This window comes from Megascapheus bottae, chromosome 31 (genome assembly GCF_031878675.1).
Source record: "Megascapheus bottae isolate mThoBot1 chromosome 31, mThoBot2.hap1, whole genome shotgun sequence".
Classification (NCBI taxonomy): Eukaryota; Metazoa; Chordata; class Mammalia; order Rodentia; family Geomyidae; genus Megascapheus; species Megascapheus bottae.
Window position 1 is genome coordinate 6464007 of NC_143539.1, and position 69618 is coordinate 6533624.

The 69618-nt window shown below is 47.9% G+C and overlaps 4 protein-coding genes and 1 pseudogene across 4 annotated transcripts in view; all 5 read right to left on the bottom strand.

Annotated features, from left to right (window-relative positions):
- Window positions 1–3267: 3267 nt before the first annotated feature.
- On the bottom strand, window positions 3268–12565 carry LOC150043825 (cytochrome P450 2A3-like). The gene is made up of 9 exons (XM_090322661.1): window positions 12347–12565; window positions 11687–11849; window positions 10966–11115; window positions 10374–10534; window positions 9173–9349; window positions 7154–7295; window positions 5785–5972; window positions 4541–4682; window positions 3268–3757 (listed from the first exon to the last, which is right to left on the bottom strand). The coding sequence occupies exons 1-9, from the start codon at window positions 12524–12526 to the stop codon at window positions 3576–3578; spliced, it is 1485 nt and encodes a 494-aa protein (XP_090178787.1). The 5' UTR covers window positions 12527–12565; the 3' UTR covers window positions 3268–3575.
- A 7020-nt stretch (window positions 12566–19585) lies between these two features.
- On the bottom strand, window positions 19586–27579 carry LOC150043826 (cytochrome P450 2G1-like). The gene is made up of 10 exons (XM_090322561.1): window positions 27497–27579; window positions 25644–25879; window positions 24321–24483; window positions 23775–23924; window positions 22950–23110; window positions 22374–22550; window positions 21712–21853; window positions 20832–21019; window positions 20580–20721; window positions 19586–19945 (listed from the first exon to the last, which is right to left on the bottom strand). Exons 1-10 carry the CDS (start codon window positions 27522–27524, stop codon window positions 19764–19766), a joined length of 1569 nt encoding a protein of 522 aa, XP_090178687.1. The 5' UTR covers window positions 27525–27579; the 3' UTR covers window positions 19586–19763.
- Window positions 27580–33195: 5616 nt separating this feature from the next.
- LOC150043827 (ras-related protein Rap-1b pseudogene) lies at window positions 33196–33995 on the bottom strand (annotated as a pseudogene).
- A 5488-nt stretch (window positions 33996–39483) lies between these two features.
- LOC150043828 (cytochrome P450 2B4-like) lies at window positions 39484–49804 on the bottom strand. The gene is made up of 9 exons (XM_090323011.1): window positions 49585–49804; window positions 47061–47223; window positions 46807–46956; window positions 45984–46144; window positions 44845–45021; window positions 43374–43515; window positions 42221–42408; window positions 41447–41588; window positions 39484–39945 (listed from the first exon to the last, which is right to left on the bottom strand). The coding sequence occupies exons 1-9, from the start codon at window positions 49753–49755 to the stop codon at window positions 39764–39766; spliced, it is 1476 nt and encodes a 491-aa protein (XP_090179137.1). The 5' UTR covers window positions 49756–49804; the 3' UTR covers window positions 39484–39763.
- Window positions 49805–61229: 11425 nt separating this feature from the next.
- Window positions 61230–69618, bottom strand: part of LOC150043829 (cytochrome P450 2B4-like) — a 10927-nt gene continuing 2538 nt past the window's right edge. The window contains exons 2-9 of the mRNA XM_090323012.1: window positions 68725–68887; window positions 68465–68614; window positions 67665–67825; window positions 66747–66923; window positions 65883–66024; window positions 64728–64915; window positions 63904–64045; window positions 61230–62391 (exon numbers count right to left, since the gene is read on the bottom strand). Coding sequence (XP_090179138.1) covers window positions 62210–62391; window positions 63904–64045; window positions 64728–64915; window positions 65883–66024; window positions 66747–66923; window positions 67665–67825; window positions 68465–68614; window positions 68725–68887 — 1305 coding nt within the window. The 3' untranslated portion in view covers window positions 61230–62209. The remainder of the gene's footprint in view (window positions 62392–63903; window positions 64046–64727; window positions 64916–65882; window positions 66025–66746; window positions 66924–67664; window positions 67826–68464; window positions 68615–68724; window positions 68888–69618) is intronic.

A 69618-nucleotide genomic window follows, 5' to 3' on the forward strand; every position in this document is an offset into this window, starting at 1 on the left:
CCACTTGAGCCTCAGCACCACTTCTGGCTTTTTTCTATGTATGTGGTACCAAGGAAATCGAACCCAGGTCTTCGTGCATGCTAGGCAAGCACTCTACCACTAGGCCAAACTCCTGGCCCCAGCCTACAGCTGCTTTGTCTGGCCTTGGCTCACCTCAACTGCAGCCGAGTGGGAGGGGCCATACCAGGCCCTAGACCTACTCGAAGTGGGGCCAAAACTTTTACTTCCCAGAAATATTCAAATAGATAACCAAGGAAAAACAAGAACAAGACAGAAAAGCAAAGACTTTTAAGAAACTCGTAAACTTCTGATGGCATGCCTGGCCTTTAACTACCAGAGTGACAGAAAGACCATGGGACCCTGAACTCAGGGGCACCTCCCCTGCAGAGATTTTCATTCACTGGTAGCTGGCCAGCTGAGGCCATCCTAACCTACTCTCAAACAGAACCATATATTGACTAACAACAGAAAATGGGACTCAATCGGTTACATTTAACACAACAACATGAACTCAGATGAACGGTCTCACCAAACAACTTATTTAGATTTAGACATGTCTTGCCGATGAGACTCTCAGGCATGCCCTGTTACTGACAAGAAATACAGAAGGGGGTCAAGGCATCCCTTGACCACCCAGGCCTAGAGAGCTTGCTGTGTCCAGCTTTTTGGCCCATAGTGCACTTTTTTAGACAGTCAGGGTGGTCAGCCGACTTCCACTTATCTCCGGAGGCCTTTGCTTTAAACCTGGGTGTCTTTTCCAAAAACGGGTTGTTATAGAAGGGACAGTAAAGGAAAAACACTGTTTATAGAAAAAAGCAATCCTTTATCTCAATAGCATAAATATACAAATTATTAAGAATTGATGAAAGACTTGGGAGCCCTGGTTGGGTGGCTCCATGGGCACACTGAAGGGAGATCGTGAAGAAATCTGTTTTTGAAACTTGTATTTGCCCAATCCTTATGATAACAAATATGGGGAGTTCTGAAGCTGTTCCTGTAGTAGCTCCAATTGTTTTTCCTGCCAATAAGCCACTGTTCCACCCATGCGATTAGACTGTGGCCCCTAGAATTGGGAGAGGAGTTCTATGCCAATTTTTTCATAACTAATGCAGTCATCATAGAATGCCACAACATCCGTATCTTGTCTCTCCCTAGAGATTATAGGGCAGGTCCTCTTTAAGAACAGAGGCTGAATGGCTCTGCTCTGGCCAGGAAACGGGGAGTGCCATTTGCTAAGATGCTGCTAGGCCAGCTATGCCCAGAAGCTGGGGCATGCGGCAGTTTCTAGGAGCTGGGAACTTAAGGCCTGAGAGGAAATAGTAGCTCCTTGGGGACAGGGTATTTTAGGTGGAGTTAGGCCTTTTGTCTGACCTGAAAGATGCCCCTGTGCGGGATCAGGTCTTAGCCATCTCCTAGGGCAATCTTGAAGTGGCCTTGCAGGCCACACTCATAACAAACTCCTCTTCTAGCCCCATTGAAAAATGTAAGGGCGGTAGAAAGTGCCTAGGCAAGTAAAGCCATTTGGGCTTGTAGGACCAAAACCAGCGTCTGTGACTGGTGGGCCTGAGTGTCCACATCCTTAGTGGCAACTATCCACCTCCCCATAGATCTTTCCTTCATTCCTGCACAGGCCAGTTTGTGGTCTGTGGTCATCCCTTCCCAGAACAGCATAAACTGCTCTTGGAGGGGCCCCGAGGGGAACTTTCTTTAGAGGTTCCATTCTACTCTTTCTATAAAGGTGGCAAGGTCCTTGGTAGCCTTCTGAGTAATTATTGGAGGCTCTGAGGGGCCTTCTTCCAATTTCTTCCATGCAGCCAGTCCCAAAGCCCCACCTGCTCTTGGTAGGGGGCAGGGATAGCAGCCTGCTGGAGGCCTGTGGAAAAGTCATCACTGGATCCTCATAGATCCCATAAGTCACAGGGACTGGGGGATTAACAGCCTGGTTCCTCTCAGCCTGGGCATGGCACTCCTCGTTAAAAAAGGCACACCATTTGAGGTAGAGGGGGCCAGGGAGCACAGCCTTGGTTAAACTTTTCCAGTCTTGGGTGGTGCACCGCTGGTGAGCCAGGCCTTGGAGGATGGTTTCAGCACAGGGCGAATAATGCCCATCCTCAGAGACTGCTTTCTTAGGAGCTTTTAGGGTGGATCTATTGCCCCCAAGGTTAGCATTTACCCAGAAAGCCAACCATGGTGGGGAGGAGCAAAATGGTGACTTAACCCTCCCTTTTGGTTTTGGGGGAGAAGCTGCCCCTGTAAAATGGCGGCTTAATCTCCTTTTCCAGTTTGGGGGAGGAGCCGCCGCTGTAAAATGGCGGCTTAGCCTCCTCTTCCGGTTTAACATGAGGTGGTGAAGAGTTTTCGCGGGAAGAGGGATAGTAAAATGGCGGAGGCCGCTCCACACCCCAATTGTCTGCACTTGGTATAGGGCTTAGGGGCCCGAACCCAGGATCAAAGGGACCAGAAATCCCTCCTCAGGGTGAGGCTCTAAACCCTTTTTTTCCTGAGCAGCAGGAGGGCCAACTCTCCACAACCCTGAGCTCTCCTTGTCAGGAGGGCTAACTCTCCACAACTCTGAGCGCTCCTCCATTGAAGTTTCCTTGGCCCTAGATGTAACTGAGCCAGGATAGAAGCAGGCCTTAAGGGCAGACAAAGTTGGAGAGACCCCGAGGGGAGGGTCCTCTCCCAAGTTAATCTCCCTCCTTCTCACCAGGCGCTCTATGTGGTCCCATGCAGCCCAGTTGAAAAGCTTGGCCACCATTAACCAAGAAGTGGCGCGTGTTAAGACCTCCCAGACCTTCTCAGCCTGGGGAGCTGAAATCTCCAAACCTCTGCTTTTAAATCTAGACGCTGTGAGCGCAGGGCCCTTCTTGGTGTGAGTTTGCCCCATCTTTTCAGGGACACCCTTGCCTCCTAACCTGCTTGGCTTGACTCGCTGACGGTTCCGCCTCTAATGAGCGTTCGTTTCGTGCCCCACGTTGGGCGCCAGAATCTTGGGGTTTTTACTCTTTCTTGCCTCCTGACCCACAAGAGGGACAGAGAGAACACGCCCCAACTAAGACAAGACCAAGAAAACAAAGGGCCAACTGGTGGCCACACCCAACCATCCCTCATGGGAGGGAAGTCACTCAGGACACTCCAGGGACATTTGTCATGGAAAAACTCATTTATTCTGGAAGTACATTGGGTTAAAATAGGATGCAGGAGCCAATCAGCACAAAGGTGGGCAGGGCAGGTAGGATGCATGTGCTGCCAGAGAGGGCAGAAGTGTACGGGGCCAATCCCAGAGGTAGACATCACAAACCACAGCCAAGCCTTCCAACCAGGTGACAGGCAGGTTGGGCCCCAAAACCAGGAAGTGAGTACTGGACTACGAGGAAGGCCTTTTACAGCATTTCATTTCCTTAATGTGACATGCACCACAGGTTAGCCATCTGGATTGTTTCTTCTTCCCATCTGATCTATCCATCCTCGCATGTCCCGCTCATTTTTTGCCCTGCTCCTCACCCCTCCCAGTGTCTCCACCTCTTGCCCCTCCCATGCCCTCCTCTCCCCTCCACCAATCACAGCCCCAAAGCTCAGTGAGGCTGGAAGCTTATAGTAAAAGTCGGTGGGATTGTGGCAAAGCCCACGTGTTTAGGGGTCACGTCGATGTCTTCAGGTGCCTGTGTGGACTTGAAACAGAAGTTCTGCATGATGGTGGTGAGGAAGAGAAAGAGCTCCATTCTAGCCAGGCCTTCCCCAAAACAGTACCGCTTGCCTGCAGAGGAGTGGAGAGGAGAGGAGGGAGGGCAGGGATGAAACTGCTCTCCCTGACATGTCACTCACAAATCCCAAGTCCAGAGTTGAGTGCTCTAAAGGACAGGGGTACCCAGGGTGGGGGGGGTATGGGCTGTAAAATTCTTTCCTGAGAGACTTTTCATAATGGCTCTCATCCCCCATAAGCCTCACTTTACTGAGTCTGTGAGTGGTCTAGGCATTGTCCTTAAGCTTTTTCCCTCAAGGCTGGAGCTCTAGCACTTGAGCCACACCTACACTTACATTATCTTTTGTGGTCAGTCATGGAGCATGAACTCAGGGCCTGGGTGCTGTCCCGAGCTTCTTCACTTCAGGCAAGTGCTCTACCACTTTGCACCACAGAGCCACTTCTAGTTTTCTAGTGGTTTATTGGAGATAAGAGTCTAACAGACTTTCCTTCCTGAGCTGGATTTGAACCATGAACCTCACATCTCAGACTCCTCTGAGCACTTAGGAAAGACAGATGTGAGCCACGAACAACCTGACTAATGCAGTCTGTTCTTGATTTTCCTAATCTCTGAATGAAATCTGATTATCCTTTTTCTCTTTCCTACACTCCCATACAGGATGCATGGGAATTATGTGGGGAGGGGCAGGTACATGTGGTTGATCACAGAGTAGATCTGAGGGGAACCACCAAGCTGGAGAAAGGTATTAATGAGGCTGTGGCCCGAGAGGGGGCTGGCACCCACAGCTGTGCCCTTTGCTATGAGCTTTGGCCTAGTGGCCGACACGGGTCACTTACCAATGGAAAAGGGGACAAAAGCATCACTTTTCTTAAACTGTCCCTTGTCATCCAGGAAGTGGTGAGGGTTGAAATCTTGGGGGTTGGAGAAGAACCTGGGGTCTCTCAGCACAGAACCCAGCATGGGGAACACCTCAGTACCCTGAAAAGAAGACAAAAAATGGGATCATGAGAAAGCAGAGGGAAAGATGAAGGGGCTGAAACTCCCAAGGAAGGGGTGGGAGGGGGAAGGATGTGGAATGGTGGGGTGAGGGTGGAGGAAGGGGCTTCAGGGACGATGAAGTTCAGGTTCCTGGGGGTGAGTAGAAGTTTGTGTTCTCTGACACCAGATGGTTGATGTTAACAAGGTAGAGGCTTCCTGAGGCTGGAGGTTGAAGATCTATAGCTCCTGGCTCCCCAGGCAGTGGATGGGGATGCGGGGTGGGGCCAGGAGGAGAGACGTGGAAGGAAGATGTGCACAACTGTGAGTTCAGGAGCCTCTAGAAGGATCTATTGCAGTCTGGAAATTTTTGTTGTTAAACAGCAGGTCTGGGTAAATAAGAGATTGCTCTCTCTCTCTCTCTCTCTCTCTCTCTCTCTCTCTCTCTCTCTCTCTCTCTCTCTCTGATGTGTGTGTGTGTGTGTGTGTGTGTGTGTGTGTATCTGTGTGTGGTATCTGTATGTCTGTATGTGTCCCAGAACTGGGGCTTTAACTCAGGCCAATGGTATACTCTCTGAGCTCAAGGCTGTTTTGCTCCAGGCTGGTGTCCTACCATTTTGAGCCCACAGCTCTGCTTACAGCCTTTTTTGTGTGTGGTTAACTGCAGATAAAATTCTCAAGCGAGTGTTGCTGTGCTGCCAAGGGTAGAGTGCTAGCCTTAAACAAAAGAAACTCCAAGGCAATGATGAGTTCAGGCCTGGAACTTTCAAAACAAATATATAAGTAAATAAATAGTGTGTCAAGAACTTTTCTGCCTAAGCTGGCTTTGAACCTCGATCCTAAGATCTCAGCCTCTTGAGTAGCCATGACGACAGGCCTGAGTCACCACTGCTGGATTTGCATCTCTTGGTTTAAGAAGACTCAAGTGAAGGTTGGATCTCCTGAGCAGGGACTTCTGCAGGGAGCTGGGGTAGGGGAGTCAGGAGGGAAAAGTCCCTGAGTAGGAAAGAAGGCATGGCAGGGGAGGAAGTCTTTGATTAAGAAGGAAGACAGGGAGTAGAGAGAGTGTAACAAAGTTGGGGTCCCGGGGTCTGGCAAGTGGCACCTTGGGCAGAAAGAACTCCCGGAACTTGGTGTCCTTGGTGACTCTGCGGGCCACCCCCATGGGAATCATGTCTCCAAATCTCTGGATCTCGTGGATCACGGCCTCTGTGTAGGGCATCTTCATTCGGTCCTCAAACTTGGGCTGGCGGTTTCTGCCAATGACTCGATCGATCTCTTCCTGGACTTTGGCTGGGGATGAGGAGAGAAGAGGAAATGTGGGCTGGGAGCGTGGCCTAGTGGTATAGCGCTCACTTAGCATGCAGGAAGCTCCTGGTTTGATTCCTCAGTAACACATACACAGATGTGGCACTGTGGCTCAAGTGGCAGAGTGCTAGCCTTGAGCAAAAGTGTCCAAGGATAGTGCCTACACCTTAAGTTAAATCCCCAGGATTGGCCAAAAAAAAAAAAAAAAGAAAAGAAAACCCGAAAATTTGTTTAGATATCTGAAATCTTCGAAGCAGGGATGAGAACTTTTAAAAAAATAAAAAAGAGTACTGGTAGCTCATCCCTATCATCCTAGCTATTCAGGAGACTGAGATCTGAGGTTCCCAGTTCAAAGCCAGCCCAGGCCTGAAAGACCATGAGATTCTTCTGTCCAATTAACCACCAGAAAACGGAGAGTGGAGCTATGGCTCAACATGGTAGGTAGCTGAAGAGCTCAGGGACAGCGCCCAAACCCAGATGGACCAAAAAAAAATAAAAAAGAAGGGATAAAGAGTCTTAGGGGCATGGCTGTGAAAAACGGGCAGTGAGGTCTTTTATGGTTTAGATCAGTGATTTACCAATCCTTTCAGGGAGCAGGTATATATAGAACTATTATATATGTATGTATATGTGTATGTATGTATATATGCATATTTACACATATCATTTATTTGTATGTGTTATATATTATATATGTGTGTGTTATGTTATGTATATATATGTATATATATATGTCAGTCATGAGGCTTGAACTCAGCACCTAGGTTCTGTCCCTGAGCCTTTACAATCAAGGCTAGTGCTCCACCACTTTGAGTCACAGGTCCACTTCCAGCTTTTCCATGGTTCATTACAAATGAGAGTCTCCTGTACTTTAATGCCTACACTGGCTTTGAACCATGATCTTCAGATCTCAGCCCTCTGACTAAATAGGAGGACAAGCCTGAGCCACAGCACCCGGATTCCAGTGATTTTATAGCTACAACTTGAATAGCCAAATCCACAGGCTACTGTCCCCGCTCTGTTGATTAAGGCAAAGCCTGTGTGAGGGTCCAGGTTCTTGGGACAAATGAGGACATCGCAGCTGACTTAGCAGAGCTCTTAAGACCTGCCCCCCACCCCCACCTCCTCACCCCCCCAGTCTCTGTCCCTGTCCCTCCTGGCCTTACCCTCCACATCCGGGTGCTTCATGAGCAGCAGGAAGCCATAGCGCAAGGTGGTGCTGACAGTCTCCGTGCCCGCAAAGAACAGGTTCAGTGTGGTGAGAACCAGGTTCTTCATGTGGAATTCTGTGTTGGGGTTCTTCTTCTCCTGCAGAGAAAGACGTGAGTTCAAGTCCACCCCACTTCTCATGCCTTTGAAGCATCTTCTGGGACATCCTCTTGGGGATGTACTTCTGTGAGGTCCAGGTAGAAAAATCAATCTGCCACCTCTCTGTCCAGTTTTCAGAATTTTTACCCGGATTCTGACTCTGGCCAAAAATATACCTCTTACCATTGCCTGGGAGATTGATTGATTGATTGATTGATTTTGTGGGTCATCGGGCATGAATTCGAGGCCTGGCAACTTTCCCTGAATGCTCTTTCTCTGAAGGCTAGCACTCTATCACTTTGAGCCACAGCACCACTACCAGTTTTCTGGTGATCCATTGGAGATAAGAGTTTCATGACCTTTCCTGCCCAGCCTGGCTTTGAATTGTGATCCTCAGATCTCAACCTGTTGAGTTAGAGGTGTGAATCACCTACATCCAGCTGTTTTTTATATTAAAAAATTCATTAACATTGATATTTACATCATATTTCAAATGATGTGTTTAACAAACAAATATTGAAGAAGGGAATCTCTATATGCAATCACTGGTACTTAGATTTTAGAACATAATTAAAATTAGGCTGAGGGGTTGTATGTCATAGATACATATTAAAGTATGTAAAAACATGATGTCTATATAGTCATAAAGTTTTATGTCTATATAGTTGTGTTTATATTTCTAATACCATATGCATAGCATCACCAGCTTTTTTTCCGTATATGATTGGAGACTGGGATTAAATCTTGGTACCTGATGCTTTCACTCACTGGCTGTCACTCTACCAAATGATCCAGGCCTCCATGCCCCTGCTAATTATCTGAGGTGTGTGTGTGTGTGTGTGTGTGTGTGTGTGTGTGTGTGCCAGTACTAGGACTTGACCTCTAGACCACTCACTTCCATTTGATATGATAACTTAAGGAATGAGCATCCAAGACAGAACAGGAGTAAGCTAAATGGCACAGCTTTCCATGCTGTATGAGCTCAGGCAGATCACCGACGCTCTCTGGCCTCTGACTCTTTGTTATGATCATAAAATAACTTTATTCAACAGCTAAGATGGGCCAGGTACCTATGGCTCTCCTATGTAATCCGAGCCAGAGGATTGGTTGCTTGAAGCTAGCTTGGGCAGAAAAGTCTGTGAGTCTCTTAACTCCAGGTAACAAGCAACTCCCCTCTCCCCTGGAAAAAACAAACAAGCTGGACTGGGAGTGTGGCCTAATGATATAGTGCTTGCCTACCATGCACAAGGCCCTGGGTTTGATTCCTTGGTACCACATACAGAGGAAATTCCAACAGTAGTGCTGCAGTTCAAGTGGTAGAGTGCTAGCCTTGAACAAAAGAAGTTCAAGGACAGTTCAACCTCCAGGACACCAACAGACACAAAAGGCACTGATGGGCACTAAATACTGTGTAGCATAGCCAGGTGCCAGAGGCTCACACCTGTCATCCTAGCTACTCTGAAGCCTTGAGATCTGAGGCTCAGGGTTCACAGCTAGCTGGTGCAGACAAGGGCCTGTGAAATTCTTCTCTCCAGTTGATCACTCAAAAGCTGGACGTGGCACTGTGGCTCACGTGGTAGATCACTAGCCTTGAGAGAGAGAGCTTGGGGTCAGCGCCCAGGGCCTGAGTTCAAGCGCCACAAAAAGCAGGGGTATGAAAAAGCAGGGGTAGCACAGGCAATGCAGTGCAGTTGCTGTAGCATCGTCTCCACGGATGAGGTTGTGTAGAGGAGCACCCATGCTCAGTAGGATCTGCTCCGTAGATGACTGAGGATGAGGTGTATAATTCACCCAGCTCCGTGTTCTCCCCTCAGCCCCATCTGAGGCCCCTCTGCCTGGCTGTGGATCTCCGCCCACCGCCAGGCGGCTGGACCTACCTGCTGCATGCGGATGAGAAACGAGTCGATGAAGTCCCGTGGGGAGTTGGGATCCAGGGTGCGCTGGTTCTGCTCCACCTTCCTGGTGATGAAATCCTCCAGCCCCTGCAGCTCCTTAAGAGCCTGCTGCTGTGGACCTGGCAGGTGCTTCATGATGGAATAGAACATCTCAAAGAGCTGAGGACAGGGTGGTCATGGGGAGAAAGCACAGCAAAGACCTCCATTCACAAGCGGCATAACACACACATGGAATCCCAGCTACTCTGCAGATGGAGTCAGGAAAAGCCTCAGGGTTGAGGCAACCCTGCCTCACAGACATAAATGAATGAATAAATACAATACAATAAGGAATGGCGATGTGGATCACATGACAGGTGATTGCCTCATATGCACAAGGCCTTGGGCTCAATCTCCAGAACAGAAAGCAAAATTACACCCCTGCCCCAATTGTCAGTGCACTCCCACAGGCCATGGGGCCATCTGACATCCTCCTGCCTCCAAGGCCCCCTCAAGACCAGCCCCCCTCATTTTCTATACCTGGAAAGTTTCTCTAGCACCTAGAGCAAGTGAGCAATCCCTAGTTCTCCTGGTCACCCTGGCATTTCCACCATGGGCTGAAACCAGAGCTGCTGGAAGAGTGCCAACAACACCACCTGCCCAGCTCCTGGGCTGCGAGGTGGCAGCAAAGCAACTTTACAACCTCTGACAGATGCGCCCTGCCAGTCCTGGTGAGGACTGTGCTGCGTCTCCCAGGTGCTCTACCACTTGATCCACGCCTCACTTAATTGAAGGTAAGAATCTCACAGACTTTCCTACTCAGGATGGCTTCAAACCTCCATCCTCAGATCTCAGCCTCCTGAGTAGCTGGGATTACTGGCTTGAGTCACCTGCCTTTGTGTTTGTTTATTCTTGTCAGCTGTGGGGCTTGAACTCAAGGCCTGGGCACCGTCCCTAAGCTTCTTTGCTCATGGCTAGCACTCTACCAATTGAGACACAATTCCACTTCTGGTGTTCTGGTGGTTTATCAGAGATAAAAGTCTCACAGCCTTTCCTGTCCTAGGCTGGCTTTGAACCACACATCTCAGATCTCAGCCTCCTGAGCAGCTAGGAAAACAGTGTGAGCCACCAGTGCCAGCTATTTTCAAGTAAGGTCCATGACCTGGATTTTGCTGAGACTTGGGGAGGGGTGTGGGGAGGTTACCTGCCCGGTAGAAGTGGCTGTGAACTGGAAGCTTCCCAGCATCATTCTCAGGAGAGACAGGAGCTCCGGGTCCTCGTATTTGAAGCGGTCCCCGAACACAATGGAGCTGATCACATTGCAGACGGTTCTGCTCAGGTAGAAGGTGGGATCTATGAAGGAGCCTGCAGGGTGGAGAGTGAGGGGTTTATGAAGGTGCCTGCAGGGGTGGTGGGTGGAGACTGCAGAGGTAGAGAATGATGAGTCTGCAGGAGTGCAGAATGGGGGTCTGCAGAAATGGAGAGTGAGAATAATATAGGGGTTCATGGTTGGGGAGTCGGCAAGTGTGGCAGGTGGGAGTCTGCAGGGGGATCGAGGGGAAATATACAGAAATGGAGGGTGAGGGTGTACAGGGGTGAAGCATGGACGTCTGCAAGGTGGAGACAGTGGGGGGATCTGGAAAAGATCGCTCTTGGAACAAAAGAACCAAACCATGTGACCAGATGTCAGTGTGATGATTCAGAAAATATTTTCGGGGGGCGGGGGAGGAGGGATGGCTGAGTCCTAGGGCTGCCCTCCTCCCCTACCATCCCCTGCCCCTGCTCTCCCCCCTCACCTCTCGTGTCCCTCAGGGCCTGGATGAGGAAGCCTGCCTCCTCCTGGATGCGCTCCTCAATGCCACGCTTGCCCACGCCGAAGTCACGCAGCGTGGTGATGGAGAAGCGCCTCAGCTGCTTGGCTCGCTCGCCATTGCTGAAAGCCACGCCTGGGGAGCAGGGAGGGTCAAACCAGGTGACCAGTAGAGTATACGGGGTACAGGGAGGGGGACCCTCCACCTGCAGGGAGCACACCTGGGGCTGCTGGGGGAGCCAGGAGAGGCCCAGAGGCCACATTGTGCAGAGAGCAAGAGGAGACAGCAGGGAAGCCCTAGGGGCAGGAGAGGGGGGAGGGCTGCTGAGCTGGGAGGGAAAAGCTCAGACTCAGAGCCAAAGGTGTACAGATCATGGGGAAAGAGACAGACAAGGGAGACAGGGTCCCCTGGGCACAGAGAAGGGGACACAGCAAACCCCTGGGCACAGAGAAGGGGACACAGGCACAGAGGCAGCAGGTCCATAGAGGGGAGGGGGAAAGGGGTAGGAGGGGAGATGGCAGAGGCAGAAAGAGTGGAGCTGACTTTGAAGTGAATTTTCAAAAGCAAAAGAATGAAGGGTTTCTGTGCACAGAGAACCGGGAGGCAGAGCAGGAAGACAATGGGACGATCTGAGGAGAGCCAGAAGCTTGAAACATCCAGAAGAGGAAGGCTGGGGAAACTGAGGCACCATGTGCATCCTACCCACCATAGCCTTTGAAGAGCCAGTCGAAGGTGGCCTGCTCGCCACGTCCACCGAACTCGTCCGCCTGGTCCACCAGCGCCTCCTTCACGGCCTCCTGGCCACACAGCACCACTACACGGCGAGGGCCCAGGTAAATGGTGAACACAGGGCCATAGCGATCTCGCATCTGGGGGAAGAGTGGATGGGAAAGTCTGAGGAACCAGCTTCCGGGTACTGGGTGTATTGGCTTGTCCCCGAACGCTGGCAGTCAACAGACTGACTATTCCCACATGTGGTCGTTTCCTGCTCAAATAATAATAATATTTTGGTGCCTGTCCCCGGGATTGAACTCAAGACCTGGGCACTGACCCTGAAATCTATTGCTCAAACCTAGAACTCTACCACTTTGAGCCACAGTGCCACTGCCAGTTTCCTGGTTGTTCATAGTAGATGAGAGTCTCACAGACTGTCCTGCCTGGGCTGGGTTTGAACCACCATACTCAGTCTCCTCAGTAGCTCGGATGAGAGGTGTGAGTACAGTACCTGGATAGAAACTGAAGGCTAATGATTCCCACCCACCCCCCACTCCAAGAATAAAATCCCCTTTTTAAAATTCTGGCTCACCCCGTCTGTGGTCAGTGCCCTGCCCCTGGGCTCTTCTGTCCCAGCCCCCATCCCACACACCTTCATGAGAGAGTTGTACATCTGCTCCGTGTTCAGTTGCAGAATGTTTCCAATGAAAGGCAATGGCGTGGGGCCTGGAGGCAACTTTCCCGAGAGCTTCCTCTGCCGCCAGACAGACATCACCACCAGGACAGTCAGACAGGTGAGCACAGCCACCAGCAGCATGCCTGAGGCCAGCATGGTGGCAGCCAGGGTGCCAGTCAGATGGCGGTGGCTGAGTCTGGTGTCTTGCTGTGTTTATATCTGTGGAATGGAAGCCTGGCCTTTGGCCTTGATTTCATCACTGTCTCGTTGTCCTTGCAGGTGTCTTCTTTTCCCTGTCTCCCCTCCTGTGAACCCCACCTTAGTTTGAGATGGAGCTAATGGGCAGGGAGAGGAGGACCTCAGAATTAAGGAGAAACAGCTGGGCTGGTGGCCCTGGAGGAGAAAGGGCCCCAAGACTGTGTACCCATTCCCTTCCACATCCAGGGTAACTTTCTTTGAGCTTCAGATAGAGGATCTCTCCGACTAAGGACCCTGCAAGTATGGGTGGATGTTTTTTAGGGTCTCAGGAGAGGTGTGGGTTTTATTCTAATGGCTGATGGAAGATAGGAGATTATGGGTTTACAGTGTTTCAATGAGGTGAGTTTTGGGAAATTCTGGGGCGATGGATTGGAGGGGCCTGGGCTAAGAAAGATCCAGAACTGTGAGTGTGGAGGCAGTCAGCCCGGGAGGAATCTAGAGTGAGCAGGTGTGGCCCTGCTGTGATTCAAGCCCTGGGCTGTACTTGAGATGCTGAGTGGAAGGTCATGCTGGGAGACCATGGAGCCAGGACCCTTTAGTGCCCGTGGGCGATTCTGACAGTTACATTTCAGTGGAACTCTACACAGCCCTGGAGATGGAATTCCACCATCACAGTGGGCAGAAGGACACTTAGGCTATAAGGACCACCAACATGACAAAAACTCCCAGCCACCAACATCCAACTTACAGAGAACCTCCACTGAATCTCCTGCCCACTAGGCTAGCACACTCAATTTATTAGAAGGCTTCTATTATTGTTTATTTATGACTGTCACCTCTTTTACACGTAGGTATCTTCTTTTGGTAGTCATGGGGCTCGAACTCGGGGCCTGGTGACTGTCCCTGAACTCTTTCACTCAATCTAGTGCTCTACCAAGTTGAACCACAGCACCACTACCGCTTTTCTGGAGCCTCATTGGAGATAAGAGTCTCACACTGCCCTGCCCAGGCTAGCTTTGAAACTACCGTCCTCAGATCTCAAGCAGCTAGGATGACAGACACGAGGTACCAGATCCCAGCCTATTGTATATTTGGTTTTGCTTTTTCTTGTTTCAGTCCTGGAGTTTGAACTCAGGGCCTCAGTACTATCCTTTAGCTTTATTTATTTATTTATTTATTTATTTATTTATTTATTTATTTTTCTCAAGGCTGGCCCTCTACCATTAGAGCCATACCTCTACTTCAGGCTTTTTGCTGGTTCACTGGAGATAAGAGTCTCGTGTACTTTTCTGCCCAGTCTGGTTTTGCACCAAAGTCCTCAGATCTCACTTTTTGAGCTGCTGGGATGCCCATGGGTGCCTGGCCACATGATCTTTAGGTTGTTGTGGTGATGAAGATGCTGTCTCGTCATCGCCACTGAAGTGACCCAGGTGGAGTGTGAGGAAGCCAGAATTGGAACTCACTCCCTTCCACCCTCCCTTACCTGGCCCAGCCCTCCCTGTCCTGAGCTGTGTTCTGACATTGGCACAGTTGTCTGGTGCATGCCAGCTGAACTCAGAGATGAAGAGACGTCACTTAAGCCTTCAGCTTGCCACCCCAAGTGGCAAATGACTCAGAAGAGGGTCTCCAAAGTGTCTTAGAGAAGGTGTGAAGATGAGCCCAGGGCCAAGAGTGTGGCCTAGTGGTAGAGTGCCTGCCTCGCATGCATGAAGCCCTGGGATTCCTGGGTACCACATACACAGAAAAAGCCAGAAGTGGTGCTGTGGCTCAAGTGGTAGAGAACTGGCCTTGAGAAGCTCAAGGAAAGACCCTGAGTTCAAGCCCCAAGGACTGGCAAAAAAAAAGATAACCCCATATAACTTGTGAGTTTGAGTGTGAGTGGATTGTGTCATAGACCCTGGCAGAGGCCCCAGGCACGTTCTATACACATTTTGACTGTTGGCACAGCAGATGGGGCAAGTTGAGTGAAGCTGGCATCCCCAGGCCTAGCCTGTTGCCAGCAGTTTGCTTCTTCTCATTTTAGGGTGCTGGACTCTATGTCCTGTGTGCAGTGAATAGAGGGCAGAGAACAAAGTCGGGAGATGAAAAACTTGTTGATTTTGGAGCGGGGAGGGGTAGGGAAAACATTAGGAAAGTCCTGGCAAGTGTTTCCACTCCTGACCAGGGTTATCAGATATACCAGGCCTGGGCCTCTCTTCTCTCTTCTAGGTGCTTCTTTCTTCTTCCTTCTTCCTTCCTTCTTTCTTCCTCTTCCTCTTCTTGATTAAGAGTCACTTGAAGAACTTAGTGCTTCATGAAGGATGCATCAGGAAGTGGCCTGAGAGTTGAGGGCCCTCCCAGAAGGGGCTTGGTCTAGGCAAATAGGAGAAGAGGTCATGTGTGTTTGCTCGGTTTTCTGAAACATGGAAGACACCGATCCGGTGTCTGGGGAGTCACAATGGGAGAGACACATGCCAGTCATAGTGACTCAGGACAAAATGAACCAGTGAGGGTGAGCAGAAGAAAATATCCTCCCTCATCTCGACCCCCTGGCTTGACCCTCAGTTTCCCTGAGGTCAAGAGCATGGATGAAGCATGGATTTTAGAATACTCTTTTTGTTTGCGTGCCGATTGTGGGATTTACTTGGAGCCTCGGTGCTGCCCCTAAACTTCTGTGCTCAAGGCTAGTGCCCTACCACTGGAGCCACAGCTCCACTTCTGGCTTTTCTTGGTGGTTTATTGGTGATGAGAGTCTCATGGACTTTCCTGCCTTGGCAGGCGTTGAACCATGATCCGCAGATCTCAGCTTCTAGCTAAGATAACAGGCATGAGCACCAGTGCCTGGCTGGAATCTTCTTCTTCTTTATTGTCATGTCCCTTGAGGAAATGACCTTTCTCACTGAGCTTTGTGGAGCCAGTAGTGGAGTGATCTCTTCTGCTGTTTTGATGAAGTGTGTATGAGCTGATACATATTTAATAATAATAATAAGCATTTGAGAGCGTGGGGAGCATGGCCTAGTTGTAGAATGCATGTCTAGCATGCAGGAAGCCCTGTGTTCAATTCCACATACACAGAAAAATCTGGAAGTGATGCTGTGGCTCAAGTGGTAGAGCACTAGCATTGAGAAAGCTCAAGGACAGTGGCAAGGTACTGAGTTCAAGCACCACATCTGACCAAAAAAGTGCATTTAATAATAGCTTTTTTTATTTTGTTTATTTATTTATTTACCTACTCACTTACTTATTTGGTCTGGAGGCTTGAACTTAGAGCCTGGGCCCTGTCTCTGAGGTGTTGCTGCTCAACACTGGTGGTCTACCACATTGAGCCACAACTCTACTTCTGGTTTAAACCACTACTGGCTGACTTTGAATCATGATCCTTAGATCTCAGCCTCCTGAGCAGGTAGGATTATAGGAGTGAGATATGAGCCCCCAGCTAAAAGAGAAATTTAATGAAAGACAGGGACAATGGAAACAATCTCCAGATAGAAAGAATTTTCTTTTTCCTTTGGAGTTTTCATTGAGGAAGAAAAATTATATAGGATGTACAATAATAATATTTTGCTATTATAGATTGTAGCTAAATGAAACAAATGAGCATATATGTGTGTAGACTTTTTTAAGGCAAGAATACTCAAAATCAATTAGCAATTTTCAAGAATATCCAGCATTGTTATTAACTATCCTCACCAGGTTATATAAAAGATTTTCTCAAATTTACTGTCTCCTGTTTAACTGATCTTTGTATCTGTGTGTGTGTGTGTGTGTGTGTGTGTGTGTGTGTGAGTGTGCAAGCACATGTGCCTTGAACTCAGAGACTAGAATTCTTACTTGGATTTTTCTTCTTTTTTTTTTTTTTGGTCTTTTTTTGTGGCAGTCCTCAGGCTTGAACGCAGAACTTCAACAATGTCCCTGAGGTTTTCTGTTTTATTTTATTTTTTGCTCAAAACTAGCACTCAACCCCTTGAGCCACATCCCCACCTTCTAACTTTTTTTTTTGGTTGAACACTGAAAATAAGAGTTCCATGGTTACTTTCCTGCTCTCGCTGGCTTTAAACTGGGATCCACAGATCTTAGCCTCCCTTGAGTAGCGAGGATAATAGACTTGAACTCAGGACTCAGCGTTCTTGCCTGGTGTTTTGTCACTCAATGCTGTCACTCTAGCACTTGAGCTGACCCTATTGACTCCTCTCCATGTGTCTTAGGCGGAGTGAAAATGCAACTCAATGATTGGTTGCAGACAGAGAATGGGACTCCACCCCACCTCAGCAGCCAAGAGATGATTTCAGTAAGCCTTGATGCTCCCTGTGGACTCTGCTACAGACGCACAGGCAATAATTCCTGGAAGTCATGAGCCAGCCTCCATGTTCTACCCAACCCCAGCTGCCATCCACAGCTCTGCCAGGCCTGTGGTCTTCTAAAGCTTGTCCCCTGGGCTCAGAAGCAAGCAGATGGGCAGAGTAAAGTTTCTGCCCTGTCACCCCAGAGACTCCCATCCCAGCCTCTCAGCCTAGCACCTGGCCTTGGTCCAACCCGGTCTTGAAATCACAGTTACTAACCAGCCCTAAAGACTTCCTGATCTAAAGACATTATATGAAGACATGGATCTTTCATATAAACTGTCCCCTACCTGGCACTATTAATAAACTAAGTTTAAAAAATATAAAAGAGAGCTGGGAAGATGGCTTAGTGGTAAAGTGCTTGTCTAGCATGCATGAAGCCATGGATTCGATTCCTTATTACCACATAAACAGAAAAAGCAGGAAGTGGCACTGTGGCTTAAGTGGTAGAGTGCTAGACTTGAGCACAGAGAGGTTCAGAGACAGAGCCCAGGCCCTGAGTTCAAACCCAGGACTAACAAAAAAGAAAAGAACAAAAAGAGCCTCTTAGCCAAGCACTGATGGCTTGCACCTTTAATCCTAGCTGCTCAGGAGCCCGAAATCTAAGGGTCCCAGTTGAAAACCAGCCTGGGCAAGAAAGTCCCTGAGATTCTTCCCTCCAATGAACCACCAAAAGCTGAAAGTGGAGCTGTGGTTCAAGTAGTAGAGTACTTAGTATGGGCACAAAAGCTAAAAGGACAATGCCTAGGCCCAGAGTTCAAGCCCCAGGACACACACACACAGAAAGGCTAAAATAAAGGATAAGTCATTATGTACTACTACATTAGCAGATCAAGCTTCATATTGTTATCACAGTTTTCTTGTGTGTGTGCCAGTTCTGGAGCTTGAAACTCAGGGCTGGTATACTGTTCTGAGGTCCTAGGGGCCTGGGGCCTGGGCATTGTCCCCAAAGTTTTATGCTGTACCACTTGAGCCACATCAAGCTTTTTAGTCGTTCACTGGAGACAAGTATCACATGGACCTTGCTGCTTGGCCTGGCTTTGAACAATAATTCTCAGATCTCAGCCCTCCCCCACCCCCAAGTAGCTGGGAGAACAAGCATGAGCCACCAGTACCTGGTTTTTAGTGATTTTTTACACCATATCTCAAATGTCGTGTTTAACAAACAAGAATTCAACAAGGGAATCTCTATATGCGATCACTGGCACATAGATTTTAGAACGTAATTAAAATTAAACTGAGAGTTTGTATGTCATAAATACATATCTATCCGTATAACATTATATCTATAGAGTATATATATCCCATCATAAATTTGTATGTCCATGTAGTGAGGTTTATATCTCTAAGACCATATCAATAACCTTGGGTACCCAAATATTGAGTCATTGCTCTTGTACTGTTTGTGTCTAATATCCACATATCCTTTGGTCTTGACTTATCTCGTTCAACATGATTTATTCTAGTTTCATTCACTTCCCAGCGAATGCCATTATTTTATCCAATATCTACAGGCAACTCAAGAAACTAAATCCAACAAACCACTCAATAGGCAAGGGAACTAAAGAGGCTTATCAAAAGAAGAGGTTAAAATGGAATATATATGTATGTGTGTGTATATATATATATGAGAAAATGCTCATCATCCAGTCATAAAGGAAATACAAATGAAAACAACCTTAAGATACCACTCCAATTAGAATGGCCAATATTCTGAACTCAGACAGCAACAAATGCTGGCCGGGATGTGGAGAAAGAGGAAGCCTACTGCACTGCTGGTGGTAATGTGAACTAGTTCAGCCACTCTGGAAGGCAGTTTGGAGGTTTCTCAAAAAAAGTAAAATGAGACCTTCCCTACGATCCAGCCATACCACTCCCGGGCATCTACCTTGAGCATCATAACCCAGGATATGATAAGGACACTTGCACAGCCATGTTCATTGCTGCACTAGTCAAAATAGCTACGCGATGGAAACAACCCAGATGCCCCACTACAGATGAATGGATACACAACATGTGGTACATGCATACAATGGAATTTTAGTGACATTTTAACCTAGGTTTTCTTGAAGGCCCAGGACCATAATGGGCCACTTACAATTCTCTTTGAGGTTTTCTTATGAGCCCAGAGCTCTCTGTATGAAACAGCATAATACAGAAGGCTTGGCACTACATCTTATTTTTTTTTAATTCCTCCCTTCCTTGTCCTCTTAGTTTTCCTGTCTCGATTTCAAGGTGTTAGTACAGTTAACCTAAGCATTCCCACGGTGCCCAATACACGTGCTTACATTTAACAGTGTTGACTTTGATCTTGACTTTATTGAGGGAGGAGGGAGAAGGAGGAGGGAAAGGCAGGGGAAATGGGTTCACATCAGTGCCAGAAACCAAACAGAAAATAAAGGGTCAGTATAAAAGATGGAAAAACAAAAGTACTAGAGTTTGACCTATGCAGACTTTAGGCATGAAGGATATAGCTTGTGTGTCTTACAAGTTATTGCCAAAATCTTGGACAAAGAATAGATTTCTTTTCTTTTTTTTTTCTCCTCCTGACTAAAGCATCCAACTATGTGTTTGCAGATGACGATTCCTGACCTGAGCCCCAGGACAGAAGAAAGAGTGCTCAACTTAGTATGATAGTGAGAAAAAGGAGAAGGAGAAGAAGAAGAAGGAGGAGGAGAAGAAGAAGAAAAAGGAGAAGGAGAAGAAGGAGAGGAAGGAGAAGAAGGAGATGAAGAGGAGGAGGAGGAGAGAGAGAAGAGCAAGAGGAGGAGGAAGAGGAGGAGGAGGAGGTGGAGGAGGAGGAGGAGGAGGAGATGGTATTGGTTCCATGGGCCCAGTACAATGGGAAGGTTCTTTATTGGCCCAGCGGGGGGTTCTCAGCGGGGCACCAGGCAGAGCTTATAAACTGGGGGGATGTTGCCAAAGCCTGAAATCCTGTGGGTGACATCAATGTCCCCAGGTGGCACGAGTGAGCGCAAGGAGAAGTTCTGAAGGATGGAGGTGAAGTAGAGGAAGAGCTCCATGCGAGCCAGGGCCTCCCCAACGCAGATCCGCTTGCCTGTGGGCACAGAAGAAGTGGGAGGGCTGGCCAAGGTCTAGGAGTTTCCCTTTTCTTCTCTTTTTGTGCCAGTCCTGGGGATTGAACTCAGGACCTGGCATTGTCCCAGAGCTTCCCACACACATACAAGGATAATATTCTACCGCGTCAAGAGACTGATGCAGTACTAGCACTCTAAAACTTCTGGCTTTTTCAGTGGATCATTAGAGATAGGAGTGTCAGGGATTGTTCTGCCTGGGCTGGCTTTGAACTGTGGTCCCCAGATCTCAGCCTCCTGAGTAGCCTGGATAATAGGCGTCCGCCACCAATGCCCAGCTTCAGTTTATTTCATAATGGAAGGCAATCTGCTGACTCCTGGTCCAGTGGTCCAGTGGTTCTAAAGTGGAACTCTCCATCTTCCTGCCCCAGCCGCTCACATGCTGGGATTACAGGCCTGCACCACTATGCCCAGAGCTACCATTTCCTCCTCCCCCTCCCCCTCCCTGCCCCTCATCGTGGGCTCAGTGCCTCCAATTCTTCATGTAATGACTCTGTGACACAACCCTCTGTGTCCCATTCTGACCTGGACTTGAAGAGATGGCTCTAGCCCTGACTGGGGGAAGGGAGATGAGTTTCCAAGACCATGAGAACTTACCAGAAGAGAAGGCCACAAAGGCATCGTTCTTCTTGAAGCGTCCCTGTCCGTCCAGGAAGTGCTGAGGATAAAAGTCATTTGGGTATTGGAAGTATTTGGGGTCTCTCAGGACAGAGCCAAGTAACGGGTAGACATCTGTGCCCTGGGGACAAGATGGGGGCGATTAAGAAAAAGTCCATGTCTGAGAAGGGGCATACACAACCGAGGGGAGTGCAGAGGAGGCGAAGAGGGGACCGTGAGGAACAGTCCCACCTTGGGCAGAAAGTAGCCTCGGAAATGAGTGTCCCTGACGACGGTATGGGGAACGCCCAGAGGCACAATGTCCGTCAATCTCTGGACCTCGTGGATCACCGCATCCGTGTAGGGCATTTTGATCCGGTCGTCCACCGTGGGAGTCCGGTGGGGTCCAATCACCTGGTCAATCTCTTCCTGGACCTTGGCTGAGGAATCCAGGAAGAGATTTCACAAACGAAGGCAGGAAAGAGCTAGGATTGAGACTTGGTGGTAGAATGCTTGCCTAGCATGCGTGAAGCCTTGGGTTCCATTCCCAAGCACAGAAAAGGCCAGAAGTGGAGCTGCAGCACAAATGGTAGAGCACTAGCCTTGAGCGAAAGAAACTCAGGGACAGTGTCCAGACCCTGAGTACAAGTCCCAGGAATGGGGGGAAAAAGAGGAGGAGGAGGGGGAGGAGGAGGAGGGGGGAGGAGGCAGAGGGAGGAATACCAGGCACTGCTGGTAGTTCATGTCTGTTATTCCATCTCCTCAGGAAGCTGAGATATGAGACTGGAAGTTGGAAGCCAGCTTGGGCAGGAAAGTCTTCCAGACTCTTTTTTTTGCCAGTCCTGGGCTTGAACTCAGGGCCTGAGCACTGTCCTTGGACTTTCTCAAGGCTAGAGCTCTACCACTTGAGTCACAGCTCCACGTCTAGCTGTTCTGCTGGTTCACTGGAGAGAAGAGTCTCACGGCCTTTCCTGCCTGGGCTGGCTTTGAACCCTGAGCCTCAGATCCCAGCCTCCTGAGTCACTAGGATGGCAGGTGTGAGCCACCAGTGCCTGGCCTCTTTTGTCCTCTCAAGATGCTGTCTTGCCTCCTTCCCACCTGTGAGAGGAGAGTGAGGGCCAGCTCAGCGCACCTTCTACCTGAGGATATTTCATTAAGAGCAGAAGTCCATAGCGCAGGGTCGAGCTCACTGTTTCTGTGCCGGCGAAGAAGAGATTGAGGGTGGTGAGCACTAGATTCTTGAGGTGGAATTCTGAGTGTGGATCCTTTTTATCCTGAGAGAGAAGGAGATCGTGAATAGGGTTACCGTCTGGGTCTCTGCGTTGCTGGGGTCCCCACCCCTCTGTGTATGTTTATATGTCTATCCTGGGACTTGAACTCAGGGCCTGGGCTCTATCGCTGAGCCTCTCAGTGCTCAATGCTAGTGCTCTACCATGAACATTTTGTATCATAAAGATGGAAATTCCTAGCTGGGTGCTGGGAGCTCACAGCTTTCATCCTAGCTACTCAGGAGGCTGAGATCTGAGGATCGAGGTTCAAGGCAGGAAAATCCATGAGACTCTTCTCCAATGAGCCACCCAAACAAAAGCCAGCAGTGGAGCTGTGGCTACCGTGGTAGAGCACACAGCCGCCCAGGGCTTGAGTTCAAGCCCCCAGTAAGCACACAGACATGCACACACGCACACAAACTATACTAAATGCTTCGCCTTTCCTTCCACCACGTGCACGTGAGGATTTCGTGACGTGGACAGGACTTTGAGGAGAGAGCAGCACTGGGGTGGAGGAAGCAGGTACCTGGTGCATCTTGATAAGGAAGCAGTCAATGAAATCTCGAGGGTTTTGGGGGTCGAGGGTGGCTTCATTGACCTTCACTCTGGACGCAATGAAAGCCTTAAGGTCTTCTATCAAAGCATAGATGTGATTGTGTCTTCCGGGCAAATACTGCAGGACTCCTGAGTACATGTCATACAGCTGTGGACTCAAGCGACAGAGATGTGTCAGCCACAGGGACGAGCTCCAGGGAACCAACCAGGTGGCCTGAATCTGGAGTCAGGAGACAGTTGGGCTTGAGGATTTGGGGTGACCTTTAGTTAGTTAGATAGTCGTATTGGTCTTGGGACTTGAACTCAGGGCCTGGGTGCTGTCCCTGAGCCTTTCTGTGCTCAAGGCCAGTGCTCTACCACTTTGAGCCACAGCTCAAGGTGTGGTTTTCTGGTGATTTGTTGCACATAAGAATCTCATAGTCTTTTGTGCCTGGGCCGGGTTTGAACCGAGATCCTCAAATCTCAGCCTCCTGAGTAGATAGGATGACACCTGGGTTTGGGACCTGGTCGGGGTGGTGGGGCAGGGAAAGTCACTCCCTGTGGTCACCTGGGCCCAGGTCACACTCATCTCGATGAAAGTCTCATTAATCATCTCCAGAAGGTGCAGGAACTGCTGGTCTTTGTACTCAAAGCGTTTTCCAAAGACCACGGAACTGATGACATTGGAGACCGTGCGGCTGAGGAAGAAGGTGGGGTCGATCGGGGTGCCTGGGAGGGGAAGGGAGGAGACAAGCAGAAATCATCCATGGTGGAGGTGATGAGGAGAGATCATGGATACAGCAGGAGGCTCGCTCTGTGGCTGGTGTGCAGGAAGCACACTGAGGCCGGGTGTCGTGGTGTGTGGGTGCAGTGCCAGCACTGGGGAGGCTGAGGAGAACTGGGAGTGCAAGGCCAGGCCAGAGGCAATGACACACCTCATCACAAACACACTGCAGAACACAGATATCAGCAGTCCATGCAGGAGAGGTTCTGGATAACCAGTCCCTAGGGGGTCTCCTTTGATTTGATTTATTTTGGGGTGGGTTTGGGGGCTGGAACTCATCCTGATGTCTGGGGCTCTATCACTCGAGCCACAGCTCCATTTGTGATTAATGAGTGATAAAGAGTCTCATGGACTTTCCTGCCTCGGATGGCTTTGAACTGATATCCTCAAGATCTCAGCCTCTTCAGTAGCTAGGATGATTGGCACGAGCTCCTGGTGCCTGGCACATGCTAATTTTTCAACATGGAACCCAGCTGGTAATCTCTGTAAATCCTGGAAGGTTTCCATCTTCTCTCCTTTCAGAGATTTCTGCCAGCAAGGCCCATCTTCTTATGATTGAACTCCCCCTCCCCCGACACCCCATCACCTAAAACCCTCCCACCCCCATACCTTCCGTCTTCCGTAATTCTTCTAGTAGATACCCGGCCTCTTCCTGAATCCGTTCCTCAATGCTCCGCTTTCCCATCCCAAAGTTTCGCAGGACAGTCAGGGAAAAGCGGCGAAGGACCTTCCATCGCTCTCCATTGGCCATAGCCAAACCTGCCGAGATGTCAGGTCAACTTTCCTCTGCACACACCCCCCCCCCCAGCCACACCCTGTGGTCTAGCCTTGAGTACAAAGAAGCTCAGGGACAATGCACAGGCCCAGAGTTCAACAACCTACAGAAAGACAGACAGACAGACGGAGTCTCACAGTGACTCATATCCCAGGCTATCTTTGAACAGCGATCCTCAGATTTCAGTCTCCTTATATGACTGATCTTTAATATAGTGGATATTAGGCTTCGTCAGTGTTATCTGACAGGCTGAGAAGCAGAGGAACATCTCACCCATGTGGTCCTCTTTGGTTTCACTGAGTGACTGCAGTGGATGATCTGGTCCCGGTGTGGTTGGGATCCTTTCCCTTGGGTGGTGGTTGGTCATGGCTGTGACTTACCATAGCCTTGGAAATTCCGCTCTATCGTTGCTATTTCTCCACGGCCACTGAAGTCATCGGCTTGATCCACCAGCGCCTCCCTCACTGCTTCGTGTCCACATAAAATAACCACTGGCCTTGGACCCAGGTACACAGTGAACACATTGCCATATTTCCCCTGGAGCTGGGAGGGAAGGAAAGCAAGGAGGAGGCAATGGATTGGAGCAGGACACCGGGACATGTCAAAGAGTTGACAGAGGGTGGAGGGGGTTCCAGGGAATGTATCACAGATAAAGATTCATCCTAAGGCTGAAAGGACTGCTGGACAGTCTCTGCTCCTGTGACCCTGGGGCAGGGAGTGGGGGTGGGAAGCCACATCCAGATAGCCAAAGATGAGTCCTTGGGTGCTGGTGGCTCACGCCTGTCACCCTAGCTGAGATCTGAGGATCACAATTCGAGGGCAGCCTGAGCCGGAAAGTCTAGGAGACTCTTATTCCCAACGAACCACCAAAAAGCCAGAAGTAGATCTGTGGTTCAAGTGGTGGAGTGCCAGCCTCGAGCAGGGTCAGTGCCTGCCCAGGCCCTGAGTTAAAGCCCAAAGATTGGCCTGCACGCGCGCGCACACACACACACACACACACACACACACACACACACACACACAATGTTCTTGTTTCCTTATCTGTAAAGTGATGGATATGAATTAGCTGAAGTCAGATCCATGCTTGTCTCTCTAAAATATTAACTTTCTAACCATGTGTATGTGTGCACCTATATGTGTCAGTACTAAAACTTGAACTCAAGACCTGAGCACTGCCTCTTAGCTAGCACTCTGCCACTTGGAGCCACTTCTGGCTGCTGCTGCTGCTTCTTCTTCTTCTTCCTCTTCTCCTTCTTCTTCTTCTTCTTCTTCTTCTTCTTCTTCTTCTTCTTCTTCTTCTTCTTCTTCTTCTTCTTCTTCTTCTTCTTTTTTGCTGGTGAGTTTGAGATGAGTCTCACAGACTTTCCTGCCCAGACAGGCTGGCTTTGAACAAGGATCCTCAGATCTTCGCTTCCTGAGTAGCTAGAATTAAAGTCACAAATAACTGGCACCCAGGCTAACATTCTAGAATCTTAAGATACTGGCTCTTTAACTTGTAAAATAAGAGCCCTTGGCTTCCCAAATTCTGACATTAGGTAGGGATGTACACCCATGCACAAGAAATGTGGGTTTCCAAGCAGTTTCTCCTTCTGGGATTTTTTTCCCCACAATCTAAGATGGCCAACCAAGAATGTCTCCAGGCATGTGTTTTCACTGTGGGACTCGTGGCATCCTCTCCTGTGGGAAGGGGCCCATGCACTCACCTTCATAAAAGACTGATAAAAGGCATCGATTCGGACCTGCAACACATTTCCCAAGAAAGGGATTGGCGTGGGGCCTGGTGGCAGCTTTCCTCCCTTGCTGATTCGTTTCCAGGCCATGAGGGTGAGCAGACAAGACAAACTGAACACCAGAAACACAGTCAAGGCTCCTCCTAGCTCCATTGTGCCACACTTGAGAGGTTCACTCATTGGCTTCACTTCTAAATAGTTCCTAGGAGCTTAAGCTGAAATTTGAACATCCTGAAACTCAAGTTTACCAGGTGTAATGCCATCAGAGCCACAGATTCCTTGACAGGGATTTTATGTAACTCATAATCTCCCTGCTGTGAGTATTAATGTATTGAATTCACCCTGGGGAAAATTTGGGAGAGAGACCTCCTGCTTTCTTCTTTCTTTCTTTCTTTCTTTCTTTCTTTCTTGTTTGTTTTGGTTTTTTTTCTTCATTTTTGGGGGCGGGGAGGTTAGTTGTGGAGCTTGAACTCTGGGTCTGGGTGCTACCTCTGAGCTCTTCTATTCAAAACTATAGGCAAATCACTACTTCCAGTTTTCTAGTGGTTCACTGGAAATAAAGGTCTACCAAGAACTTTCCTTCTGAGGCTGGCTTTGAATTGCAATCCTCAGATCTCAGTCTCCTGACTAGCTAGGAGACTTCCAATGCCTGGCTTTTCTTCCTATTTCAAATTCCACAGTTTTATCACAGCTCAACTCCTGGTTCAAAATGCCATGTAGTCTGGAAAATAGTTGAATATCTTTGTAAGTGGTTGAGTTTAGGACTCAAGACAAACCATGTTCAAATCTCTAGGTTTTCTTCACTGGGAGGTGTCTATGTACTCTGAGACTCAGTTTCCTGTCAAGCAGGGCAGCTGCGCTATTTTAAAAGATGTGTGTGTGTGTGTGTGTGTGTGTGTTTGTATGTTCTTTTGTTTTTGCCAGTCCTGGAGCTTGAACTCAGTACCTGGGCACTGTCCTTGGGCTTTCTCAAGGGTAGTTCTCTACCACTTGATCCACAGTACCACTTTGGACTTTTTCTATGTCTGTGGTACCAAGGAATCAAACCTGGGTCTTTGTGCATGCTAGGCAAGCGCTCTACCACTAGGCCAAACTCCTGTCCCTGCATGTTCTCTTGCTTGACATTTTTACTCATGGATGGTGTTTTACTACTTGAGTCATGCTTCCAGACAACTTGTTATTTTTTGCTGGTTAATTGAAGATAAAAGTCCCACAGGGAGCTAGGCATTGTGACTCACACCTACAATCCTAGCTACTCAGGAGGCTGGATCTGAGGATCAAGGTTCAAAGCCAGCCCAGGCACTAAAGTCCATGAAACTCTTATCTCCAATTAACCACCAAAAAATTGGAAGTGGTGCTGTGGTTCAAGTGGTAGAGTGCTAGCCTTGAGCTGAAGAGCTCAGAAAGAGTGCCCGAGCCCAGGGTTCAAGACTCATGACCGACAACAACAACAAAAAAGTCTCACAGGGATGTTACTGCCCAAGCTGGTTTTGAACCATGATCCTCAGATCCTAGTCTCCTCAGTAGCTGCTATGACAGGTGTGAGCCACCAGTGCCCAGATTGAAATTCTTAATTTTGACAGGACGCCAAAGTGAAAAAGAATAATCTCCTGAATAAGAGAACCAGGCAGAAGTAGAGCTGTGGCTCAAGTTACTACTTGAGTGCCAACCTTGAGTGAGAAAGCTCAAAGACAGAGCTCAGGCCCTGAGTTCAAGACCCAATACTGGCAAACACACACACATACACACACACACACACACACACACACACACACACACATACACACATGCACAAAGTCCAATTTCCCTGAGCCTCAACATCTTACCATACAGAAAAGAAAAAGAAATAAGCATGAAAGTAGGTACTTATAGCAGGGATTTTACAGTTACTTGCTTAGCTCCTGGCCCAACACTCCAGGAAAGAGTTGAATCCCTTTGTCCATCTCCACCCTACAAAACTTTTGCTTAACATCAGGCAAAGCATTGCCAAAGCTTTGATAAATATGGGATGTTCACCAGAGCTATTTGGCAATAACATCAGGCAGCCTGGCTAACGAGCATGAAATGTGCCAGGAATACAAGAAATAAAAAAAAATATGCTGATCAGCCTCCAGTGAGCCTCACAGAAACACACACAATTTCAAAACACTTGTACCCAGAGTCAACATTGACATTGCATGTGTCTTCCAGCTTAGCAAATCTTCACACACAAGCCCTGGAACAAACCTACTTTTTTGTTTGTTTGAGGCTTCTATTTTATATATTGTGCAAGAATTAATCTGTTATTTTTCTTGCCCCTCCAAGGAAAGCCCATAAAAAAAAATCATGAAGGGAGGCTGGAAACGTGGCTTAGTGGTAGAGTGCTTGCCTAGCATGTATGAAGCCCTGGTTTTGATTCCTCAGCACCACATGAACACAAAGAGAGAGAGAGAGAGAGAGAGAGAGAGAGAGAGAGAGAGAGAGAGAGAGAGAGGGGGGGGGGGAGGGAGGGAGGGAGGGAGGGAGGGAGGGAGGGAGGAGAGAGAGAGAGAGAGAGATAGAGAGAGAGAAAAAGAAAGAGAGAGAGAAAAGAGAGAAAGAGAAAAGAAAGAGAGAGAGAGAGAGAGAGAGAGAGAGAGAGAGAGAGAGAGAGAGAGAGAGAGAGAGAGAGAGAGAGAGAGAGGAAGGAATCACAAAGGAAATTTCTTCTGCAAGACAACAAACAAATATCCACCAGGCCCCAGTACTCACATCTGTCATCTTAGCAACTCAGGAGGCTGAGATCTGAGGACTGTGGTTCAAAGCCAGCCTAGGCAAGAATGTCTGTGAGTCTCTGCTCTCCAATGAACCATTCAAAAGCCAAAAGTGACTCCAGTGGTAGCCTTGGGTGGAAAAAAAACTAAGAGACACCACCCAGGCTCTGAGTTCAAGCCCTAGGAAAAGGGTAATCACATGTGCACACACACACACACACACACACACACACACACACACACATACAAATTGAAGGGCTGACAATTTAGCTCAGTGATAGAGCACTAACTCTGACATGCAAAGTCCTGGATTTGACCCCATAACATTAGGGAGGGAAAAAAAAGACAATGAAAACTCTATAAGAACATGATATACATATATGTGTGTATATGCACACATATATGTATATGTATATATAGTATAATATATAGAAACAGTGTAGTTATATAATATATTTACTACATATAATAATTTACAATATAATATATAGTAGATATATATATTTTTTTGCCAGTCCTGGGCTTAGGCTCAGGGCCTGAGCACTGTCCTTGGATTCTTTTCAAGGCTAGAGCTCTGCCACTTGAGCCTCAGAACCACTTCTGGCTTTTTTCTATGTATGTGGTACCGAGGAATCGAACCCAGGTCTTCATGCATGCTAGGCAAGCACTTTACCACTAGGCCAAACTCCCAGCCCAGTAGATCTACTATATTATTACTTGTTTATCTGTTGTGGGGTTTGAACTCAGAGCCTGGTGCTGTCCCTGAGCTCTTTTGCTCAAGACTCGCACTCCACTACTTTGAACCACAGCTCCACTTCTGGTTTTCTGGTGGTTCATTGGAGATAAGAGTCTCACAGACTTTCCTACCCAGGCTGGCTTGGAACCATGATCCTCAGATCTCAGCCTCCTGAGTAGCTAGTTTGACAGACATGAGCCATTAGCACCTGGTTCGTAAATGCTTTTATTACATTTCTTTCTTTTCCTTGTGCTGATACTAAGGCTTGAATTTAGGGCCTGGAATTCTTGTTTGGCTTTATTTGTTCAAGGCTGGCCCTCTATCACTTGGGCCACTGCTCCATTTCTAGCTTTATGGTGATTAATTGATGATAAGAGACCCTGGTCTTTCTTGCCCTGGTGCTGGCTTTGAACCTCAATTCTCAGATCTCAGTCTCCTCAGTAGCTAAGATTAGAGGCATGAGCCCTCAGCTCCTGGAAAAGGGAACATATTTTAACATTAATATTTCCATGAGAGAATGTTTTTTTGCCAGTTCTGGGGCTTGAACTCAGGGCCTAGGCATTGTCCTTGATCTTTCTCAAGGCTAGCATTCTTCCACTTGAGCCACAACGCCATTTCTGGCTTTTTCTGTATATGTGGTACCAAGGACTCAAATCCAGGGCTTTGTGCATGCTAGGCAAGCACTCCACCACAAGGCCATGCTCCTGCCCTGACAGATTATTTTTTTTACCTGTTTTAGAATTTCCTGTGTATAGACTCTTATAATGTACACACAATTATGGAACATTTCTATTTTTTATTAAAGAATTTATTAACATTGATTTTTACATCCTATTTCAAAGTTCATGTTTAACAAACAAGTATTCAAGAAGGGAATCTCTATATACAATCACTGGCACTTAGGTTTTAGAACATAATTAAAATTAACCTGTGGATTTGTATGTCATAGATATATATTAATCTATGTAATAAAACATTATGTCTATAGAGTATATAGCCCATCATAGATTTTTACATCTATGTAGTTATGTTTATATCTCCAAGACCATGTCCATAACATTGGGTACCCAAATATTGAGTCATTGCTCTTGTACTGTTTGGATCTAATATCCACATATTAAGAATACCATGAGCCTTTGAAACACTTCTATTTTTATTTTGTTGTTGTTGTTAACTAGGACAAAATATACCTCATGCAATATTTGTCATCAAAATGGCTTTCAAGTGTATAAATCAGCAACATTAAGAACGTTTAGATTATGCAGTTACCAGTACTTGTGGAGTTTTGTGTGTGACAGTTCTGGAACTTGAACTCAGGACCTAAAAGCTGACCCTGGGCTATTTCACTCAAGATTAGCTCTATCACTTGAGCCACAGTGCCACTTCCAATTTTTTTTGCTTGTTTATTGGAGAAAAGCTTTCTTTGAATTGTTATGTATCCCAGGCTTGGCCTTGAATTTGTTGGGTTTTTTTTAATTTTTATCTTTACTGAAAAGATGAGTGGGGGGGGCCTGAAATTCAATAAATAAGGTAATGAGTACATTTGCATTTTTGTTTTGTTTTGTTTCTGGTTTTTGGTTTTTAGTTTTTGTCAGTCATGGGGCTTGAACTCTGGGCCTGGATACTGTCCCTGAGCTCTTCAGCTCAAGACTACCACCCTAAACCTTGAGCCACAGCACCACTTCTGGTTTTCTGATGGTTAATTGGAGATAAGAGTCTTACGTTCTTTAGTGCCCAGGATGGCTTTGAACCGTGATCTGAGGATCTCAGTCTTCTGAGTAGCTAGGATTACAGGTGTGAGCCACCATGCCCAGCTTGTACATTTCTTTTAAACACTGTTGCCCCATCCCATTTCTCCTGCTTATCCCTCCCTACTTCCCATCCCCTGAAGTTGTAAGATTCATATCCAACATAGAGTCAAGTGAATATCAATATTGCATCTTTGTCCTGCTGTTTCTGTGATTCCCTTAAACTTATATCCAAGGCACAGAAGGCTAAGAGAAAAGAACTACGCACAGGACATAATAAGAACCTCTTTTCTCCAATTCTTGGAGTTCACATAGATGCACTTCATTATATGTGGTCCTATGCACTTAGCAATTGGGTTATTGAGATCCCCTGTTAAGAATATCATAGACTTAGTCTAGATCTTACAAATGAGGGAAGCCATTTGAGCCTGGATTGCTTTGCTTAATATCATTTGTTCAAGTCTTTCCATCTCCTTACAAACAGGGTGATGTCATTCTTATCAAAAGTGGCATAGAATTCCACTGTGGTATTCCACAGAATGCCACATCTTCTAGATCCATTCATCTACTGAGGGGCATCTGGATTGGTTCCATATCTTAGCTATGGCAAATAATACGGCAATTTTCATGGTTGTGCTGGTAGCTTTAGTGTGGCCATGACCTTGTCATTTGGATAAATGCCCAGGAGTGGTATTACTGGGTCCTAGGGGAGATCTGTGTTTAGTCATTTTTTGGGCCAATCCTGGGGCTTGAACTCAGGGCCTGGGCACTGTCGTTGGACACTTTTTGCATAAGGCTAGTGTTCTGCCATTAGAGCCACAGCACCACTTCCAGCCTTTTCTGTGTATGCAGTTCCCAGGAATCAAACCCAGGGCTCCATGCTTGCTAGGCAAGCATTCTACCACTACGCCACACTCCTAGCCCCCATGTTTAAATCTTTTTGAAGTACCTCCACACTGCTTACCAGAGAGGCTGGACAAGTTTATACTCCCACCAGAACTGTAGTAGTGTTCCCCTTTGTTGATCTTGAATTTACAACCTTCTTTCCTCAACCTGCCAAGTGCTGGGAATATAAGTGTATACCACCACATGCAGAAACCGGTGTTTTGTTGGTTTTTTTAATAATGCAAGCCCTTGCATGGCAATCCAAATTTATTGAACTACTGATGCTAAGTTATACAAAATTGCACCATTTTAATTAAGGCTTTTTACTTTACATTTGGCCACCTCAAAGTAGTTGGTCAATTTAAATAATGTGGCTCCCTGTTGGATAGATACACAATCTTTACACCCACATGTTAATGCATACAAAGCAACAAGGCATTGTTAAATAAAACAGCAAGAGTTACTGCAAATTAGGCCTTGTGACCAATTATACATGATTAAAATTATTTCCCACATTCACATCCACAATACTCATCCATCATTTAACATCTCAACCAAAATGTTACACATGGGAAACAATCACTAACAGGCAAAAATACTAAATTTGTATATTTGGTATTGCAAATACACTTATGCATGAGCAAGCGAGGGTTTCACAGTGAGAAGCCTGAAAATGATTTACAAAAATTGTTAAATCATTAAAAAATTGTTGGAAAATATATACTTCTTGTTGTAGACCCCCACTGTACACACAACTATAAACATTTCCCTTATGTAAACAAAAAAGAAAGAACAGGTCATAAGATTCGAAAGGTCTGGACATTTCCTTCCCAACAGATATTAAAGGCAATGTCTTTAATCTAAGACATTATACTGAAAAGACTATTGAATTTTAAAGACAAAATCACTGTCTCCACAGGTTTTTGAAAAATTAAAAAAACTATATAGCTGTGTTAATCAAAGCACTTATTTTGTACAATGATAATGACCTTCAATTTTTTTAAATTACAATAAGCTACAAGTATCAAAGAAGCGAAGTTATCTGGAGTAGTCTATTTAGGAGCTCTTTGGACTTTTTTATTATGCTAAAAGAGTGGTGCTTTTAGGATTTACATTATTGTACTCTCCAATACAAAGAATGGGGATATGTTAAAGTCTACAGTACACCATTTTCATACATGTCCAACATTGGTGGATGAAGAATGTCTCTTAGCAGTGATACTGGATGTAGCCTCTAGTTTTACCAGCTGTATACTGTAGGACTATTATATAAGTAAAAATCTCTCTCGTGATACTGGAAAGTGATTAGAATGTGATAAAGTAGCTTTCACCCGCCTCTTAAAGGTACCACCCCAGGAAAGGCCATTTAAGATGTCGGTAGGTTTAACTTAAGTTGGAATTCTGACACGGTTGAATTGGGCAACAGTTCTTCAGACCTGGCTCAGAGCTACAATGCATTTATTATATTAAAGCAGCTGACATGAAGACTTTTGGGGAGCCTTCCCAGGTACTGGAATTTTTCTGTTAATTGGCCGCACTAGGTCATTAAAAAAAAATCTCATTTATTTTTGATTTTGCAGAAGAGTCTAAGAATGCACAGTCGTTCCATTGTCTTGCTAGATTTTGACCTTGTTCCCTTCCTACAACTCTTTCATCTTCCAAGTCACACTTATTACCAGCCGGGATCATTGGAACATCATCAGTGTCTTTAACTCGAAGAATCTGCTCTCTTAGATCTTGTAAGTCATTAAATATGGACTGTGCCGTGATGGAATAAATTAAAGCAAAGCCTTGTCCATTTTTCATGTACAAATCCCTCATTGCTGCAAATTGTTCCATTCCTCCAGTATCCAAAATTTCAAGCATACACGGCTGTGCATCTACTTCAACTTGCTTTCTATAAGAATCTTCTATTGTAGGATCATATTTTTCAACAAAAAGTTCCTTGAACAAACTGCACTGGCAATTCCTCAACAGATCAACAAGATGGGGTCTGAACCAAGAAGAAGAAGAAGAAGAAGAAGAAGAAGAAGAAGAAGAAGAAGAAGAAGAAGAAGAAGAAGAAGAAGAAGAAGAAGAAGAAGAAGAAGAAGAAGTTGTTACTCCAATGTGCTATTTGAGTGGCAGCGATCAAACCCACCTCCAATGATTTCACCAGTGCCACCATTTCCTGGGATGTCCCAGTCTGCCCAATGGAGGACAGCATTCCACCCAAGAGGACCATCATGCAGAATCCAAAGGTGGGCCTAGCTGCAAAGGATGCTGGGAAATGTAGTCTTTCCATTGAATTGACTTGAGCATAGTTGAGATCTGAGAGTTCAATTCTGGTGGGTTCTTTTTTTCTTTCTTCTTTTTTTTTTTTTGGTTGTTGTTATTTTGGTGCCCGTCCTGGGACTGGAACTCATGGCTTGGGCAATGTCCCTGAGCTTTTATAGCTAAAACTAGTGTTCTACCACTTAAGCCACAGCTCCAGTTCTGTTTGTTTGTTTAGGGAGGTGGTTAGTGGTTTATGGTAGGTTCGATTCATGGGACTTTCCTGCTTGAGCTGGCTTTGAAATGTGATTCTCAGAGTAGCTAGGATAACAGGTGTGAGCACCTGGGCCCAGTTTCAGGAGACAGAAGTTCAATTCTTTTTTTTTTTTGCTAGTCCTGGGGCTTGAACTTAGGGCCTGGGCACTGTCTTTGGGATTTCTCAAGGCTAGGGCTCTACCACTTGAGCCACAGCATGACTTTCAGCTTTTTCTAGGTATGTGGTAGGCAAGCACTCTACCACTAGGCCAAAATGTCAGCACAGGAAGGTTCAATTCTTAAAGAAAGAAGAGGCAGATGGATGTAAGTGGCACAGGAAATCTTACAGGTATGAAAAGATAGATGAATGGATGGAGGGAGGGAGGGATGGATGGATGGATGGATGATATGAAAGGAATTGAGCTACAAAGAGGAGGGTTGATATTTCATCTTCAAGAAAGTTTTCAGGCGGGGAAAGGGAGGAAATTAGAGACTTGAATAGCTCCCACACATAGCAAAGAGGAAAACATTTGGGTGTCTTAGCAGAGGCTAAGGTTCTCATATTATCCCAAGGAAAGGATCACCAAAAGGTCTGAGGTACCAGGAAGAAGTAATTATACTCAGCCATGAACACCACACCCCTCGGGTTACATCCCTTAGTAATCAGAATACCTTTGGATTTAGTGTGTCCTGAGAATTGGATAGAAAAAGGCTCCCAATATCACCTTACATAACTTCCAGTCCCTCCTCTGAACTTACCATTTGAACCACCATTCTACTTCCAACTTCTTAGTGGTTCATTGGAGATAAAAGTCTCAAAAGTCTTTCCTGCCTGGCTAACTGAGATCCACCAATCTCAGTCTCCTGAGTGATTAGGATGACACTGGCTCCCTGGCTCCTGAATCTTCTTCCAGCAGCACCAAGTGACTGAAGTCCATCCCTTCCCACTGGCCAGATCTCATATGTTCTGGAGTCATCCCTTTAATCCGAATGGGCTGTGATTGGCCTAAAGCGATCTGAACCCTCACAGGCACTGTAGAGTCCTAGCATACCAAATCACACAGATTTCTGGAAAGCAGTGAGTCACTTCCATCCTGGGGGAAAATCTGTACCAGTGGGCAGGGCATAAGAGCAGGAGCTTCACCTTCCATTTTCAGAGACTTGGCTTCTCAAACTTGGAAACCCCAGGCCATGCCAAGCACCGTGGCACATGCCTATAATCCCAGCTACTCAGGAGGCTGAGATTTGAGGATCTCAGTTCAAAGCCAGCCTGGGAAGGAAAATCCATGTGACTCTTACCTCCCATGAACAACTGGAAGTGGAGCTGGGGCTTGTAGTTAACCACAACCAGGAGCAGTATGACAGGATACCAGAGCCAAAGAAATGAGGAAAAGAAGGAGAAAAGGAAAGAAGAGTAGCAGAGAGTCCAGAGAGCACTGGCTTCTGAACTCTGAGCTTCCATAAGCACATTTATTCATTTAGTTCAGCACAGGGAAGATTACTGTAGATATGGGCAGAAAACAAGAGGTCCATCTATCTTGTGTTTTGCAATTATTATATAAGACATAGCCAGGTGCCGGTGGCTCACACCTGCAATCCAAGCTACTCACAAGGCTGAGAGCTGAAGATCAAGGTTCAATGCCAGCCCAGCTAGAAACGTCCCCCATGAGACTTATCTCCAATGAACCACTCCGAAACCAGAAGTGGTTCTGTGGCTCAAGCAGTAGAGCACTAGCATTGAACATGAATGCGGCAGACACACAGAAAGACAGAGAGATACAGGACAAACCCAAAGAACTTTTTTTCATTTAATGATTTAACGCTGAAATTTTACATCATATTTCAACTGTCATGTTTCACAAACAAGTATTTAAGAAGGGAATCGCTGTATGCAATCACTGGCATATAAATTTTAGAGCAAAATAAAAATAAAGGAGTGACTTTGTATGTCATAGGTACATATTGATCTATACAACATTGCCTATAGAGTATATCTTCCATCATTAATTTTTATGTCTGTGTAGTTATATTTATATCTTCAAGACCTTGTCAATAACCTTGAGTACCCAATTATTGAGTCATCACTCTTGTACTGTTTGGATCTAATATCCACGTATCAAGGAGGCCATGTCCTTTTTGTTACTTAGAAATCTTTATATAAAGACCACCAGTCTTGAATGAAAAAACCAAATGAGATTTCAAGGCCCCAGTTCTAGCACAAAAATAAAGGAGGGAATGGAAGAAGGGAGAGAAGAGGGAGGGAAGAAGGGAGAAGGAGGGGAGAAAGGAAAGAAGGAAGGAAGGAAGGAAGGAATAGAAAAGAAAATATGTTTCATACTGGGCACAGGTTGCTCATGCCTGTAAATCCTCGCTAATCAGGAGGCTGAGATCTAGGGATGGCAGATCAAAGCCAGCTTGGGCAGGAAAGTCCATGAAACTCTTATCTCCAATGAACCACAAGAAAAACAGAAGTGGCGCTGTGGGTCAACCAATAGAGCTTTATCCTTGAGATGGAAGCTCAGCGACAACAACCCAGCCCAGAGTTCAAGCCCCACGACTGACCAACAAAAGGAACGCTGTTCCATAAATACTTGACATCGTGTTAGCTGAAGACTGCAGGCTGCTGCAGCTGGACAGGTCGGTGCCACTGGGGTCTGACCTGGGCAAGTGTGAAGTCTGGACGCTGAATGTCCTCCAAAGTCCCTGTGTTAAATAAACGCCTGGGCCCCAACTGGTGTAAAGTGGACGAAGTAGAAACGTTAAGAGTCAGGGTTTAGTGGGAGATTTTAGGCCATGTGGGGTGCCTTTATAAAGGCCCTTCTAGGGTTCCAGGCCCTTCCTCTTCCTCACTGCCCATCCATGGGGGAGAAGCTTTGATCTGCAATACATTTGTCCAGGTACTGCTTCCTCCCACCACAAAGTTCTCTCTGTTTCTCTCTCTCTCTGACTCTGTCTCTGTCTCTCTGTCTCTCTCTCTGTCTCTCTCTCTCCCTCTCTCTGTCTCTCTCTCTGTGCATGCTCTCTCTCTGTCTCTGTCTCTCTCTGTCTCTCTGTCTCTCTCTGTCTCTCTCTCTCCCCCTCTCTCTCTTCCTCCCTCCCTCCCTCCCTCCCTTTCTCTCTCCCCCTCTCTCCCTCCCACCCTCCCTCCCCCCCTCTCTCTCTGTCTCCATTAGTAGGGCTTGAACTCAAGGTCTTGAGTACCATCTGTGAGCTGCTTTGTTCAAGGCTGGCACTCTACCACTTGAGCCACAGCTCTATTTCCTACTGCATTTAGATAAATCTGATTTATGGTTGAATTGCTCACTTAGTTTCTGCTGTCAGCTCTTTCTCATCTGAGTGGAGGCACCAGAGAAATCTGCCCCCAGCCAGTGTTCAAATCACAATCTAGGAACACAAGCGATCTGGAGAGGCAAAGCCATACATCACCCCTTCAGGACTCAATGGATTCACATGTGAAATCTAACAGATATTTATAGACAAAACTATGCTATGGAAAAGAACCAATGTTACTTAAATTATTCACCACTACCCCCCACATAAAATAGAAAGGGAAGAAATGATATTGAAGCCATTCCATGAAGCCAGTAGGAGACCTTAAAGCCAAGACCTGGAAAAGACATCATAAAGAGAGAAAATTATAGCCCAATTTCCTTAAAAGGCCAGGCACGGGTGGATCATGCCTGTCATCCTAGCTACTCAGGAGGCTGCGATCTGAGGATTATATTTCATATTCAGCCAGGGCAGGAAAGTCTATGAGACTCTTATCACCAATGCACCAACACAAAGCCAGAAATGAAGTAGAAGATCAAGTGGTAACGTCATGAGCCTGTACCAAAAAAAAAAAGTAATTAAAGGTGCAAGGCACTGAATTCAAGCCTCGGTACTGGCAGAAGAATAGATAAATACCTGCATGGATGAATGATGGGTAGGTAAATAGATGAGAGACCAAAGAGAGAAAGAATTGGATTGATATAGATAGGTGATAGATGGATGACAGACAGACGATTAATGGAGATAGAGACGGATAGATACTGGTCATACATGGGTGGAAGATGGACAAATGGATGGATGGATAGATGTCAAATGGAGATAATAGATGAATAAATTGATGAATGAATGACAGATGGAGAAGACAGAGAGAGACAAAGAGAGAGGTGGGGGGGAGTAGATTGTCCAAGGACCAATGTAAGAATCTGAACACTCAGTAAGACAATGGAGGTTCACAATTATAATCCTAGCCACTCAGGAGGATGAAAGCTGAGGATCGTGGTTCAAAGCAAGCCCTGGCACCAAAGTCCATGAGATTCTTATCTCCAATGAGCCACCAGAAAACAGCTCCCAGGCCCAGAGCCTGGCACTGGCAAAAAAGAAAAAAACACTGTGTGAGGTGATGGGATTGGGGGACTCGTCCTTTACATGCAGAGGAGGCTGGAGATGTTTGCATGGAATGAAAGGCAGCAGACACCAGACACTGCATGATGTTTAATTCTATTTATTTGAAATCTGCTGAACAGATCAGTCAATCAACATCAGTCAGGTTAGTAGGTTCAAGGCTTGGGATGGGGGAGAACGGGATGCAGAGACTCAGCACTCCACTCATGCCTGCGTGACCACACAGAACCTGTGCCCTTGTGTGCCTGGGTCACGTGCATCTCTAAGAGAAATGGGCATCCAGGCATGAGAGACTCTGGCCTGTGTACATCCAGACCAGGAGGCTGAGATTTGAGGATCATGAAGATCATGGCTCAAAGTCAATGCTCCCCTCTCCCACTCGCCATACCCCCTGCCAGCCCTGAGCAGGAAAAAATCATAATCGTCTTATCTCCAATGAACCAGGGAAGAAACCAAAGCCAGAAGTGGTGTGACTCCAGTGGTAGAGTGCCAGCTTTGAGAAGGAAAATTAAGTGAGAGTGTGAGGCTCTGAGTTCAAGGCCAAGGACTGGCTGAGAAAAAGAGAGAGAGAGAGAGAGAGAGGCAGGGGTTGGAAGCAGACAGACAGAGGAAGTGAGTAAGGAAGAGAGACAGACAGACAGACAGACAGACAGACAGACAGACAGACAGACAGGCAGGCAGGCAGGCAGGCAGACAGGTAGACAGACAGATACAGCCACTGTACCAAGCCCATGGCAGACAGGCAGAAGTCATATATAGAGTCCATCGACATTGACAGATTATGGGAAGTGGGCAGAGGGGAGCTGAGCAAGGGAGACCCCATTTTTCATCAGGCATTAGCTTAGAACCATATCCAAGAAGGATCTGGAACAGAATTTTCCTTCTCAGCCCCTGCTCTGGATACACACACCCAATAAAGGGGCCTTGCAGTGCTGGTTGTTATGGTTATTTTGGTGGAAGATTGCCTCTAATGGCTGCGACTTCTGATTACAGGAGAAGAAAAGTCTGCTCAAGCTATGGAGATGAGAGGCTGTGCACCCCAGATGGTGGTGAGCAGACACTGGAGGCCAGAGCCCTCTCCTGTCAACCCGTTCAGAGGGGCAGGAAGCGGAGCTGGTAGGTGGGGGGTACTCTGCCCACACCGCACTCTCGGGGGGTCAGGTCAATGTCCTTTGGGGCCACGGAACAGGACACGGAGAAGTGCTGGAGAATCGTGGTAAAGAAGAGGAATAATTCATTCCGGGCGATTCCTTCACCAAGACAAACGCGCTTTCCTGTAGGCACAGAGGACCAGCCAGTGAGTGCTGGCACATGGCAGGGTCTTCACCGGGCCCCATCCTTCAGCCCAGACAGCTGTGACCTGTGCCCACTGCACAGAATGGATTGTACACTGCAGAATCAGGGTATATGTTTTTGTCCGTGGTTCAGGGGAAGGGATTCCTAAATCTTCTGACACTGGGAGCACAATATTAGGTGTAGGTTCTGTGTTTAGTTCTCTGTTTATTTTGTGCCCATCCTGAGACTTGAACTCAGAGCCTGGGTGCTTTCCCTCAGCATTTTGCCTTCAAGACTTGTGTTCTACCATTAGAGTCAGTTCTACTTCTGGCACATGCCCTTGTGTGTGTGCATTTGTATGTGTGTGTGTGTTGGTTCATTGGTGATAACAGTCTCATAGAGGCTGGGAAGGCGGCTTAGTGGTAGAGTGCTAGACCAGCATGCAGGATACCCTGGGTTTGGGTCCTCAGTACTACACAAGCAGAAGAGGCCAGAAGTGGCGCTGTGGCTCAAGTGGTAGAGTTTGAGCAAAAGAAGCTCTGGGACAGCACCCAGGTCCTAAGTTCAACACCCAGGACAGGCAAAAACAACTATGACAACTGAAAAGCCTCACAGACTTTTCTGCCTGGGCTTATTTGAACCATGGATCCTCAGCTCACAGCCTCCTGAGTAGCTAGAATTACAGGTGTGAGGACCGGCATCTGGCTCAAAGTTAGGTTGTATAGACTGTCAGCTCCACCTTGGCTCCTGTGAGGAGCCTCTTGTGAGCTGGGTGGGATGGGTGTGGAATGGCATCTCCGTGAGCAAGGATCCACCATCCTTTGGCATCTCCAAAATGCAGCAGACAGGTGGAGAGAAGGTGTCAGGCAGGCCCTTCCCCAGGAACTGGTTCTGAGATTGGATTTTCCCCTTCCCTATCCTTGGGGCTATTTGGACACCTTCCTATCTCATTGGCTCTAACAGTGTGTTCTTCTGCACAAAGAAGCCTCTCTTCTTCTTTTCATGCTTGTGATTGGTGTGTGTGTGTGTGTGTGTGTGTGTGTGTGTTGTGTGTGTGTGCATGCAAACACACTAGACCTGGGGTCTGAAATCCAAGATCTAGATGCTGTCCCTGAGCTTTGTTCCTCCACGCTAGAGCTCTACCACTTGAGCCACAGCTCCACCTCTGCCCTTTGGCTGGTTCCCTGGAGATAAGAGTCTCCAGGACTTCCCTGCACAGACTGGATGGAACTGTGACCTAGAGTAGCCAGGAGGACAGGGCTGAGCCTCCCGGTACCAGGCCTCAAGATGTGTCCTGAGGACATAATCTAGCCTCTCCAGTCCCCTCCTGGGCTTGGGGTACACATGGAATGGGGGCTGCTCAGGCGAATCAACTAGAACAGACTGTGCTGAAAAACTCTGAGCCAGCTGTTGTGGGTGGGAGGCAGCTGGGGGCAGGTGGGGGAGAGGAGGGAACCTTGCCTGCTGGGGTCCTGGAAAGGGAGCCAGGGTTCCACTCACCAGTGGAGAAAGGCATGAAAGCGTCATTCTTCTTCAGCGCCCCACTAGCATCCAGAAAGCGGTCAGGATTGAACATGTCTGGTTGGTGGAAGTACTTCGGGTCATGCAGCGCAGAGCTCAGGATGGGATAGACTTCAGTGCCCTGCCAAGGCCACCAGAACACATGTCCAAGGCCGGACTGGAGGTGTGGTTCAGGCTGCAGAACACCTCTCCAGCCAGCCTGCAGCCCTGAGTGCACACACACACACACACACACACACACTCTCTCTCTCTCTCTCTCTCTCTCTCTCTCTCTCTCTCTCTCTCTCTCTCTCTCTCTCTCCCACACACGAGAAAATAGATACAGTTTAACCTAGATAATGGGACATTGTTGAAAAACAAAACAGCAACAGGCTGAGAAAAAGGATTAAGGACGGAGGTGGTAAACCATAGCTCACACCTCTAATCTTTGCTACTCAGGAAGCTGAGATGCAGAGGATCTCAATTTGAAGCCTGGAAAGTCTATGAAACTAGTATCTCCTGTGTTTGGAGTGATAGAGCATGAGCCTTGAGCACAAGAGCTCAGGAACAGCTCCCAGGCTCTGAGTTCAAGACGGAGAAAGAAGAGGGGGAGCAAGAAGAGGGGGTGAGGGAAGACGAGGAGGAGGAAGAGGAGGAGGAGAAGGAAAAAGGAAAAGGGAGAGGCCCAAGGCCTTGGCAGGGGCAAGCAGAGAGGGCAGTGGAAGGGAGAGGAAAGGAGGGGAAGGGAGGGGACAAATTCTGAGTCAGTCTCACCTTGGGGATGATGTACCCTCGGAATGAAGTGTCCTTGGTGACCGAATGAGGTACCCCCATAGGGAGGAGGTCAGAGAACCTCTGGATCTCGTGGATGGCAGCGTCGGTGTACGGCATCTTGCCGCGGTCATCCATCGCTGGAGGGCGGTGAAGGCCGATGACCTCCTTGATCTCTTTTTGGATTCTCTCTGCACAGATAAGGGAGGGGACAATGAATTGCACCTGGCACAGGCAATGCAGCCAGGACACTGCTTTCTGCATGTCAGGGACATCTCGAGAACCTGCAATGAGTAACTCCATGACTCTTGACACAGTGCTCTACAGGACAGGGCAGCAGAACAACACAGAAAGAATTCACTGCCTTTGAAATGTCCTGTCCAGCCAGGCACGGTGGCTCATGCCTGTAATCCTAGCTACTCAGGAAGCTGATCTGAGGATCAAGGTTCAAAGACAACCCAGGCACTAAAGACCATGAGACTCTTATCTCCAATTATCCACAGAAAACCCAAGTGGTCCTGTGGCTCAAGGAGCCTTGAGTGAAGAGCTCAGGGACCACGCCCGGGCCCAGAGTCCAGACCCCCAATGGACAAAAAATAAATTTAAAAAAGCTGAAAAGAAAATGTCTCGTAAAGTGTAGGCCCTTGGGTGGCTCATAGATGAATCAGTGAATAGACAGGCGACTTAATCAGTTGATGAGTAAATCGATCACACTGATCCATCAATCAGCAGATGGCTGGCTGGGTGGGTGGATGTGTGGATGAGGTGATGGGTGGGTGGATGGGTGGATGGGTGGATGATGCATGTGTTGATGACTAGATAGGTGAATAGATGAGAGGGCAGGTAGGCATATGAATAAGTGGGATGGATGGATGGATGGATGTAAAGACACATGGACAGATGGACAGTTGGGTGGGTGGATGGATGTTCTCCTGGATGGATTGATGGCCAGGTAGATAGACAGGTGGATAGCTCCATCTTTAAGCAATGGGACAAAGGGTGGAAGAAGGAATCATCTACTCTTTCCATGCCCACCAGTGGACAGGCTTAGTGGGAGGCCTGTAGAGATGACAGAATAAGATGCCAGCATCTCTCAGCCCTCCCCCACCGCTGCCGCCCACGGGGCTCCCCAGGCCTCGTCGAGGGGCCGCCCTACCTGCAACATGGGGGTACTTCATCAAGATAAGGAAGCCGTAGCGCAGAGTGGTGCTGCTGGTCTCCGTGCCCGCAAAGAAGAGCGAGAGCAAGTTCAAGATGAGATTCTTGTGGTGGAACTCGGTGTGGAGGTTGGATTTCTCCTGGGTTAGGGGGTGAGGGGAAATGGGGGTCAGGGGAGACCTCCCTACAGGACCCAAAGGGTCTGTGGGTGCTCTCCCTGGTCCCAGGGCTCCTGCTCCTGCTCCCGCTTTGCATTTCTCTGTCTGAACACATGCACCCATTGAAGTCTCTATGTGGTTCTCTCTTCCCACTGTCCCACTCTTTCCCTTTCTTTAGTATTTTTCTCTCTCTGTCTCTGTCTCTCTGTCTCTGACTCTGTCTCTATGTCTTTGTCACTCTCTCTCTCTCATACACACACACACACACACACACACGTGCGCGCGCACACACACACATTTTAAAGGTAATGGATGTGGGGCGTGACAGTTACTTAAGGAAGATAATGAGTACATTTGTTTCACAACAGTGTTACCCCCTCCCCCATTTTCTTCCACTTATCCCTCCCCAGTCCCTTCTCTGTTTCTCACTTGTTGGTCTCACCCCGCCCACCTCCACTCTTTCTACATCAGTGGGTCATTTTTCAGGCTGCCTGTACATCTTCCTCTGACAGTTCCTTACTCTAGATGGATGGGTAGACAGATGAATGGGTGGATGGATGGATGGATGAATGGATGGATGAATGGATGGAGAGATAAATAGATTGAAAGGCAAATAAGTGAATGGATGGATAAATGGATAATAGATGGATTCATTGGTGGATGGATAGGTGTGTAAGTGAATGAATGGATGGATAGGTGAATAGAATGGTGGAGGGCTGGATAGGTGGGTAAGTGAATGGATGGATGGATAGATGGATAGGTGAATAAGTGAATGAATAGGTAAGTGGGTAGATGGATAAGTTGATAGATGGGTAGGTGGATATGTGGATAAGTGAATAGGCAGATTAGTGGTGGATGGCTAAGTGTAAAGATGGATGGATAGCTGGATAAATGAACAGGTGGAGAAGTGGGTGGATAGGTCAGTGGATGAATGACAAATGGGTAGATGGATGGATATGTGGATAATAGAATTGATGGGTGGATAAGTGGATGGATGATGAGTGAATAGATGGATGTTGGGTAGATGAATGGACAGATGGACAGACATGTGGATGCAATACTGGATAAAGAAGTTGTGTAGATACACAGACGAATGAGCAGGTGGGTAAGTGAACGGGTGGATGAACTGGACGGATGGATGATAGATGGGTGGATGCGTGGAGGCATTGGTAGATTGATGAGTGATGGATGTCAGATTCAGCCTTCTGCCCCCCCCCCTTAATCTTCCTATCCTATCTCCCCATTCCCTGCTCTTCAATTCCTTCCTTGCCTTTCTTCTCTGGCTACTGTCCCTCCACACATGACACCCACTTTTTCCATGCGCAGGAGGTAGGTGTCGATGAAGTCTCTCGGGGTGCTGGGGTCCAGAGTTGCCCGGTGCTTCTCCACACTCTGGGCAATGAAAACATTGATTTCCTGCAGGTTCTTGTAGATTTCTCTGTGTGGCCCAGGGAAGTACTTCATGACATCCGAGAAAAGCTCAAATACCTGCCAGATGCAGGCCCAGAAGGTACAGGGAGGGGTCAGGAGAGACTTTAGTACTGAAACCTCCTGCTCTCCCTGTCTCTCTCTGTCTCTCTCCTCTTCTCTCCCTTCCCCATTACAAATGCACACATATTTCCAAACAGCCTTGCAGATGTTTCCTCTGTCCTGTCCTCTTTGTTGTTGTTGCCAGTCCTGAGGCTTGAACTCAGGTCCTGAGCACTGTCCTTGGGCTTTCTCAAGACTAGAGCTCTACCACTTGAGCCACAACTCCTCTTCCTGCTTTTCTTATGTATGTGGTATCAAGGAATCGAAACGAGGTCTTCATGCAAGCTAGGCAAGCACTCTACCACTAGGCCACACTCCCGACCCCTGTCCTGTCTTCTTATACTTCACTTTTTCTGCATCTTCTTCCCTTCCTTTCCCAAGCTCTCACTCTCTTCTCATCTCCCTTATTCTCACCTTCAGAATTCCTCTTCCTTGGGGCCAGGAGTTTGGCCTAGTGCTGGGGTGCTTGCCTAGCATGCATGAAGACCCAGATTTGATTCCTCAGTACCATGTACATTAAAAAAAAAAAGACCCGGAAGTGGTGCTGTGTCTAAAGTGGTAGAGCTCTAGCCTTGAGAAAGTGCAAAGACAGTGCTCACGCCCTGAGCTCAAGCCCAGGACTGGCAAAAAAAAAAACGATTTCCTCTTCCTTCTTCCCTCCCTTTCTTCCAGCCTTTCTTCCTTCCTTCCTTCCTTCTTTTCTTCCTCCCACCCTCTATCTCTCCCTCCTCACCTCTAAGGATCCCTCTCTCCTCTCTGTCTCTACCCCTTTTCCAATCCTTTTGAGCCTCCAACAGACATCCTTCCTTTTCCCTGCCTGCCCTGCACAGCCCTTCCCTGATTTCCATCCCACTTGCCCTCCTTCCCTCCTTCCCTCCCTCTATCCCTCCCTCCCTCCCTCCTTCCCTCTGTCTCCCCACCTGGCTGTAGAAGGAGCTGATGAGCGCAAAGCTCTGATAGAACAAGTCCAGGAGGCGCAGGAAGTTGCTATCTTTGTAGTCAAACCGCTCCCCAAAGACAATGGAACAGATGATGTTGGCGGTAATGGACTGGAAGATGAAGGTGGGGTCCACAAGTTCCCCTACGAGGAGAAGGGGGCACTGGAGCTGCCAGTCAGGGTCCCCTCTGTGTGAGTGACCTGCACTGCGCAGGACTGAATGACTGAAAACATCCCTGTCTCTCCTTCCTGTACGCCTGCCTGTGCCTCTCTGACACAGGGTGTGTGTGTGTGTGTGTGTGTGTGTGTGTGTGTATGTGTGTGTGTGTTGGTGATAAGGCCTGAACTCAAGGCCTCTTCCCATTCCTTGGCTGTCTTTCACAGCTGAAGTTCTGTCACTTGAACCACGCCTCCATCTCTGCTGTGTTTGGTGGGTAGTGGAGCTGGAACTCCGGGCCTGGGCTCTGTCCCTGAGCCCTTTTGATCAAGGATAACACTCTCCCATTGTGAGCCACAGAGCCACGTCTGGTCTTCTGGTGACTCCTTGGAGATGAGAGTCTCACGTACTTCCCTGCCCAGGCTGGCTTCCAACCACCGTCATCCTCAGCTCTCAGCCTCCTGAGGAGCCGGGAGGACAGGGCCGAGGCTCTGGGGCCCAGCTCTTCACTAATTCCTGAACACAACCATCCACAGTCAATCATCACCCTTCTTCCCTGGTGTCTGTCTGTCTCTCACTCACGTCTCCATCTGTACCATCTCTCGATTGCTGTCCCCTCACCTCCTCGTCCCTGGGCCCTGGGCCTCACCATTGGTTTTCCGCAGCTCCTCCACCAAGCACCGGGCCTCCTCTTGGATCCGCTCCTCCACGCTGCGCTTCCCCATGCCAAAATCCCTCATGGTGGCCAGTGAGAACCGCCGAAGGGTCTTCCAGCGCTCCCCATTGGCAAACACCACACCTGGAGTATGGAGAGTGGAGGCAGGGGTTCCAGGAGGAAGATCCACAGAGACCCTTCCTCCTCTCCCCTCCCCAGCTTCCCCCCTCCATCCCGCAGGCCCTCACCATAGTCCTGGAAGACTGGCTCCACACTGGCGATGGTCCCTCGGCCAGAGAAGGCCTCGGCGTGGTCCACCAGGGCCTCTCGGATGGCGTCCGTGCCACACAGCATCACCACTGGCCTGCGGCCCAGGTACACAGTGAACACGTCCCCGTACTGTTCCCGAAGCTGCCAGGGCAAAAAGACAAGAGCAGCTGCCAACTCCTTGTGAGATGGTTCACACCAGCAGCTGCAGCCAGGTCCCAGCCCCGGGCTCACTCCTGCATCCCAGCTACTCAGAAGGTGGAGATAGGAGGATCACAGTTCAAGGCCATCTGAGGCCATAAAGTTCCTGAGACTCTTATCTCCAAAGAACCAGCAGAAAACCGGAAGTAGCTCTGTGGTTTAAAGTAGTAGACAGCTAGCCTTGAGCACAAAACCTCCAAGACAGCACCCAGTCCCTGATTCAAGCCCCATGACTGACACGAGAGAGGAGGAAAAAAATAGCAATGATAGTTCAAGCAAAAAAAAGTGCTGGATGTGAGGCCCACTTGGCAGTGTCTCTTGCACACAAATCAGGAGGCTCTTGTGGTTCAAATCCTAGTACCACCAAAGCATAAATATAAAAAACACAGGGAACATGGAGCAAATATAAGATAGGCAGTGACTCTGACAGAATGTAGCACAGCAACAAAAAACATTCATCTACCACAAACACTAACAACAGGTATGCAGTTCCCACACAGAATATGGGTGTGAAAGCGGCTAGACACAGAAGCCGGGTTCGGCCTGCCTTTGATGCCCTTTACGGGAAGTTCTGAACCAGACACAATCAACACCAGTGTCAGGATAATGAGGAGAATGCGGGAAGGTACTCTGAAACCAGCTCTGGTCTTCTTTGGTCTGTGTGTTGGGTTTGCTGCAGTCTTGTTGGCTGTGTGCTCTTTGGTGAGGTTCAACTTAATGCACTCTTCACTCAAACACTCATAGCAGTAAGCCAGGCCTGGTATCTCACATCTATCATCTCAACTCTCATGGGGAAGCTCACTCCAGGCAGGACTCCCGATCTGGTTTTGTGCTAGGCCTGGGTTACTAGAGCCCAGAGTCACTTCTGTACCTGGAACACTGGGTGGCACTCTGCATCAGGATTTTCACCAATTGTGTGTGTGTCTGTGTGTGTATGTGTGTGTGTGTGTGTGAGTGTGTGTGTGTACACCCGTGCATGTGCATCCAAGTGCTTGCACACATACCAAGCCCGGGGCTGGAACTCAGGCCTTTTGGTCCCTGAGCTTCTCTTGCTCACAGCTACCATTCTACCAATTGAGCCACAGCACCACTTCCAGTTATTTGGTGGTTCTTTGGAGATAAGGGTCTCAAGGACTTTTTTTGTCCCAGCTGGCTTTGAACTGTGATCCTCAGAGCTCAGCCGCCAGAGTAGCTAAGATGACAGGGGTGAGCTGCCGGCACCTAGCTAGAATCCCTTCTCTACAGAAACCCTCCTGGACCCTTGGGTTCTAACAAAACAGCAAGAGAACACATGCTTAAAACACTGGAGAAGCCAAGCATGGTGACACTCCTGTAATTCCACCCCGGGAGGAAAAGACAGGAGGAACCTGAGCTCAACGGCTAACCCTGGTTCAAGACAAAAATTAACCAAAACTCCAAAGCTCAGAGGCACAGCACTCTCCTGGCGTGAGCAAGACCCTGGATTTTCTAAATGACACCGCAAAAAGAATACAAGAAAATCAGAATGGCTCCTCCAGACTCCATTCTGCACCTGCCAGGCTCATCAGGTTTCCATTGACGGCAGCTGACCCGCCTCTTTCCTGCCCTCCCTCCCCTCCTCTCAGCCTGGCACCAACTCTCCCTCAGACTTTCTATGCCCTTGTGACCAAAGCAACACCGATTGGGCTGTTACTTCCACCCTGTCTGCTTGGGTTGGTTTCCTTCCTCTCTCTCTCTCTCCCTCACCCTCTCTCTCTCTGTCTCTCTGTCTCTCCCCCCCCCCCCCGCGCTCAGACACATACACAATGACATGGCAGTGGGGGACAGAGACAAAGGACTTTATGTATCTACAACCAGATATTACATGAACTTTCCACACCCTTGTTGACCAAAACAAAATTGACTGGGCTGTTATTTCCACCTGGTCTGGTTCTTGGGTTGGTTTCCTCTCTGTGTCTCTGTGTCTCTGTGTCTCTCTCTCTCTCTCTCTCTCCTCACACACATACCCAAGGACATGGCAGAGGGTCACAGAGGATAGTATAAATGTACATCCTGACACTCCTTCTGGGGACAATAACACACACACACACACACACACACACACACACACACACACACACACACACACACACACACCCCAGAACTTTCCAAAGGAACAGGAATGCTTCTGACAATCTAACCACCATCCTTCATGTTTCAGCATCTTACCTTTGACTCCTCCCCCTTCTGCCATCTGGAAGGGAGCCTCACTCTCCCTGCTGTGTGATCCCCACTTCCCTTCCTGTCAAAGCGGGGGACCCCGGGATCCTACCACCCCAGTCTCACCTGCAGGAAAGACTTAAGGAGCCCATGTCTGTTCATTTGCAGAACATTCCCAAACAAGGGCAGGGGCCGAGGCCCTGGAGGGAGGTGGCCGGAGGACTTGGAGCCTGGCTTGAACACGAGAAGGAGAAGGCCAATGAGGACCCCAAGGGCGAGGAAGACGCTGAGCTCCATGGTCCAGGGCTGGTGCACCTCCAGCCTTGAACTTGCCCTTTTATTCTGAGGGAGTCTGCTCACCCATGAGGCCACGCCCTCCCATTGCTCCCTCCCTCAACCCCTCCCCTGTTCCCCAGGGCCAGCTCAGGGAGGGGTGTGGGCTGCTACTCTTCCTGCCAGGCAGCCTGGCCACGCCACTCTCTTCCCTCCCCAGCCCTAGAGACCAGTTGGCAGAGTGTGTGTTTGTGTGGACGGAGGAGTCTGCATGTGTGGGTGTGTGTCCCAGCACAGCAGGGAGCTCCTGGAGTACAGGCATCTGCTTTCCCATGCTCAACGTGTATTTCTATCTGTTGAGCTCTGGACATTTCTGTGGGATCAAAGAGCACACGTGTGTGTGTGTGTGTGTGTGTGTGTGTGTGTGTGTGTGTGTGTGTGTGTGTATCTTGGGCCCAGACCCCATCCCCCAAGGTCTCCCTGTCCTGACCTCCGCAGGAGCTGCCTGCTCCCTCTGGGTGGAGGGATGGGAGCTCAGTGGTGGGATCCATGGGTAGACAGTGGCCAATGGGGACACTGAGGCAGCTGGGCAGATGTCGGGTCCTCTGGCCTCTGAGGGCTCTGACCTTCGCTACCCACCCTGAGGTCTGCAGTGGGTGAAGTCCTCACCTCTCTTGTCTCTTCTCCTCTGCTGCCTCTCTCTCTCTCTCTCTCTCTCTCTCTCTCTCTCTCTCTCTCTCTCTCTCTCTCTTTCTCTCTCTCTCTCTCTCTCTCTCTCTCTCTCTCTCTCTCTCTCTCTCTCTCTCTCTGTCTCAGTGTGTGTCTCTTTCTGTTTCTCCATCTCTCTATGTCCATCTGCCTGCCTCTGTTTCTCTATGTCTGTCTCTGTGTCTCTGTCTCTCAATGTCTCTGTCTCTGTAGTCTCTCTCTGTCTCTCTGTGTCTCTGTCAGTCAGTCTATATCCCTTCATCTTAAGGGGGTTGATGGGTGAAGATCCATCTTCTGTAACTTCTTCAAGCTGACTTACGGGCATCATCTCTATACTTAGTCAGGAACCTTAGAAGCTTAGCCTATTTCACCAAGGAGTTCCCAGGATTAGATATCAAGAGCAATATTTTACTCCAAACTGGAGATCGTATAAAACATTTAACCTCTGCACAAATCTTTTCGTTGGCTACAACAGTGTAGCTTACTTAGCGCTTGTTTGCAAAGGCATTTCCTTGATGTCTGTCTGGGGAACTTAATCTCTGCCTCACTAACAATGCCTAAGTTACCTCTGCAGGCCTTTAGACAGATCTCAGTAGGAACACCATCTCTGGTCCACAAACTTCCTTTCCTGAGCAGTTGTGCCACCTTAAAGTTTATTGCCACTTGGGGCTTTGAGCCGATACAGAGCTATTAGGATGTTAAGCTCTAACTTCCTTTTGTCGACCTTAAGTTTTTGGTTTTGTTTTTTACTACCCATTAGTACAGATGATTGACAAGTTGCTGCTCGGTTATGGAGTAGATAAACATGGGCATTAGCAAGGCATACTTACAAACTATTCTATGACCTCCCGGCTCTGATTAATTTGGAATGGCCAAGCACAAGTGACTCTAGGATCTGACACCATCTCTGCCATCCAAGCAGTGGCTTACTGCTTCTGGATGCTTCGTAGCTTTTGTCCCAGGAATGTCTCTTCACACAGAGCTAAATGCATTTCATTTGATTGGTTGCTGGACTTGAACTCAGGGCCTGGCCACTGTCCCTCTGCTCTCCAACTCAAGGTAACACTCTGCCACCATGAGCTACAAAGCCACTCTGCCTTGCCCACATTCTGCTGGCAGATTAGAGATCACAGTCTCACAGGAACTTTGTTCTGCCCAGGCTGGCTCAGAACTGCAGTTTCCAGATCAATGAGTCCTTTAGAAGGACACATTACTCCAATTAATGCAACAAGGTGGTCAACACAGAAATAGTCTCTAAGCATGATCTTACCTGGAACTTGTTAAGGGCAAAATGACATCTGAAGAAGAATCTGCTGTCCTTCTCTGTGAGCTTGCTGGAAATTGTTAACAAAGAAACTTACAAGGGAAAACTGAAATAGCACTTGAACAATCATTTTGGTAGTCCTAATTTTCCTTTTTTTCTCTTTGAAACAAACATTTAGGACAACCTCCCTTCCAAATTTTGTCCAAAAACCCATTTCTAATTTTCTTTAAAACGTTTACTGATCTTTGCTTAAACACTTTTTTTGCATTTGAAGAACGCTTGTAGGCTCTGGGCACGCCCCTTTCCTCCAGGACTCCTTTCAAAAGAGGTGTTTTGTTTTGTTTTTTCCCCTGCAGTTTGAGTTACTGCCTAAAACACCAATAACAATTTGAACTCAAATAAAGTTTTCCTCCATGAAAGAACTGCACACATCATCATTGCACTGAAAGTCTAGACTTGGTTTCTTTCTTTTTTCTAAAATGGAAACCAAATCGTAAGTAGATAAACTTTTAGACACTCCTTTTAAGAACTTTTCCCCAATTTAACACATTTTAGGGGGCAGTTTTAGAAATACTAATCACATCCCTCACATTTTACCATTAGATTTCCAGTGTCAGTCTGCAAGGAAGAGACAGGAAGAAGATGGGCCACTCAGACCACCTTACAAGGTTTAGGTGAACAGCCTTTGTGCCAGCTTATCTTCTTTCGCCATGCTTGGTCTTCACTTAGGGCCTGTCCCACCATGGGAACCCAGAGCTGCACCTTCGCCAGTTCACCTCTCACTCCCAAACATAGGTGACACAGGCCTATACTAACTTTTCCCTGTCCTTTCTCTTGACATTTGATTACATACCATTTTTGAAAGACAGACAGGCAAAGGTTCTGACACTGCTAAACAAATTTTCACATTTAAATCTCTAAGACTTGTCCCCCAATTTTAACCCAGGCAAATAAATCCCAAATTCCCTGTTGCCTTTTTGCTAAACCGGATACAATGTTTACAATGTAAACAGCTCTATGCATTGTAATACCAGATTTTTTAATGCAAATTTCAGAATCTTTAAAAGATCTTTTTAAGTAGTTCCTCTTTCAAACAATACAATAATCCTTTGAGACATTTGAAACACCCAAACCTAATCATTTTTCTTGGAGTCTAGACAAATTTATTCAATTACCTTTTAGTGCTTCAAGTATAAACACTCCCATTGTTTTACACAGCATGCTGACAATGTAATCTTGAACATGTTCCCTCACACACGCCTTCACACACATTCATACTCAAAGGATTTTTTTTTTCAGTCCTGGGTATGAGCTCAGGGCCTGAGCTTGTCCTTGGACTTTCTCAAGGTTAGAGCTTTACGACTTGAGCCTCAGCACCACTTCCATCTTTTTTCTATGTATGTGGTACTGAGGAATTGAACCCGGGTCTTCGTGTATGCTAGGCAGGCACTCTACCACTAGGCCAAACTCCCGGCCCAAGAATTTTAAAGCTCACAAAATTAATGTCGGCCATGCTTTTTCCGGAATTGTCAGGGTTAAGATGACAACCAAGTTTTCAAATAAAACTTTTTTTTTTGCCAGTCCTGGGCTTGAGCTCAGGGCCTGAGCCCTGTCCTTGGACTTTCTCAAGGCTAGCACTCTACCAGTTGAGCCTCAGCACCATTTCCAGCTTTTGTCTATGTATGTGGTACCAAGGAATCGAACCTGGGTCTTCATGCATGCTAGGCAAGCACTTTAACCACTAGGCCAAACTCCCGGCCCTCAAATAAAACTTTTTAATAAAGCAAATTAGCTGAAATTTTTTATGCCTTCTTTCTGATGTTGAACACATGACCATAATACTTTCTGCAGATGAAAACTGGGTGGGAGTCTTCTGGCACCGATTTAGCCCAAAGCATGACTCTACTTGTTTCCCAATTTTAACTATATATACCAGTTTACACTGGGGCCAAGTTTAAACTTGGAGGAACCAAGACTGATGTCTTCATCCTGCCACAAATGATCTCCAGATTGTCACTTTAGCCAGATTGTTAGGAAAAAGGAAACTAGACTAGTCCTGCAACTGCCTCTCCTGACTTCTGCCTGCCTCAACTGCAGCCAAGTGGGAGGAGCCATAGCAGGCCCAAGACCTACCCCAGGTGGGGCTCAAGCTTTTATTCCCCGGCAATGTCCAAATGAATAATGACAAAGACACAGAAAATAAGAATCTATATTTAGAACTGGTACAAATTTAAAAAACAAGACAAATCACCTCAGGAAAGCCCAAAAAAGGGCAGAGAACAGAGACATTTAAATAACCCCCAAATTTTGAGGACCTGCATCTCCCCTGTGGACATTTCCGTTCTCTGGCTGTCGGCCCGCTGAGGCCATCCTAACCTGCAAAAGATTCTAAGTTGTCCTGCGGAAACTCTACTTCTAGGCTTTTCTTTTGAAAATGTTGCAAAACCGAGCCTAAGTGAATTTCCTGGGTCGAGGCCACTTGTGCCATCTCTTTATATGCACTAGAAAACACAAGACTGAACAAAAAAGACAAAACAGAAACAACCAAGACAAAAATACAACTGTCACTGTATTTTTGTTATTGCCATGCCCAGGAGACTCTCACTTTCCCTAGCCTGCTAGCCTACACCAGCCCAGATGTCATGCCTGGGACACTCATATGCACCCTAACCTGATCCAAGAGTTCCAGAGTCCCGGAGACTACAAATGTTGTGCCCAGAAGACTCACTCTCCCTAACCTGCAACAACCCAAACCCAAAAGTCACGCTCCCTAACTTGCAACAGCCCAGATGGAAGGATAGGACCTCCCACATCCACTCCAGCCCTGAGGAGCAATCCTGCATCCAGTTTCTCCTCCATGGGCCACTTGCCCCTGGATCTCTGCAAACACAAAGGCAGAACAAGAGCTCAAGATCTTCCCGACAGAGGTTTTGTTCAAAATTCTGATGATGGCTCGGTTCTCGCCATTGGATCCCGGAGGAGCCCCCAAATATAAGTGTCTGTGCTCAAAGGAAGGAGTCTAACATAAAAGTGGAGGTCAAATAGCTTTATTCGGCACCTAGCATCAACCACTGTACTGACTGGACAGGGCCGACACTAAGATAAGAGAGAGAGAGAGAGAGAGAGAGAGAGAGAGAGAGAGAGAGAGAGAGAGAGAGAGAGAGAGAGAGACCCTGGATAATCTCACAGGCTACTTTTATAGCTCACCATCTATGTGGCTGACCTTGGCCATATACAGGTGGCCAATATTTGACTGATCAGTGACGCTTTGCTGTTTCAACCCACCTATCATCTCAGTGGGGTTTTGGCGTGCTATCCTGATAGACAAAGGAAAGGGGAAGGAGCTCTCCTTACTCTTGGCAGAAAAAAGAAAGAAGGGGGAGGGGTTATTGGATGTCTCTAGCTGCTCAGGCTGCACCCATAACTTCAGCTCTATTATCAGGGCATTGCCTACTTGATTTCATGGCTTTCTGAGGTAACTTCTTTTTCAAGTGGGTTAGTTACTAAAAACAAGGTCCTTCTGGCTACATGGGTCCATATAGTAAAAGAAGGTGGAAGGAGGGGAAGGAAGTATGAGGAGGGAGAAGGAGGAGAGCTAAGGTGGGAAGAAGTGGGAGGAGGTGGGAGGAGGTGGGAGGAGGTGGGAGGAGGTGCAAGGAGTTGAAGGAAGGGAAGGAGGAAGGAGTTGGATGGAGGCACAGCAGAAGGTAAATGGGGGACACCAGATGTAGCCCAGAGAGTAAGGGTGACACAGGGAGACAGGAGGTACAGCACTAGGAACACTCATTGATTCAGTCCTTCACTCATTCTTTCATTCACTCCCCGACCCATTCACTGAATCATTTCTTCACTCAATCACTCCCCATTCATTCATTATTCATTTATCCCTTCCCCACTTGCTCTCTCGATCACTCTCCCTGACAAATTCACTCATTCACCCATGCATTTATTCATTTATGTGTTTGCTCATTAATTCATTCACCCATTAGTCACTCATTCACTCACTTACCCAATCACTAATTCACTCTGATTAATTCATTCATTCACTCAATCATCCACTTACCACCCTCATTCCTTTATTCATTTACTCATTCACTCATTCACTTGATCATTTCCTCATTCCTCTCTTATTAATCCACTCTCCCACTACTCATTCATTCATTCCTTTACTTGTTTACTCACACATCCTCTCCCCTTTCCACTTGTTCATTTATTCACTCATTCATCTAACACCCACTACCCCTTCACTCAGTCACTCGTACATTCTTGAATTCATTTATTCACTAACTCAGTCAGTCATTCACTTCTCATTTACTCCTTCATTCACTAACTCATTCAATCACAAAATCACTCACTCACTAACGCACTCTGATTCACTCATGCACTCATTCACCTGCTCATCACTCATTCATTCACTCATTTCCTCAAGAAACATTTACTGAGCATCTGCTTTGAGCCAGGCCCTATCGTCAGCCCTGGAGGTTACACTTCCCACAAAGCAGATGGACAGTCTATCCCTTACAGAATAACCAACCAGGTGCTGGGAGAGTGGCTTACTGGTAAGAATGCTTGCCTAGCATGCATGAAGCCCTGGGCTTCATTCCTCGGTACCACATACACAGAAAAAGCCAGAAGTGGAGCTGTGGCTCAAGTGGTAGAGCTCTAGCCTTGAGAAAGCCCAAGGACAGTGCTCATGACCTGAGTTCAAGCCCAGGACTGGCAAAAATAAAAAACAGAAAATACAGAGGAACCAACCATTCTAGTGAGAGAAACAGTTGTGTATGGCCAGTGGCTGTGACAACCAAATGTCCCCAAGGCTTGACCTGGCTGGCAGAAAGCTGCTGGCTGGAAAAGTGGGACATTTCAGCCAGACCTTCCTGGGTTCTGGAGACCTTTGTCCAGCATGAACTCCTATTAGCCTGGACAGCACGCGTTTGTTGTAAGGAATTGTGCACCTCTGAACTTGAGGCAGGGGGATACATTTTGGGGTGTGGGTACCTGGGTCTCTCCTGGGATCCTGGGGCCACAGACCATCTTCCAAGTTCACCTCCTTCAGATCTAAGGACCACCATGAGCCTAAGAACATCTAGCTAACTGCAACGGATGCTGGGAAATGTAGTCTTTCCATTGAATTGCCTCGAGCTTGACTGAGATCTAGGACTTCAATTCACATGGGTATTTTTGGAGGGGTTTAGGGGGTGTGGTTCCTTTGCTGTTGACCTGGGATTGAAATCATGACCTGGGCAGTGCCCCTGAGCTTTTGTACTCAAAACAAGTGCTATATTACTTGAGCCATACTTCTAGTTCTGTTTGTGGTATGTTTGAGGGGGGGTGGAGGTGAGTGGTTCAGTGTAGCTTTGATTCATGGAACTTTCCTGCCTGAGCTGGCTTCCAACGGAAATCCTCCCATCTCAGTGTCCTGAGTCACTAGAATGACACTGGCTTCCTAGCTCCTGAATCTTCTTCCAGTAGTACCATGTGACTGAATTCCATCCCTTCCCACTGGCCAGATCTCATGTGTTCTGGAGTCAACCCTTTAATCTGAACAAGCTTTGATTGGCCTAAAGCGATCTGAACCCTCACAGGCACTGTAGAGTCCTAGCATACCAAATCACACAGATTTCTGGAAAGCAGTGAATCACTTCCATCCTGGGGGAAAATCTGTAGCAGTGGGCAGGGCATGAGAGCAGGAGCTTCACCTCCCAACTTCAGAGCTTTGGCTTCTCAAACTTAGAAACCCTAGGCCATGCCAGGCACCAGTGGCTCATGCCTGAAATCCCAGCTACTCAGGAGGCTGAGACCTGAGGATCTCTGGTCAAGGCCAGCCTGGGAAAGAAAGTCCATGTGACTCTTAACTCCCATGAACCACCTAAACAACTGGAAGTGGAGATGGGGCTTGTAGTTAACCACAGCCAGGAGCAGTATGACAGGATACCAGAGCCAAAGAAATGAGGAAAAGAAGGAGAAAAGGAAAGAAGAGCAGCAGAGAGTCCAGAGAGCACTGGCTTCTGAACTCTGAGCTTCCATAAGCACATTTATTCATTTAGTTCAGCACAGGGAAGATTACTGTAGATATGGGCAGAAAACAAGAGGTCCATCTATCTTGTGTTTTGCAATCATTATATAAGACACAGCCAGGTGCCGGTGGCTCACACCTGCAATCCAAGCTACTCACAAGGCTGAGATCTGAAGATCAAGGTTCAATGCCAGCTCAGCTAGAAACGTCCCCCATGAGACTTATCTCCAATGAACCACTCCGAAACCAGAAGTGGTTCTGTAGCTCAAGTAGTAGAGCACTAGCATTGAACATGAACGCGACAGACACACAGAAAGACCGACAGATACAGGAGAAATCCAAAGAATTTTTTTTCATTTAAAGATTTTATTAAGGATGATTTTTTCCATCATATTTTAAAGTATTTAAGAAGGGAATCTCTGTATGCAATCACTGGCATATAAATTTTAGAGCAAAATAAAAATAAAGGAGTGACTTTGTATGTCATAGGTACATATCGATCTATACAACATTGTCTATCGAGTATATCTTCCATCATTAATTTTTATGTCTATGTAGTTATATTTATATCTTCAAGACCGTGTCAATAACCTTGGGTACCCAATTATTGAGTCATCACACTTGTACTGTTTGGATCTAATATCCACGTATCAAGGAGGCCATATCCTTTTTGTTACTTAGAAATCCAAAGAAATTAGAGGCTTGTAGAGTGGTTTATATAAAGGCCACCAGTCTTGAATGAAAAAGCCAAATGAGATTTCAAGGACCTAGTTCTAGCACAAAAATAAAGGAGGGAATGGAAGAAGGGAGAGAAGAGGGAGGGAAAAAGAGAGAAGGAGGGGAGAAAGGAAAGGAAAGAAGGAAAGAAGGAAGGAAGGAAGGAAGGAAGGAAGGAAGGAAGGAAGGAAGGAAGGAAGGAAGGAAAGAAAGAAAGAAAGAATAAAAAAGAAAATCTGCTTCATATTGGGCACAGGTTGCTCATGCCTGTAAATCCTCGCTAATCAGGAGGCTGAGATCTAGGGATGGCAGATCAAAGCCAGCTTGGGCAGGATAATCCATGAAACTCTTATCTCCAATAAACCACAAGAAAAACAGAAGTGGTGTTGTGGGTCAACCAATAGAGCTTTACCCTTGAGATGGAAGCTCAGCGACAACAACCCAGGCCCAGAGTTCAAGCCCCATGACTGACCAACAAAAGGAACGCTGTTCCATAAATACTTGACATCATGTTAGCTGAAGACTGCAGGCTGCTGCAGCTGGGCAGGTCGGTGCCACTGGGGTCTGACCTGGCCAAGTGTGGAATGCTAGACGATGATGTCCTCCAAAGACCCAATGTTAAATAAATGCCTGGGCCCCAACTGGTGTTAATGGACAAAGGTAGAAACTTTAAGATTCAGGATTTAGTAGGACATTTTAGGCCATTTGGGGTGCCTTTATAAAGGCCCTTCTAGGTTCCAGGCCCTTCTCTTCCTCACTGCCCATCCATGGGGGAGAAGCTTTGATCTGCAATAGGATCTGCTCCAGGTACTGCTACCTCCCACCACAAGGTTCTCTCTGTTTTTCTTTCTCTGTGTGCTCACTTTCTCCCTCTCTCTCCCTCCCCCTCCTCTCTCTCTCTCTCTCTCTCTCTCTCTCTCTCTCCTCTCTCTCTCTCTCTCTCTCTCTCTCTCTCTCTCTCTCTTCCTCCCTCCTTCCCTCCCTCCTTCTCACTCTCCCTCTCTCTCTCTTCATCCCTCCTTTCCTCCCTCCCTCTCTCTCTCTCCCCTCTCTCTCTGTCTCCAGTAGTAGGGCTAGAACTCAAGGTCTTGAGAACCATCTGTGAGCTGCTTTGTTCAAGGCTGGCACTCTACCACTTGAGCCACAGCTCTATTTCCTACTGCATTTAGATAAATCTGATTTATGGTTGAATTGCTCACTTGGTTTCTGCTGTCACCTCTTTCTCATCTGAGTGGAGGCAGAAGAGAAATCTGCCCCCAGCCAGTGTTCAAATCACAATCTAGAAACACGAGCGTTCTGGAGAGGCAAAGCCATACATCACCCCTTCAGGACTCAATGGATTCACATGTGAAATCTAACAGATATTTATGGACAAAACTATGCTGTGGAAATGAACCAATGTTACTCAAATTATTCACCACTGCTCCCCCACAAAATACAGGAAGGGAAGAAATGATATTGAAGCCATTCCATGAAGCCAGTAGGAGACCTTAAAGCCAAGACCTGGAAAAGACATCATGAAGACAGAAAATTCAGCCCAATTTCTTTATTTTTTTTGGGGGGGGGGATATGTCTGTAGTGTTACCACAGACTATTTTTTTTTGCCAGTCCTGGGCTTGAGCTCAGGGCCTGAGCACTGACCTTGGACTTTCTCAAGGCTAGAGCTCTGCCACTTGAGCCTCAGCACCACTTCCGGCTTCTTTCTATCTATGTGGTCCCGAGGAATCGAACCCGGGTCTTCGTGCATGCTAGGCAAGCACTTTAACCACTAGGCCAAACTCCCGTCCCCACAGACTATTTTTTTAATTTTTTTTATTGTAATTAGTAAAAGGGTTACATGATATTTGCCAGATAGAAGGTGCATTAATTCACATACATTAATTCACATGTCTTGGTACCCATTTCCCTCCCCCAGCCCAATTTCTTTAAAAGGCCAGGTACTTGGTGGATCATGTCTGTCACCCTAGCTACTCAGGAGGCTGCGATCTGAGGATTATATTTCATATTCAGCCAGAGCAGGAAAGTCTGTGAGACTCTTATTACCAATGTACCAACACAAAGCCAGAAGTGAAGTAGTGGCTCAAGTGGTAAAGTCGTAGGCCTGTACAAAATAAAAAGGTAATTAAGGTGCAAGGCACTGAATTCAAGCCCCAGTACTGGCAGAAGAATAGATAAATACCTGAATGGATGAATGGATGGGTAGGTAAATAGATGAGAGAATGAAAGTGAGAAAGAATTGGATTGATACAGATAGGTGATAGATGGATGACAGATTGATGAATAATGGAGATGGATAGATAGTGGTCATACATGGATGGAAGGATGGACAAACCAATGGATGGATACATGACAAATGGCGATAATGGATGAATAAATGGATGAATGAATGACACATGGAGAAGACAGAGAGAGACAGAGAGTGAGAGAGCGAGAGAGTGAGAGGGGAGAGGGAAAGAGAGAGGGAGAGGAGTAGATTGTCCAAGGACCAATGTAAGAATCTGAACACTCACTAGGGCACCAGAGTTCACTATTTTAATCCTAGCCCCTCAGGCGGATCAAAGCTTAGGATCATGGTTCAAAGCCAGCACTGGCACCAAACTCCATAAGATTCTTATCTCCAATGAACCCTAGAACACAGCCCGCAGGCCCAGAGATAAACCACCAGCACTGGCGAAAAAGAAAAAAAAATGTGCCTGTTTGTGAGGTGCTGGGATTGGGGGACTCGTCCTTTACATGCAGAGGAACCTGGACATGTTTGCATGGAATAAAAGGCAGCAGACACCAGACATCACATGAGGTTGAATTCTATTTATTTGAAACCTGATGAACAGACCAGTCAATCAACATCAGTCAGCTTGGTAGGTTCAAGGCTTGGGGTGGGAGAGAAGGGGAGGCAGAGACCCAGGACTTCCACTCATGCCTGCGTGACCACACAGAACCTGTGCCCTTGTGTGCCTGGGTCATGTGCATCTGTAAGAGAAGTGGGCTTCCAGGCACCAGAGACTCTGGCCTGTGTAACTCCACAATCAGGAGACTGAGATTAGAGAATCATGGAGGTCATGGCTCAAAGCCAATGCTCCCCTCTCCCACCCGCCACACCCCCTGCCACTCCTGGGCAGGAAAAACATCATAAGTGGTGTGACTCCAGTGGTAGAGTGCCAGCTTTGAAAAGGAAATTTAAGTGAGAGTGTGAGGCTCTGAGTTCAAGGCCAAGGACTGGCTGAGAAAAAGAGAGAGCGAGAGGGCAGGAGGTAGAAGAAGGCAGACAATGAGAGGAAGTGGCTAAGCAAAAGACAGACACACAGACAGACAGACAGACAGACAGACAGGCAAGCAGGCAGACAGACAGTCAGACAGGTGAACAGATAGATAAAGCCATTGTACCAAGCCCATGGCAGACAGGCAGAAGTCATATACAGAGTCCATCAACATATCCTAGAGAGTACCGGAAGCCAAAGAATTATGGGAAATGGAGAGAAGGTTGTTGAGCAAGGGAGACCCCATTTTGCATCAGGCAGTGGCTTAGAACCATATCCAAGAAGGATCTGGAACAGAATTTTCCTTCTCAGCCCCTGCTCTCGAAACACACACCCAATAAAGGGGCCTTGCAGTGCTGGTTGTTATGGTTATTTTGGTGGAAGATTGCCTCTAATGGCTGCGACTTCTGATTAGAAGAGAAGAAAAGTCTGCTCAAGCTATGAAGACGAGAGGCTGTGCACCCCAGATGGTGGTGAGTAGACAATGGAGGCCAGAGCCCTCTTCTGTCAGCCCGTTCAGAGGGGCAGGAAGCGGAGCTGGTAGGTGGGGGGTACTCTGCCCACACCGCACTCTCGGGGGGTCAGGTCAATGTCCTTTGGGGCCACGGAACAGGACACGGAGAAGTGCTGGAGAATCGTGGTAAAGAAGAGGAATAATTCATTCCGGGCGATTCCTTCACCAAGACAAACGCGCTTTCCTGTAGGCACAGAGGACCAGCCAGTGAGTGCTGGCACATGGCAGGGTCTTCACCGGGCCCCATCCTTCAGCCCAGACAGCTGTGACCTGTGCCCACTGCACAGAATGGATTGTACACTGCAGACTCAGGGTATATTTTTTTGTCCGTGGTTCAGGGGGAGGGGTTCCTAAATCTTCTGACACTGGGAGCACAATATTAGGTGTAGGTTCTGTGTTTAGTTCTCTGTTTATTTTGTGCCCATCCTGGGACTTGATCTCAGAGCCTGGGTGCTTTCCCTCAGCATTTTGCCTTCAAGACTGGTGTTCTACCATTAGAGTCAGTTCTACTTCTGGCACATGCCCTTGTGTGTGTGCATTTGTATGTGTGTGTTGGTCCATTGGTGATAACAGTCTCATAGAGGCTGGGAAGGTGGCTTACTGGTAGAGTGCTAGACCAGCATGCAGGATACCCTGGGTTTGGGTCCTCAGTACTACATAAGCAGAAAAGGCCAGAAGTGGCGCTGTGGCTCAAGTGGTAGAGTTTGAGCAAAAGAAGCTCTGGGACAGCACCCAGGCCCTAAGTTCAACACCCAGAACTGGCAAAAACAACAACGACAACTAAAAAGCCTCACAGACTTTTCTGCCTGGGCTTATTTGAACCATGGATCCTCAGCTCACAGCCTCCTGAGTAGCTAGAATTACAGGTGTGAGGACCGGCATCTGGCTCAAAGTTAGGTTGTATAGACTGTCAGCTCCACCTTGGCTCCTGTGAGGAGCCTCTTGTGAGCTGGGTGGGTTGGGTGTGGAATGGCATCTCCATGAACAAGGATCCACCATCCTTTGGCATCTCCAGAATGCAGCAGACGGGTGGAAAGAAGTTGTCAGGCAGGCCCTTCTCCAGGAACTGGTTCTGAGATTGGATTTTCCCCTTCCCTATCCTTGGGGCTATGGACACCTTTCTATCTCGTTGGCTCTAACAGTGTGTTCTTCTGCACAAAGAAGCCTCTCTTCTTCTTTTCATGCTTGTGATTGGTGTGTGTGTGTGTGTGTGTGTGTGTGTGTGTGTGTGTGTGTGTGTGTGTTGTGTGTGTGTGCATGCAAACACCCTAGACCTGGGGTCTGAAATCCAAGATCTAGGTGCTGTCCCTGAGCTTTGTTCCTCCACGCTAGAGCTCTACCACTTGAGCCCCAGCTCCACTTCTGCCCTTTGGCTGGTTCCCTGGAGATAAGAGTCTCCAGGACTTCCCTGCACAGACTGGATGGAACTTGACCTAGAGTAGCCAGGAGGACAGGGCTGAGCCTCCCGGTACCAGGCCTCAAGATGTGTCCTGAGGACATAATCTAGCCTCTCCAGTCCCCTCCTGGGCTTGGGGTACACATGGAATGGGGGCTGCTCAGGCGAATCAACTAGAACAGACTGTGCTGAAAAACTCTGAGCCAGCTGTTGTGGGTGGGAGGCAGCTGGGGGCAGGTGGGGGAGAGGAGGGAACCTTGCCTGCTGGGGTCCTGGAAAGGGAGCCAGGGTTCCACTCACCAGTGGAGAAAGGCATGAAAGCGTCATTCTTCTTCAGCGCCCCACTAGCATCCAGAAAGCGGTCAGGATTGAACACGTCTGGTTGGTGGAAGTATTTCGGGTCATGCAGCGCAGAGCTCAGGATGGGATAGACTTCAGTGCCCTGCCAAGGCCACCAGAACACATGTCCAAGGCCGGACTGGAGGTGTGGTTCAGGCTGCAGAACACCTCTCCAGACAGCCTGCAGCCCTGAGTGCACATACACACACACACACACACACACACACACACACACACACACACACACACACACGAGAGAATAGATTCAGTGTAACCTAGATAATGGGACACTGTTGAAAAAACCAGCAACAGGCTGAGAAAAAGGATTGAGAACCGAGGTGGTAAACCATAGCTCACAACTATAATCTTTGCTACTCAGGAAGCTGAGATGCAGAGGATCTCAATTTGAAGCCTGGAAAGTCTATGAAACTCGTATCTCCTGTGGTTGGAGTGATAGAGCATGAGCCTTGAGCACAAGAGCTCAGGAACAGCTCCCAGGCTCTGAGTTCAAGACGGAGAAAGAAGTGGGGGAGCAAGAGGAGGGGGTGAGGGAAGAGGAGGAGGAGGAAGAGGAGGAGGAGGAGCAGGAGGAGGAAGAGGAGGAGGAAGAGAAGGAGGAGGAAGAGGAGGAGGAGGGGGAGGAGGAGGAGGAGAAAGAGGAGGAGAAAGAGGAGGAGAGTGGAAAGGAAAAGGGAGAGGCACAGGACCTTGGAAGCCGAAAGCAGGGGAGGGCAGCAGAAGGGAGGGGAAGAAGAGGGGAGGGAAGGGTCCTAAGTCAGCCTCACCTTGGGGATGATGTACCCTCGGAATGAAGTGTCCTTGGTGACCGAATGAGGTACCCCAATAGGGAGGAGGTCAGAGAACCTCTGGATCTCGTGGATGGCAGCGTCGGTGTACGGCATCTTGCCGCGGTCATCCATCGCTGGAGGGCGGTGAAGGCCGATGACCTCCTTGATCTCTTTTTGGATTCTCTCTGCACAGATGAGGGAGGGGACAATGAATTGCACCTGGCACAGGCAGTGCAGCCAGGACACTGCTTCCTGCATGTCAGGGACATCCTGAGAACCTGCAGTGAGTAACTTCATGACTCTTGACACAGTGCTCTACAGGACAGGGCAGCAGAACAACACAGAAAGAATTCACTGCCTTTGAAATTCCTGTCCAGCCAGGCACGGTGACTCATGTCTGTGATCCTAGCTACTCAGGAAACTGATATCTGAAGATCAAGGTTCAAAGACAACCCAGGCACTAAAGACCATGAGACTCTTATCTCCAATTATCCACAGAAAACCCAAGCGGACCTGTGGCCCAAGGAGCCTTGAGTGAAGAGCTCAGGGACCACGCCCGGGCCCAGAGTCCAGACCCCCAATGGACAAAAAATAAATAAAAAGGAAAGGTGAAAAGAAAATGTCTCAAAAAGTGTGGGCCCTTAGGTGGCTCATAGATGAATCAGTGAATAGACAGGCGACTTAATCAGTTGATGAGTAAATCGATCACACTGATCCATCCATGAGCAAATGGCTGGCTGGGTGGGTGGATGTGTGGATGAGGTGATGGGTGGGTGGATGGGTGGATGGGTGGATGATGCATGTGTTGATGACTAGATAGGTGAATAGATGAGAGGGCAGGTAGGCATATGGATAAGTGGGATGGATGGATGGGTGGATGTAGAGACACATGGACAGATGGACAGTTGGGTGGGTGGATGGATGTTCTCGTGGATGGATTGATGGCCAGGTAGATAGACAGGTGGATAGCTCCATCTTTAAGCAATGGGACAAAGGGTGGAAGAAGGAATCATCTACTCTTTCCATGCCCACCAGTGGACAGGCTTAGTGGGAGGCCTGTAGAGATGACAGAATAAGATGCCAGCATCTCTCAGCCCTCACCCACCGCTGCCGCCCACAGGGCTCCCCAGGCCTGGTGATGGGCCGCCCTACCTGCAACCTGGGGGTACTTCATCAAGATGAGGAAGCCGTAGCGCAGGGTGGTGCTGCTGGTCTCCGTGCCCGCAAAGAAGAGCGAGAGCAAGTTGATGATGAGATTCTTGTGGTGGAACTCGGTGTGGAGGTTGGATTTCTCCTGAGTTGGGGGGTGAGGGGAAGTGGGGGTCAGGGGAGACAAGGAGACCTCCCTACAGGAAGGAGCAAAGAGTCTCTGGGTGCTCTTCCTGGACCCAGGGCTCCTGCTCCTTCTGCTTTGCATTTCTCTGTCCTGAACACATCCAGCCACTGAAGTCTTTATGTGGTTCTCTCTTCCCATTATCTTACTCTCTCCTGTTCTTTAATATGTTTCTCTCTCTCTCTCTCTCTCTCTCTCTCTCTCTCTCTCTCTCTCTCTCTCTCTCTCTCTCTCATACACACACACACACACACACACACACACACACACACACACACACACACATTTTAAAGGTAATGAGGTTATGGATGTGGGGCGTGAGAGTTACCTAAGGAAGATAATGAGTACATTTGTTTCACAGCAATGTTACCCCCTCCCTCATTTTTTCCCACTTATCCCTCCCAGTCCCTTCCCTGTTTCTCACTTGTTGGTCTCACCCCCCCACCTCCCCTCTTTCTACATCCATGGGTCATTTTTTCCTGTTTCCTGTACATCTTCCTCTGATAGTACCTTACTCTGGAAGGATCCGTGGACACATGAATGGATGGATGGATGGATGGATGGATGGATGGATGGATGGGTGCCTCCCCCTTATCTTCCTATCCTATCTCCCCATTTTCTGCTCTTCAACTCCTTCCTTGCCTTTCTTCTCTGGCTACTGTCCCTCCACACATGACACCCACTTTTTCCATGCGCAGGAGGTAGGTGTCGATGAAGTCTCTCGGGGTGCTGGGGTCCAGAGTTGCCCGGTGCTTCTCCACACTCTGGGCAATGAAAACGTTGATTTCCTGCAGGTTCTTGTAGATTTCTCTGTGTGGCCCAGGGAAGTACTTCATGACATCCGAGAAAAGCTCAAATACCTGCCAGGTGCAGGCCCAGAAGGTCCAGGGAGGGGTCAGGAGAGACTTTAGTGCTGAAACCTCCTGCTCCCCCTGTCTCTCTCTCTGTCTCTCTCCTCTTCTCTCTCTTCCCCATTACAAATGCACACACATTTCCAAACAGCCTTGCAGATGTTTCCTCTGTCCTGTCCTCTTTCTTTGTTGTTGTTGTTGTTGTTGTTGCCAGTCCTGAGGCTTGAGCTCAGGTCCTGAGCACTGTCCTTGGACTTTCTTAAGGCCACAGCTCTACCACTTGAGCCACAACTCCACTTCCTGCTTTTTCTATGTATGTGATACCGAGGAATCAAACCTGGGACTTCATTCATGCTAGGCAAGCACTCTACCACTAGGCCACACTTCCGACCCATTTTCTGTCTTGTTATTCTTACCTTTTGTTCCCATCTTCTCTCCCAAGCTCTCACTCTTGGCATCTCTCTGTCTCTCAGCTTTAGCTTTCTTCTTCCTTCCTTCCTTTCTTACTTCTTTCTTCTCTTCTTTTTTCCTCCCTTCTTCCTCTCTTTCTTCCTTTCCTCCTAACTCCTTTTCTTCCTTTCTGCCTTCCTTTCTTCTTCCATCCTTCCTCACTCCATCCAGATCTCAGGCTCCCTGTCCTCTCTACCCCTCTTCCATTCCTTTACAGCCCCCCAAGCACATCCTTCCTTTTCTTTCCCTGCCCTGCTTATCCTTTCCCTTCTCCCTCCCTCCTTCCCTCTGTCTCCCCACCTGGCTGTAGAAGGAGCTGATGAGCGCAAAGCTCTGATAGAACAAGTCCAGGAGGCGCAGGAAGTTGCCATCCTTGTAGTCAAACCGCTCCCCAAAGACAATGGAACAGATGATGTTGGCGGTAATGGACTGGAAGATGAAGGTGGGGTCCACAAGTTCCCCTACGAGGAGAAGGGGGCACTGGAGCTGGCAGTCAGGGGTCCCGTCTACGTGACTGACCTGCACTGCTCAGGACTGAATGATTGAAAACATCCCTGTCTCTCCTTCCTGTACGCCTGCCTGTGCCTCTCTGACACAGGGTGTGTGTATGTGTGGGGGGGGGGTTGGTAATATGGCCTGAACTCAAGGCCTCTGCCCATTCCTTGGCTGTCTTTCACAGCTGAAGTTCTGTCACTTGAACCACGCGTCCATCTCTGCTGTGTTTGGTGAGTAGTGGAGCTGGAACTCCGGGCCTGGGCTCTGTCCCTGAGCCCTTTTGATCAAGGATAACACTCTCTCATTGTGAGCCACAGAGCCACTTCTGGTCTTCTGGTGACTCCTTGGAGATGAGAGTCTCACGTACTTCCCTGCCCAGGCTGGCTTCAACCACCATCATCCTCAGCTCTCAGCCTCCTGAGGAGCCGGGAGGACAGGGCCGAGGCTCTGGGGCCCAGCTCTTCACTAATTCCTGAACACAACCATCCACAGTCAATCATCACCCTTCTTCCCTGGTGTCTGTCTGTCTCTCACTCACGTCTCCATCTGTACCATCTCTCGATTGCTGTCCCCTCACCTCCTCGTCCCTGGGCCCTGGGCCTCACCATTGGTTTTCCGCAGCTCCTCCACCAAGCACCGGGCCTCCTCTTGGATCCGCTCCTCCACGCTGCGCTTCCCCATGCCAAAATCCCTCATGGTGGCCAGTGAGAACCGCCGAAGGGTCTTCCAGCGCTCCCCATTGGCCCACACCACGCCTGGGGGAGTGAAGAGGGGAGTGGAGGCAGGGGTTCCAGGAGGAAGATCCACAGAGACCCGTCCTCCTCTCCCCTCCCCAGCTTCCCCCCTCCATCCCGCAGGCCCTCACCATAGTCCTGGAAGACTGGCTCCACGCTGGCGATGGTCCCTCGGCCAGAGAAGGCCTCGGCGTGGTCCACCAGGGCCTCTCGGATGGCGTCCGCGCCACACAGCATCACCACTGGCTTCCGGCCCAGGTACACTGTGAACACGTCCCCGTACTGTTCCCGAAGCTGCCAGGGCAGAAAGACAAGAGCAGCTGCCAACTCCTTGTGAGATGGTTCACACCAGCAGCTGCAGCCAGGTCCCAGCCCGGGGCTCACGCCTGTCATCCCAGCTACTCAGAAGGTGGAGATAGGAGGATCACAGTTCAAGGCCATCTGAGGCCATAAAGTTCCTGAGACTCTTATCTCCAAAGAACCAGCAGAAAACCTGAAGTAGCTCTGTGGTTTAAAGTAGTAGACAGCTGGCCTTGAGCACAAAACCTCCAAGACAGCACCTAAGCCCTGAATTCAAGCCCCATGACTGACAAGAGAGAGAAAAAAAAATAGCAATGATAACTCAAGCAAAAAAAGGGCTGGATGTGAGGCCACATGGCAGTGTCTCTTGCACAGCAAAGCTTGAGGCTCTTGTGGTGCAAACCTCAACCACTAAAACATAAATATAGGGGTTTGAGTTTGGCCTAGTGGTAGAGTGCTTGTCTAGCATGCACAAAGACCGGGTTCAAATCCTCAGTACCACATACATAAAGCTGGAAGTGGTGTGGTGGCTCAAGTAGTAGAGGACGAGTCTTGAGAAAGTCCAAGAACAGTGCTCAGACCTTGAGTTCAAGCCCCTGGGCTGGCAAAAAAAATTATAAATATATATGTAAAAAATAAATAGAAGATGAAAGCAAATATATGATAAGGAGTGATTGATCTCTCTGGCAGAATGTGGGACAACAAAAAAGATTCATCTTGGGCCT

Bases quoted from the DNA above. Each gene is read 5' to 3' on its own strand.
- LOC150043826 (XM_090322561.1), bottom strand. From the start codon at position 27,524: ATGCTTATTTCTTTTTCTTTTCTGTATG. The intron at 25,880-27,496 runs GTAAGATGTTGA...TTTCAGCTTAAG, and splicing joins TTCTTTTTCTTTTCTGTATG to CTCCTAGGAACTATTTAGAA. The intron at 24,484-25,643 runs GTGAGTGCATGG...CTTCCCTCCCAG, and splicing joins TTTATCAGTCTTTTATGAAG to CTCCAGGGGAAATATGGCAA.
- LOC150043825 (XM_090322661.1), bottom strand. From the start codon at position 12,526: ATGCTGGCCTCAGGCATGCTGCTGGTGGCTGTGCTCACCTGTCTGACT. The intron at 11,116-11,686 runs GTGGGTAGGATG...CCTGCTCCCCAG, and splicing joins CTGGCTCTTCAAAGGCTATG to GCGTGGCTTTCAGCAATGGC. The intron at 7,296-9,172 runs GTAGGTCCAGCC...CTTTCTCTGCAG, and splicing joins TTCTCATCCGCATGCAGCAG to GAGAAGAAGAACCCCAACAC.
- LOC150043828 (XM_090323011.1), bottom strand. From the start codon at position 49,755: ATGGAGCTCAGCGTCTTCCTCGCCCTTGGGGTCCTCATTGGCCTTCTC. The intron at 46,957-47,060 runs GTGAGGGCCTGC...TCCATACTCCAG, and splicing joins GCCAGTCTTCCAGGACTATG to GTGTGGTGTTTGCCAATGGG. The intron at 39,946-41,446 runs GTGAGTGGAACC...CTGTGCCTACAG, and splicing joins TTTCATGCCTTTCTCCACTG to GAAAGCGCGTTTGTCTTGGT.